The sequence below is a fragment of the Oncorhynchus gorbuscha genome, unplaced genomic scaffold (genome assembly GCF_021184085.1).
Source record: "Oncorhynchus gorbuscha isolate QuinsamMale2020 ecotype Even-year unplaced genomic scaffold, OgorEven_v1.0 Un_scaffold_472, whole genome shotgun sequence".
NCBI lineage: Eukaryota > Metazoa > Chordata > Actinopteri > Salmoniformes > Salmonidae > Oncorhynchus > Oncorhynchus gorbuscha.
In genome coordinates this window covers 639,217-711,305 of record NW_025745304.1, presented here as the reverse complement: position 1 = coordinate 711,305, position 72,089 = coordinate 639,217, and the positions used below count along the sequence as shown (strand labels likewise).

General features: G+C 50.5%; 1 protein-coding gene, 1 long non-coding RNA gene and 2 pseudogenes across 2 annotated transcripts; 2 read left to right on the top strand and 2 right to left on the bottom strand.

The window, feature by feature from the left end:
• LOC124018305 overlaps positions 1 to 6,015 on the bottom strand; it is a 6,312-nt pseudogene extending 297 nt beyond the window's left edge.
• Positions 6,016 to 6,030: 15 nt separating this feature from the next.
• On the bottom strand, positions 6,031 to 7,664 carry LOC124018296. The gene is made up of 3 exons (XR_006835602.1): positions 7,385 to 7,664; positions 6,207 to 6,366; positions 6,031 to 6,050 (listed from the first exon to the last, which is right to left on the bottom strand). It is a non-coding gene; the product is annotated as an uncharacterized LOC124018296 (long non-coding RNA).
• Positions 7,665 to 13,301: 5,637 nt separating this feature from the next.
• On the top strand, positions 13,302 to 41,040 carry LOC124018303 (DNA excision repair protein ERCC-5-like; the record flags this gene model as incomplete). The annotated part of the gene is given in 15 exon segments (XM_046333577.1): positions 13,302 to 13,416; positions 14,760 to 14,935; positions 15,738 to 15,853; positions 21,576 to 21,723; positions 21,985 to 22,128; positions 25,507 to 25,714; positions 26,035 to 26,119; positions 26,221 to 27,400; positions 28,375 to 28,494; positions 36,179 to 36,392; positions 38,573 to 38,630; positions 38,632 to 38,715; positions 38,966 to 39,166; positions 39,271 to 39,355; positions 40,918 to 41,040. Coding segments are annotated over 15 exon segments (3,030 nt in total), but the record flags the coding sequence as incomplete, so codon positions are not given.
• A 4,679-nt stretch (positions 41,041 to 45,719) lies between these two features.
• Positions 45,720 to 54,695, top strand: LOC124018312 (annotated as a pseudogene).
• The last annotated feature ends 17,394 nt before the right edge of the window (positions 54,696 to 72,089 follow it).

The window sequence follows — 72,089 nt, the reverse complement described above, 5'->3', positions numbered from 1 at the left end:
TCTGAAGCCCACAATGTCGTGGGAGGTTCTAAGAGTTATGAGACGGTGACGGACTGAGAGAGATCAGCCAATTAAAATCAGCGGTTGTTTCGTCAGCTTCTGCCGTGCTTCCAGTCAAGTCCCGCTCTGAGGCCGCTGTGAAACCAGACGGTTCGACGGAGGGAGAGCCGGCTGGTGTTCCTCACAGCGGCCTGCGTCGACCTGTCCAGGTTAAAGGTCACGACCCCTGCCCTCTGACCCCTAGAGGACCAGGATGTCTCCGCTGCAGCGCTCGCAGCAGTTGAAGGTGATGTTCTCATAGCGAGTGTAAGGGTGGAACCGGCCGATGCTCTTCTTATTGGTCAGGAAGGCCGAGGGGAGGAGTCGGAGATAGAGAGGGGGAGGGCTCTTCCTTGTTGTCTGAACGGGAAATAGGGTCCAGGATCTTCAACACCTGAGAGGGGGGAGAAAGAGACGGGGGGGAGGAGAGAGAAAGAGACGGGGGGGGAGAAAAGAGACGGGGGGGGGGGGAGGAGAGAAAAGAGACGGGGGGAGGAGAGAGAAAGAGACGGGGGGGGGAGAAAGAGACGGGGGGGGAGGAGAGAAAGACAGAAAGAGTGAGCGGGTTGTTTCTGGATTAGAGGCCAGTGTGAGAGTCCTGCTGGGGGGGGGTCCCACTCCACTTCCTACCTTCTCAGCCATCTTCTCAGCAGGCGTGTGTGAGGTGTTAGGGAGCTCTGAGATCTGTCTTCCTTTCCCCAGCCCGGCTCCACTGCTGCCCCCTACTGGCCCAACCTTCCCCAGCAGGCGGGAGTTGATGGCGTCCGCCAGCTTGTGATTGGCTAGGGCTAGTTCTCCCGTGCTGAGTGGCTGGCCACTGGGGTAGTAGGTCTGCTGTCGACCCCACTGGAGAGAGACCAGCAGCTGCTCCAGAGACCTGGGAGAGAGACACACAAACACATCCTCTGTATCGCCGGTAGTGTGGTGGGGATCTCAGTAACTTTATGTTCCTATGTGAGTTTTACCACTAGTGTGTTGTATAGAAGTCCTCCTGTACCTGTGGGTTAGCGTCATGTCTGTGTGTTGTACCTGTGGGTTAGCATCATGTCTGTGTGTTGTACCTGTGGGTTAGCATCATGTCTGTGTGTTGTAACTGTGGGTTAGCATCATGTCTGTGTGTTGTACCTGTGGGTTAGCATCATGTCTGTGTGTTGTACCTGTGGGTTAGCATCATGTCTGTGTGTTGTACCTGTGGGTTAGCATCATGCCTGTGTGTTGTGGGTTAGCATCATGTCTGTGTGTTGTACCTGTGGGTTAGCATCATGTCTGTGTGTTGTACCTGTGGGTTAGCGTCATGTCTGTGTGTTGTACCTGTGGGTTAGCGTCATGTCTGTGTGTTGTACCTGTGGGTTAGCGTCATGTCTGTGTGTTGTACCTGTGGGTTAGCGTCATGTCTGTGTGTTGTACCTGTGGGTTAGCGTCATGTCTGTGTGTTGTACCTGTGGGTTAGCGTCATGTCTGTGTGTTGTACCTGTGGGTTAGCATCATGTCTGTGTGTTGTACCTGTGGGTTAGCATCATGTCTGTGTGTTGTAACTGTGGGTTAGCATCATGTCTGTGTGTTGTACCTGTGGGTTAGCATCATGTCTGTGTGTTGTACCTGTGGGTTAGCATCATGTCTGTGTGTTGTACCTGTGGGTTAGCGTCATGTCTGTGTGTTGTACCTGTGGGTTAGCATCATGTCTGTGTGTTGTACCTGTGGGTTAGCATCATGTCTGTGTTGTACCTGTGGGTTAGCATCATGTCTGTGTTGTACCTGTGGGTTAGCATCATGTCTGTGTTGTACCTGTGGGTTAGCATCATGTCTGTGTGTTGTACCTGTGGGTTAGCATCATGTCTGTGTGTTGTACCTGTGGGTTAGCGTCGTGTCTGTGTGTTGTACCTGTGGGTTAGCGTCATGTCTGTGTGTTGTACCTGTGGGTTAGCGTCATGTCTGTGTGTTGTACCTGTGGGTTAGCCTCATGTCTGTGTGTTGTACCTGTGGGTTAGCGTCATGTCTGTCGGTTGTACCTGTGGGTTAGCATCATGTCTGTGTGTTGTACCTGTGGGTTAGCGTCATGTCTGTGTGTTGTACCTGTGGGTTAGCATCATGTCTGTGTGTTGTGGGTTAGCATCATGTCTGTGTGTTGTGGGTTAGCATCATGTCTGTGTGTTGTACCTGTGGGTTAGCGTCATGTCTGTGTATTGTACCTGTGGGTTAGCGTCATGTCTGTGTGTTGTACCTGTGGGTTAGCGTCATGTCTGTGTGTTGTACCTGTGGGTTAGCATCATGTCTGTGTGTTGTAACTGTGGGTTAGCATCATGTCTGTGTGTTGTACCTGTGGGTTAGCATCATGTCTGTGTGTTGTACCTGTGGGTTAGCATCATGTCTCTAGAGAACTCGTCTCTCTCACTCAGCAGGTCTGTTATGGCGCTCTGAGCCTCTCTGGTCTGGTGCTGGAGAGAAACCCTGGCATTGGTCAGCTCCTCCGCCATCACTCTTGAAGAAATACCACACACACAACAGTCAGTCGATACACACTGACACACTGACACACACACACACACACACACACACACACACACACACACACACACACACACACACACACACACACACACACACACACACACACACACACACACACACACACACACACACACACACACACACTCCTTCCCTCACCCCTACCTGGACGCTAGGAACTTGCTCCTCCAGACATCACATTGTATAGACATGCGTTCCAGCTGTTCTGCTGTGGAGGCCCGGCTGCGACCCAGAGCCTCGTTCTCTAAGATCAGCTGGTTCTTCTCTCTGGCCAGACGCTCAAAATGGTACTGCAGGTCATCACCTACAGAGGCTACCAGCAGCTTCTTCAACTCTCTGTTCACCTATAGGACAACACAGAGTTGAGTCGGTTCAAATATGGACCAGAGTACTATCCTTATCGGGACAAAGGCAAGTGCTGAAAACTCAGATTAACTCCTACAGTCACTGAACAAAACTCAGGGTCCAGATTAACTCCTACAGTCACTGAACAAAACTCGGGGTCCAGATGAACTCCTACAGTCACTGAACAAAACTCAGGGTCCAGATTAACTCCTACAGTCACTGAACAAAACTCAGGGTCCAGATTAACTCCTACAGTCACTGAACAAAACTCGGGGTCCAGATGAACTCCTACAGTCACTGAACAAAACTCAGGGTCCAGATTAACTCCTACAGTCACTGAACAAAACTCAGGGTCCAGATTAACTCCTAGTCACTGAACAAAACTCAGGGTCCAGATTAACTCCTACAGTCACTGAACAAAACTCGGGGTCCAGATTAACTCCTACAGTCACTGAACAAAACTCAGGGTCCAGATTAACTCCTACAGTCACTGAACAAAACTCAGGGTCCAGATTAACTCCTACAGTCACTGAACAAAACTCAGGGTCCAGATTAACTCCTACAGTCACTGAACAAAACTCAGGGCCCAGATTAACTCCTACAGTCACTGAACAAAACTCAGGGTCCAGATTAACTCCTACAGTCACTGAACAAAACTCAGGGTCCAGATTAACTCCTACAGTCACTGAACAAAACTCAGGGTCCAGATTAACTCCTACAGTCACTGAACAAAACTCAGGGTCCAGATTAACTCCTACAGTCACTGAACAAAACTCAGGGTCCAGATTAACTCCTACAGTCACTGAACAAAACTCAGGGTCCAGATTAACTCCTACAGTCACTGAACAAAACTCAGGGTCCAGATTAACTCCTGCAGTCACTGAACAAAACTCAGGGTCCAGATTAACTCCTGCAGTCACTGAACAAAACTCAGGGTCCAGATTAACTCCTACAGTCACTGAACAAAACTCAGGGTCCAGATTAACTCCTACAGTCACTGAACAAAACTCAGGGTCCAGATTAACTCCTACAGTCACTGAACAAAACTCAGGGTCCAGATTAACTCCTACAGTCACTGAACAAAACTCAGGGTCCAGATTAACTCCTACAGTCACTGAACAAAACTCAGGGTCCAGATTAACTCCTACAGTCACTGAACAAAACTCAGGGTCCAGATTAACTCCTACAGTCACTGAACAAAACTCAGGGTCCAGATTAACTCCTACAGTCACTGAACAAAACTCAGGGTCCAGATTAACTCCTACAGTCACTGAACAAAACTCAGGGTCCAGATTAACTCCTACAGTCACTGAACAAAACTCAGGGTCCAGATTAACTCCTACAGTCACTGAACAAAACTCAGGGTCCAGATTAACTCCTACAGTCACTGAACAAAACTCAGGGTCCAGATTAACTCCTGCAGTCACTGAACAAAACTCAGGGTCCAGATTAACTCCTACAGTCACTGAACAAAACTCAGGGTCCAGATTAACTCCTACAGTCACTGAACAAAACTCAGGATCCAGATTAACTCCTACAGTCACTGAACAAAACTCAGGGTCCAGATTAACTCCTACAGTCACTGAACAAAACTCAGGGTCCAGATTAACTCCTACAGTCACTGAACAAAACTCAGGGTCCAGATTAACTCCTACAGTCACTGAACAAAACTCAGGGTCCAGATTAACTCCTACAGTCACTGAACAAAACTCGGGGTCCAGATTAACTCCTACAGTCACTGAACAAAACTCAGGGTCCAGATTAACTCCTACAGTCACTGAACAAAACTCAGGGTCCAGATTAACTCCTGCAGTCACTGAACAAAACTCAGGGTCCAGATTAACTCCTACAGTCACTGAACAAAACTCAGGGTCCAGATTAACTCCTACAGTCACTGAACAAAACTCGGGGTCCAGATTAACTCCTACAGTCACTGAACAAAACTCAGGGTCCAGATTAACTCCTGCAGTCACTGAACAAAACTCAGGGTCCAGATTAACTCCTACAGTCACTGAACAACTCTAAATAACGTGTTTCATAGTGTTAAAGGCCCAAATGCAGCTGTTTTTTTTTTTTAATCTCTCAATATCAAATTATTTCTGGGGAACAATTAAGGTCCTCACCGTGATCGTCTTCAATTAAAAATGGTTTTATAAAAAAGAAACAGAAATAGCTTCTTAGCTAAGAATAATTTCTCAAGCAAGAATTTAGTTTGGACTGTCTGGGCGTGGCCTGAGTGGTGAAGGGAAAGCTGAAAACTAGCTGTTATTGGCAGAGAGGTTTGGAACTCTTTCTTATTGGTCTATTATTGGTCTATTAACTTTACCTCCTGGTGATGTCACCAGACAGGCCAAACCTCCATCCCACCAAAACTAGCTGTTATTGGCAGAGAGGTTTGGAACTCTTTCTTATTGGTCTATTAACTTTACCTCCTGGTGATGTCACCAGACAGGCCAAACCTCCATCCCACCAAAACGGGCTCAGGAAGTCTTTTCCAACAGCTCTTACACTAAAAGGTCCTTATCATAATTTTCACAGTAGTTCTCCAAACTCAGTGTGGAAATATATATAAAACACAGTAATTTGATGTTTTTGATGGCACTGGGCCTTTAAGTTAACTCATTTACCCACCTCAGTCTGCACGTGGAGCTGGTTGAGGAGCCCCTCCTTGTCCTGCAGCAGTCTTCTCTCTGAGTTCTGCAGCTTCTCCATGGCTCCTCTCAGGTCCTCCAGAGGAGGGGAGGGAGGCCGCTCCTCCATCTGCTGCCCAGCCCAGGCCTCTCCTTTCTCCTCAGCCGGACCCACATGACCCCCACTCCGGCTGATGGCGGCACGGGGAACAACGATCCTCACCGCCTCCACCACCATGCAGGCCTCCCGAGGAACCTTCCCCAGGTGGAGCACCCCGGGGGGCTGGGGCGCAGACGGGGTGGCTCTGGGGCTCTGCTGCGGGGTGGAGTGGGGGCTGTGCTGGAGGCTGGCGGGGGCAGGGTGCGTCTTCTTGGGGCTTTGTTTGGGACAAGCTACCTTAAGTAGTGGCACCGAAGACAGAGGCGTATCCACGACACCGATCTCCTTAGCGACTGGGGGATTGTCTGTCTCCATGCCGTCGCCGGGGCCCCTGACTGGACGGACGGAACCTGGAACATGGCAAACATTCTGGAATGTTATCTCTCTCTCTCAATGTATTGGCTGGAGGAGTTATCAGGTCTCAACATGGCTGTGTGTGATTGGCTGAGAGGATGCAGGGGGAGGATGTAAACAACAGTGGAATGATAGGGGTGATAACGGCTTACCTCTGTCTGCTACTGTAGCGGTAGACATGACGGTGGAGGAAGTCTTCACAACAGTCCAGTGGAATGATAGGGGGACAGGGCGGTGGACGACTTCCAGGATGGCAGTTTAGATCTCTCTCCCGAAGACAGACAGACAGATGTTGATTCGGAGTTTACCACCCTGTCAGACATGTTAAATGAATCAAATAAAATAAGAAAGTAGCGAGAGAATCTCGCACAGCTCCTGTAACTAGCCAATGGACTTTTTCTGCCTTCAATTATTTTATTTTTTAAATATGTTTTGAATTGGTAAAATTAAGAGTCAAAACAGCTGCCCTTTCCAACTAGTTGTTTAACCTGGCTAGCCCTTTCCAACTAGTTGTTTAACCTGGCTAGCCCTTTCCAACTAGTTGTTTAACCTGGCTAGCCCTTTCCAACTAGTTGTTTAACCTGGCTAGCCCTTTCCAACTAGTTGTTTAACCTGGCTAGCCCTTTCCAACTAGTTGTTTAACCTGGCCAGCCCCTTCCAACTAGTTGTTTAACCTGGCTAGCCCTTTCCAACTAGTTGTTTAACCTGGCTAGCCCTTTCCAACTAGTTGTTTAACCTGGCTAGCCCTTTCCAACTAGTAGTTTAACCTGGCTAGCCCTTTCCAACTAGTTGTTTAACCTGGCTAGCCCTTTCCAACTAGTTGTTTAACCTGGCTAGCCCTTTCCAACTAGTTGTTTAACCTGGCTAGCCCTTTCCAACTAGTAGTTTAACCTGGCTAGCCCTTTCCAACTAGTTGTTTAACCTGGCTAGCCCTTTCCAACTAGTTGTTTAACCTGGCTAGCCCTTTCCAACTAGTAGTTTAACCTGGCTAGCCCTTTCCAACTAGTTGTTTAACCTGGCTAGCCCTTTCCAACTAGTTGTTTAACCTGGCTAGCCCTTTCCAACTAGTTGTTTAACCTGGCTAGCCCTTTCCAACTAGTTGTTTAACAGCAGTGGCAGCACATGATCAACACCCAGCCGGTCAGATAAGGATATAAGAGAAGGAGTTCAGCTTTCCTCAACTAACAGACACTAACAACAAAGCAAACCGAGTAGGAAACAAAGACCCTGGACATAAACGTGTAAACATTGATAACTAACATCAGCAGTGTAAAATGAGTGTAACGTAAGAGAGATATCAAAACGGTATGAGAATAAACATGCACATTACTGTTGTTGAAAAGATTTCCTCTGTTAAATCTTGGTCGCCATCTTGTTTGTGTTCTCAGCGACCGGACGCTGTTGGCTTGGCGGACGTGGAGGGGTTTCCGGCAGGAAACAGACTCTGAATCAGCTTGGACGATTTCTCATCCATAGTGGGGACAGTAAACAGATATCCCAAATCTGATTCAGGATCAGTAAACGGAAGTTGAGACGACAGCGTTACAAAATTACCAAACCGCGGAATAATAATAATAATAACCGGAACTATTATCCGCACTACTGTGTTCCACCGTAGGAACTAAAATATTGTTACACCCACAGAAGACAACTTTTAAAAAATGTACCGAAGATAATAAATTCTGCTAAACTATTGTCCTCTAGTACAGGTGAGTTTGATATCCACCTGTGTGTGTATTTGAATCAAGCTTTTCAAATAACTACTACGATATGGGCGATTTGCCATAGTCTTATTTTGGTCTTGATGTTGTCTAGGCTGTCACTCGGAGAGCAATGGGGGTACACGGGCTGTGGAAGCTGCTTGAGACCACCGGGAAGCCCGTCAACCCCGAGACGCTCGAGGGCAAGATCCTGGCTGTCGGTATCCTTCCGGACACCACAAGGAAGTCCCCCACCTATCGCTCTCTTAAACTCTTTATTTCTCTCTCCTTGTTCTTGACTTGTTTTTAAAAGTAGGGTTCTGTTGATAAAAGGTGAGATACTTAGGTGAGCGAGTCGGTCAAGGATCAGTTCAGACGAGGAGCTAAAGTTTAACAACCTGCAGTTTATTCAGAGTAAAAGTATTGTGTACAGCGTATACGGGCTCTGTTCCTCGAACTCAGAGGGAGTCAGAAAAAGAGAGCCCCTAATTTAGACAGCATACATGTTTTATACAGTACAGAAAGTAGGTTGATTCTGGAAGGTCTGGTCCTCGGATTGGTCCAAACCCGGGCCTTGTCTCTCCTTATTGGTCCAAGGTTGTTGTTGACATTGTTTCAAAATGTTCCCGCTTAATGTCTGTTTTGCGTTGCGCAACTAGCGTACATATGTCAAAAGCAGATACGCCCATGATCCCTTGAGGCTTAATGCTGGGTGTGTGGTTCTAAAAGATCCCTTGAGGCTTAATGCTGGGTGTGTGGTTCTAAAAGATCCCTTGAGGCTTAATGCTGGGTGTGTGGTTCTAAAAGATCCCTTGAGGCTTAATGCTGGGTGTGTGGTTCTAAAAGATCCCTTGAGGCTTAATGCTGGGTGTGTGTGTTCCTGTCATCAGCAGTTATGTCCTCACGAGATGCAACTTCTCCAGTCTTGTGGTTTGGCCCTCTTCCTGTTTTCGTGACTATGTGTGGAAACATTTGCAGAGGCGCACCCAAAACAGTTACAGCAACATTATAGCAAACATATTAGTAGTCTCCGTTTGGTTATGCCCTTTGTTGCTAAGTGCTGAAGCATTAGATATAAAGCATAGGTATGGTTATCAAAGTATTATCTACAAATCCCTCTCTTCACGTCTCCCCAGAGACGTGACACAACCTAACTAGATTCTGATACAAAAGAAAACTTTTCCCAAAGGGGCTATGAAATAAGGCACAACATTAAAAATAAATGGATGTATATGTATTCCCACCATGTTCCCAGCTCAATCCCACTATGTACTAAGCCACCTAGGAATTTACAACCCTCATGTAACAGAGCGGAGAACAACAGCTCAAAATGAAAGGAAAAATGATATTCTACATAAGCCAACTTTTTCCTGCTCCCTCTCTTCACATCTCCTAAGAGATGTGATATAGTCCAGAGACATTACTCCAAGCAAAAACGAAAACATAATCCAAAAAGGAAAAATAGCCTAAACTAGGTAAGTCTATACGGAAATGGCCCATAAAGAAAAATAATTTCCCCCTCTTGTCACCCACAAGGGTGTCACTTATCAAAAACAGGATAAAACTTTATTGTTATTGACATGTAAGATGTAGGATAAAACTTTGGTCATGGAAAACAGTAAAGAATTATTAGAAACCATCTGGTCCTCTCAGCTACTCCTATCCTGTACCAGGTGGGCTCCTTGCCACCCAGGGACTCCAAACCTTCACAACAGGGAGAACAAACATACTGGAAAGAAAACCTATCATAAAAATTTATAACAAGGAACTGTGGTGGTGTAAAATTATTCTACTACCTCACCCACAGCATACCATGTGTCATCCTCAGTCAGTCCCATCCTCTCCTGAAACCTTCATCACATCTGTAACAGACTTCTTAAAACACGGTATGATGCAAGCAGCACATCACATCAATAACAAATAATACAAGAATTAGGGTCAGAAATCCAGTAACCATCATACCAGTGTACTTCCCAAACCAGGCCAAGAGAACAGACTCCTCCACCCCCTCTGTGGACCTCATCTTAGCAGATAGTGCATCAAGCCCGCCTTAGATATACCACCATCTGGACTGGTATTATTAGGAATATACGTGCAACATTGTTTACCGAACATCTTGCAGACGTCCCCCTGACTGGCAAGAAGCATATTCAAGGCAAGTCTATTCTGTCTGGAAACCCCAAATGTGGCCTCAAGCTGTTCAGACATACCAGTGAGTGCATCACGGGAGTAATTCACCAAACGCTGTTGATTATAGTAGAATAATTAATCCATGCAGTCTGTCCAGCATCCACTATGGCTGGACCCATAATAGGTAGTAAGTGCCAGAGTCCATCATTCCTACCCAAGGCCTGAAACGCATGAGGAACCCCCACTGGCACTCCCAACAGGTTAGTGTATGTCAACTACATCCTCTGTCCATGGAGCACTACGTCTATGTCTCCCATGGGATGGAATGTTTTCAGGTCCCCTGGTTACAGAACTCAGCAGCTGTTCAGCAGCAACATCAACAATGGTCAGTGGAATTATCACTGGTCAGACCACACCTATCTTGCCATTCTCCTCTAAGAATGGGTCTCAGCACTCTTTTTTGGCTCCACACATCCACCTCACATCAGCCAGACCACTAGTTTGGTTTAGGCCTGTAACTGGCCAAGTGGAATTAATGGTTATGTTACTACTGCAATCAGCTTCAGGCAATCTCCCATAATCAAAACCAGTCTCAGTTCCTAATTGATCAATAGCCGAATAGTCTCTAACATTAATTACCTGAATGGTATTTTTTAACACAGTGGTGGTAGAGGAGTGTGTCCGGTTACCTCTGGTCTTGGCAGTACCTTAATAGAAAACACACCCATCATGTCTGTCCTCGTCCTTTGTAGTCCGAGGGTGTGGGTGCCTGCATCAGAGAGCTCAATATTTTTTATGGTTAGTAGGATTTCATCACCTTTACAAAGTTCAACATTGCTCCCAGGTTTCCCCATATCATGGAAAACCTATCCACCCTCGTGGGATCCCCCCCCCAAAGCCGGTTATCATGTAATCTCTACTCTAACTTCCTGTCCACCCAGATCTAGGGATCTCTTATGTTCATTTTGGAACAAAATACACATCACTTAGCCAGAGCCAGACACATCCTCACTTCTATGGACAAAAAAACAGGGGTGATAGGACAGGTAGGGTTTACTTCATTCGAGAGTTAGCCCCCCGGAATTCTGTTAATTCCAGTTCTTCTCCCGAACTCTGTTTATTGTCCGACAGTGAAAAAGTGTCTTACCCTTCCGCCGTACGATATGAATCTGGGTAGCTCTTTCAGCTAGCTGTCACCAGGGGTCTTCTATGGTCCCCAAGCCTCTGGGACTGGATTGAGTGACTTCACCTGTAGTTCACCTGTAATGCATAAAATCCTGGACATACAGGCTTGGTTAACAAACAATTTCTCATATGTTTTATCTGATTATATCTTTAACTTCTATGCCCAATTGTTAGCTTACATTTTTTAAATTATTAGTTTCTTATCCAATAGTCCCCATCCTATCCTAGACCACAATTTACCCATCCCCCTTTTGATATCTGGCTTTGCCCAGGTATCAACCTTACCTACTCTAAATAATGACTTAGGTAAGATTAGTATAGTATCCTTATGTTCTGACATCATCATGAAGGAGCGCCCCCTACATTTTCTACATGTCCAACTCTCCCCCCTGTCTCCACTCAGCAACTGCTATCTTTGCCTGTCCTGCCCCCCCTTCCAAAACTCTCCTCACTTCTCTCCAACTTTCAAGGTCTCTGCAGGCGGGGGGTGGGCCCCTCCGTCTGCCTTTACCCCAGCTGTAAAATACCATGTCTCTGGGAACATGGAAATCCCCTCAAACTCAAATAATTTGTCTCTGTGTTTCATGTTTTATTCGTGTTTCTCCAAATTGTCTCCCCAAAAATACTTCTTAAATCCCCAGCCATTAGACACACACACAACTGTGTTAAATGTGCACTGTCCCTTTAACATAAAACCTCAGCCTGCAATCCCCTCTGCGGGCCTTTCATTGTTCCCCATAGTGAAAACAGATTCTAATGTTAGTCTATCTTAACCTCCTGTTTAATTTCAGTGGTTTTATCTGAACAATCAAACCAAAATCAATAACCGGGAAGAACTTGTGTAAACTAATTAAAAGAACAAAATAATTCTACCTTATTTCTCAGCACTTGGTTAGAACACCACTCCCGTCTTACATCCACCACACCCGTCGCCCCGTACCTAGTGTATATCTTATCTATTACTCAGTGGCTCAATTAATGTTTAACGTAAGTATGTTCAGATGTTGATTATGTAATTCCACAATATTAGTATAGTTCAAACCTCATAATATAACTCTACACACAGAATTTTACGTTAATAGAGTTTAACACCTTTTCCAACCGTCATGCACACCCCCCAATATTCTATGATATAACTCTCATCAGCAAGCCTGCAACTTTTTCAACATTCTTATCATAAAAATCCCCGACCTCATTCATACCGATATTAGTCCCCGACTGAATATCAAACGTATTTCATGCACACGATTTGAATCTCACAAATCTTCATTTACGCCAGTAAACTTCAATTTACATCATACACACACAAATCTTAATTCTCCCCAGCAAGCAGACCAGTAGGAGATGCAATAGCCCCACCTTCTGTCCATACTCTGTACAGCTTCTCACCCAGTCTCCTCCACTCCTTATCCTCTCTGCCTTTATTGAATTCTAGAATGGACTTCAGCGTTCTCAACCTCTTTTCTATTTCCAACGACATTCCATGTACACTACAATACTGCCAACAACCCATGCCTTTACTGAAACCCAAGTGATACCCCTTCCCTACGGCTAAATCGGTCTCAAGTCCGAGTATTCAATTTAAATATCCGTCATTCACACTTGGCCCTGCCTAATGCATCACGTTCGCATCATACGACTTTCTATTCGCACTTTGGTGATCACTCGTTACTCACCACTCATACATGTAGTCCCAGACTATCCATTTAAGCTTTGGTGGCCACCCGTTACCCATCATTCATACATGTGGTAAGTGTTCTCTGTTACCACCTACCAACCAGGCATACTAGTACATCCCATACACAATGCACCATTAAGTATGGTTGATCAATAATAAAATTGCAGTTGCCAATGGAGATATTACTTTCTCAACTATTTTAAATTTAGTAACTTACATCAAACAGGTGTCTCACAAAACTAAATTTGTATAACTCCAATGTGCAGAACTTTAGTTTTCCACAACAGGTGTCTGCTTACCCTTTTTAGTTGACCGGTCAGGATTTGTGAGACACACCGTCCGACGACAGTACTGGCCAATCGGCTGGCACACCAATGTCCAGCGATATATTTTTACCATAATCGTAACTTAATCGGAATTTTACCAGACTACTTGAATATAATTAGAATATACTTAGCCCGTCGTTAGTTAATAACAACGTTGTATTTGAATCAAGCTTTTCAAATAACTACTACGATATGGGCGATTTGCCATAGTCTTATTTTGGTCTTGATGTTGTCTAGGCTGTCACTCGGAGAGCAATGGGGGTACACGGGCTGTGGAAGCTGCTTGAGACCACCGGGAAGCCCGTCAACCCCGAGACGCTCGAGGGCAAGATCCTGGCTGTCGGTATCCTTCCGGACACCACAAGGAAGTCCCCCACCTATCGCTCTCTTAAACTCTTTATTTCTCTCTCCTTGTTCTTGACTTGTTTTTAAAAGTAGGGTTCCCTGCGTCTTATCCCCCAATCTCCCACCCATAACTACGGCACATCCCAGTCATAACATGTGTCTGCATCTTACATAGAGTTGGTGTCTAGTGTATTGTGGAGGAAACCTAATTACTCCATGTGTAACTCTGTGTTGTTGTTTGTGTCACACTGCTTTGCTTTATCTTGGCCAGGTCGCAGTTGTAAATGAGAACTTGTTCTCAACTAGACCTACCTGGTTAAATAAAGTTGAAATAAAAATGATTTTAAAAATTGGTCACATACACATGGTTAGCAGATGTTAATGAGAGTGTAACGAAATGCTTGTGCTTCTAGTTCCGACAATGCAGTGATAACCAACAAGTAATCTAACTAACAATTCCACAACTACTACCTTATAGACCGTGTAAGGGGATAAAGAATAAGGATATATGAATGAGTGATGGTACAGAGCGGCATAGGCAAGATACAGTAGATAGTATTGAGTACAGTATATACATATGAGATGAGTATGTAAACAAAGTGGCATAGTTAAAGTGACTAGTGATACATGTATTACATAAGGATGCAGTAGATGGTATAGAGTACAATATATACATATGAGATGAATAATGTAGGGTATGTAAACATTATATAAAGTGGAATTGTTTAAAGTGACTAGTGATACATTTATTACATCAAGATGGCAAGATGCAGTAGATGGTATAGAGTACAATATATACATATGAGATGAATAATGTAGGGTATGTAAACATTATATTAGATAGCATTGTTTAAAGTGACTAGTGATACATTTATTACATTAAGATGCAGTAGATGATATAGAGTACAGTATATACATATGAGATGAGTAATGTAGGGTATGTAAACATTATATTAGATAGCATTGTTTAAAGTGACTAGTGATACATTTATTACAGAAAGATGCAGTAGATGATATAGAGTACAGTATATACATATGAGATGAGTAATGTAGGGTATGTAAACATTATATAAAGTGGCATTGTTTAAAGTGACTAGTGATACATTTATTACAGAAAGATGCAGTAGATGATATAGAGGACAGTATATACATATGAGATGAGTAATGTAGGGTATGTAAACATTATATAAAGTGGCTAGTGATACATTTATTACATCAAGATGCAGTAGATGATATAGCTGTTCAGTATATACATATGAGATGAGTATGTAAACATTCTGTAAAGTTAGCTAGTTGTCTGCCTGTGTCTCTGTAGAGATCCTTGACCTGTCCCTCTCCCAGACATCAGTATCTGGTTGAACCAGGCAGTGAAGGGTGTGAGAGACAGGGAGGGTAACAGTGTCCAGAACGCCCACCTGATCACCCTGTTCCATCGTCTTTGTAAATTGCTCTATTTCCGCATCAGACCTGTCTTCGTGTTCGATGGAGACGCACCTCTGATCAAGAAACAGACCCTGGTGTGTGTTGTCTGTCTGTCTCTGTCTGTCTGGACCCTGGTGTGTTGTCTGTCTGTCTCTGTCTGGACCCTGGTGTGTGTTGTCTGTCTGTCTCTGTCTGTCTGGACCCTGGTGTGTTGTCTGTCTGTCTCTGTCTGGACCCTGGTGTGTGTTGTCTGTCTGTCTATGTCTGTCTGGACCCTGGTGTGTTGTCTGTCTGTCTCTGTCTGTCTGGACCCTGGTGTGTGTTGTCTGTCTGTCTCTGTCTGGACCCTGGTGTGTGTTGTCTGTCTGTCTATGTCTGTCTGGACCCTGGTGTGTTGTCTGTCTGTCTCTGTCTGTCTGGACCCTGGTGTGTGTTGTCTGTCTGTCTCTGTCTGGACCCTGGTGTGTGTTGTCTGTCTGTCTATGTCTGTCTGGACCCTGGTGTGTGTTGTCTGTCTGTCTCTGTCTGGACCCTGGTGTGTGTTGTCTGTCTGTCTATGTCTGTCTGGACCCTGGTGTGTTGTCTGTCTGTCTCTGTCTGTCTGGACCCTGGTGTGTGTTGTCTGTCTGTCTCTGTCTGGACCCTGGTGTGTGTTGTCTGTCTGTCTATGTCTGTCTGGACCCTGGTGTGTGTTGTCTGTCTGTCTCTGTCTGTCTGGACCCTGGTGTGTGTGTGTGTGTGTGTGTGTGTGTGTGTGTGTGTGTGTGTGTGTGTGTGTGTGTGTGTGTGTGTGTGTGTGTGTGTGTGTGTGTGTGTGTGTGTGTGTGTGTGTGTGTGTGTGTGTGTGTGTGTGTGTGTGTGTGTGTGTGTGTGTGTTAACCCTGTGCTTCCCTCCAGGCCATCAGAAGACAGAGAAAGGAGGAGAAGACTATGGAGTCCAAGCAGACCAATGACAAACTCCTCAAGACCTTCCTGAAGAGACAAGCCATCAAAGCTGCTCTGGGAGAGAGGAGGTGAGGAGAGGAGAGGAGGAGAGGAGAGGAGAGGAGGAGAGGAGGAGAGGAAGGTCTGTATATAGGTCTGTAACCATAGAGATCTGGTCTGTAACCATAGAGGTCTGGTCTGTATATAGGCCTGTAACCATAGAGATCTGGTCTGTAACCATAGAGGTCTGGTCTGTATATAGGTCTGTAACCATAGAGGTCTGGTCTGTAACCATAGAGGTCTGGTCTGTATATAGGCCTGTAACCATAGAGGTCTGGTCTGTAACCATAGAGGTCTGGTCTGTAACCATAGAGGTCTGGTTCCGGTTGGAGCGAGTGGTCGCATCTGCACGTCGCTCCAACGGGTAGTATAACTTTTTCATTATATTTCATTATATCACAACGGTTTGATTTGTCTTATCTTAGCAATTTCCTCTCAGCTAGCTACATAGCCGTCTTTGTATCAAAGATAATTGCGTAATTATCGTATTTCGCCGTCCTAACGTAGTCTTCACTAGCCAGCTAGCTAACGTCCACTGATTAGCTGCACTGGGAAAACTATTACACTCAACTGAACGACTTGATTAGTTTAGTGTTAGCTAGCTACATAGCTGTCTTTGCTGTCTTCGTATCATCGTATCCAAGATAATTGTGTTGTTTAGGTTTAGAGTGTGTAGTCTTAGAGTGATTATCTTAATTTACCGAGGTTAGCTAGCCAGCTATTTGTCGTCCTTAACGTAGGTGACTCTGCTAGCTAGCCAACAGCTAGCCAACGCTAGCCAACGTCTTCTGTATAGAACTCAACTACCCGGTCGCATTCACAGGTTGTATCACATTTTCACTTCATTTCATTACAGTACAACGGTTTGATTTGTTTGATCGTAGCTAGCTACTTAGCTAGCTACATAGCCGTCTTTGTATCAAAGATAATTGTGTAGTCTAGAGCGATTTTCTAGGTTCGCTAGCCATCTATTGTCGTTCTTTTAACGCAACGTAACGTAAACAACACTGCTAGCTAGCCTGCTAGCCCCGAATAGCAACACTGCAGAAACTATTACACTCAACGGAACGACTTGATTAGTGTAGTGTCAACAACGCACCCACTGCCAGCTGGCCTACTTCAGCAGTACTGTATCATTTTAGTCAATAAGATTCTTGCTACGTAGCTTAACTTTCTGAACATTCGAGACGTGTAGTCCACTTGTCATTCCAATCTCCTTTGCATTAGCGTAGCCTCTTCTGTAGCCTGTCAACTATGTGTCTGTTTATCCCTGTTCTCTCCTCTCTGCACAGACCATACAAACGCTCCTCACCGCGTGGCCGCGGCCACCCTACTCTGGTGGTCCCAGCGCGCACGACCCACGTGGAGTTCCAGGTCTCCGGTAGCCTCTGGAACTGCCAATCTGCGGTCAACAAGGCAGAGTTCATCTCAGCCTATGCCTCCCTCCAGTCCCTCGACTTCTTGGCACTGACGGAAACATGGATCACCACAGACAACACTGCTACTCCTACTGCTCTCTCTTCGTCCGCCCACGTGTTCTCGCACACCCCGAGAGCGTCTGGTCAGCGGGGTGGTGGCACCGGGATCCTCATCTCTCCCAAGTGGTCATTCTCTCTTTCTCCCCTTACCCATCTGTCTATCGCCTCCTTTGAATTCCATGCTGTCACAGTTACTAGCCCTTTCAAGCTAAACATCCTTATCATTTATCGCCCTCCAGGTTCCCTCGGAGAGTTCATCAATGAGCTTGATGCCTTGATAAGCTCCTTTCCTGAGGACGGCTCACCTCTCACAGTTCTGGGCGACTTTAACCTCCCCACGTCTACCTTTGACTCTTTCCTCTCTGCCTCCTTCTTTCCACTCCTCTCCTCTTTTGACCTCACCCTCTCACCTTCCCCCTACTCACAAGGCAGGCAATACGCTCGACCTCATCTTTACTAGATGCTGTTCTTCCACTAACCTCATTGCAACTCCCCTCCAAGTCTCCGACCACTGCCTTGTATCCTTTTCCCTCTCGCTCTCATCCAACACCTCCCACACTGCCCCTACTCGGATGGTATCGCGCCGTCCCAACCTTCGCTCTCTCTCCCCCGCTACTCTCTCCTCTTCCATCCTATCATCTCTTCCCTCCGCTCAAACCTTCTCCCACCTATCTCCTGATTCTGCCTCCTCAACCCTCCTCTCCTCCCTCTCTGCATCCCTTGACTCTCTATGTCCCCTATCCTCCAGGCCGGCTCGGTCCTCCCCTCCCGCTCCGTGGCTCGATGACTCATTGCGAGCTCACAGAACAGGGCTCCGGGCAGCCGAGCGGAAATGGAGGAAAACTCGCCTCCCTGCGGACCTGGCATCCTTTCACTCCCTCCTCTCTACATTTTCCTCCTCTGTCTCTGCTGCTAAAGCCACTTTCTACCACGCTAAATTCCAAGCATCTGCCTCTAACCCTAGGAAGCTCTTTGCCACCTTCTCCTCCCTCCTGAATCCTCCGCCCCCCCTCCTCCTCTGCAGATGACTTCGTCAACCACTTTGAAAAGAAGGTCGACGACATCCGATCCTCGTTTGCTAAGTCAAACGACACCGCTGGTTCTGCTCACACTGCCCTACCCTGTGCTCTGACCTCTTTCTCCCCTCTCTCTCCAGATGAAATCTTGCGTCTTGTGACGGCCGGCCGCCCAACAACCTGCCCGCTTGACCCTATCCCCTCCTCTCTTCTCCAGACCATTTCCGGAGACCTTCTCCCTTACCTCACCTCGCTCATCAACTCATCCCTGACCGTTGGCTACGTCCCTTCCGTCTTCAAGAGAGCGAGAGTTGCACCCCTTCTGAAAAAACCTACACTCGATCCCTCCGATGTCAACAATTACAGACCAGTATCCCTTCTTTCTTTTCTCTCCAAAACTCTTGAACGTGCCGTCCTTGGCCAGCTCTCCCGCTATCTCTCTCTGAATGACCTTCTTGATCCAAATCAGTCAGGTTTCAAGACTAGTCATTCAACTGAGACTGCTCTCCTCTGTATCACGGAGGCGCTCCGCACTGCTAAAGCTAACTCTCTCTCCTCTGCTCTCATCCTTCTAGATCTATCGGCTGCCTTCGATACTGTGAACCATCAGATCCTCCTCTCCACCCTCTCCGAGTTGGGCATCTCCGGCGCGGCCCACGCTTGGATTGCGTCCTACCTGACAGGTCGCTCCTACCAGGTGGCGTGGCGAGAATCTGTCTCCTCACCACGCGCTCTCACCACTGGTGTCCCCCCAGGGCTCTGTTCTTGGCCCTCTCCTATTCTCGCTATACACCAAGTCACTTGGCTCTGTCATAACCTCACATGGTCTCTCTTATCACACAGTTAATCTTCTCCTTTCCCCCTTCTGATGACCAGGTGGCGAATCGCATCTCTGCATGTCTGGCAGACATATCAGTGTGGATGACGGATCACCACCTCAAGCTGAACCTCGGCAAGACGGAGCTGCTCTTCCTCCCGGGGAAGGACTGCCCGTTCCATGATCTCGCCATCACGGTTGACAACTCCATTGTGTCCTCCTCCCAGAGCGCCAAGAACCTTGGCGTGATCCTGGACAACACCCTGTCGTTCTCAACTAACATCAAGGCGGTGGCCCGTTCCTGTAGGTTCATGCTCTACAACATCCGCAGAGTACGACCCTGCCTCACACAGGAAGCGGCGCAGGTCCTAATCCAGGCACTTGTCATCTCCCGTCTGGATTACTGCAACTCGCTGTTGGCTGGGCTCCCTGCCTGTGCCATTAAACCCCTTCAACTCATCCAGAACGCCGCAGCCCGTCTGGTGTTCAACCTTCCCAAGTTCTCTCACGTCACCCCGCTCCTCCGTTCTCTCCACTGGCTTCCAGTTGAAGCTCGCATCCGCTACAAGACCATGGTGCTTGCCTACGGAGCTGTGAGGGGAACGGCACCTCAGTACCTCCAGGCTCTGATCAGGCCCTACACCCAAACAAGGGCACTGCGTTCATCCACCTCTGGCCTGCTCGCCTCCCTACCACTGAGGAAGTACAGCTCCCGCTCAGCCCAGTCAAAACTGTTCGCTGCCCTGGCCCCCCAATGGTGGAACAAACTCCCTCACGACGCCAGGACAGCGGAGTCAATCACCACCTTCCGGAGACACCTGAAACCCCACCTCTTTAAGGAATACCTAGGATAGGTTAAGTAATCCCTCTCACCCCACCCCCCCTAAGTTTTAGATGCACTATTGTTAAGTGACTGTCCCACTGGATGTCATAAGGTGAATGCACCAATTTGTAAGTCGCTCTGGATAAGAGCGTCTGCTAAATGACTTAAATGTAAATGTAAATGGTCTGTAACCATAGAGATCTGGTCTGTAACCATAGAGATCTGGTCTGTAACCATAGAGATCTGGTCTGTAACCATAGAGATCTGGTCTGTAACCATAGAGATCTGGTCTGTAACCATAGAGGTCTGGTCTGTAACCATAGAGGTCTGGTCTGTATATAGGCCTGTAACCATAGAGGTCTGGTCTGTAACCATAGAGGTCTGGTCTGTAACCATAGAGGTCTGGTCTGTAACCATAGAGATCTGGTCTGTAACCATAGAGATCTGGTCTGTAACCATAGAGATCTGGTCTGTAACCATAGAGATCTGGTCTGTAACCATAGAGATCTGGTCTGTAACCATAGAGATCTGGTCTGTAACCATAGAGATCTGGTCTGTAACCATAGAGGTCTGGTCTGTATATAGAGGTCTGTAACCATAGAGGTCTGGTCTGTAACCATAGAGGTCTGGTCTGTAACCATAGAGGTCTGGTCTGTATATAGGTCTGTAACCATAGAGATCTGGTCTGTGTATAGGTCTGTAACCATAGAGGTCTGGTCTGTGTATAGGTCTGTAACCATAGAGATCTGGTCTGTAACCATAGAGATCTGGTCTGTAACCATAGAGGTCTGGTCTGTAACCATAGAGGTCTGGTCTGTAACCATAGAGATCTGGTCTGTAACCATAGAGATCTGGTCTGTAACCATAGAGATCTGGTCTGTAACCATAGAGATCTGGTCTGTAACCATAGAGATCTGGTCTGTAACCATAGAGATCTGGTCTGTAACCATAGAGGTCTGGTCTGTATATAGAGGTCTGTAACCATAGAGGTCTGGTCTGTAACCATAGAGGTCTGGTCTGTAACCATAGAGGTCTGGTCTGTATATAGGTCTGTAACCATAGAGATCTGGTCTGTGTATAGGTCTGTAACCATAGAGGTCTGGTCTGTGTATAGGTCTGTAACCATAGAGATCTGGTCTGTAACCATAGAGATCTGGTCTGTAACCATAGAGGTCTGGTCTGTAACCATAGAGGTCTGGTCTGTAACCATAGAGATCTGGTCTGTAACCATAGAGATCTGGTCTGTAACCATAGAGATCTGGTCTGTAACCATAGAGATCTGGCCTGTAACCATAGAGGTCTGGTCTGTATATAGGTCTGTAACCATAGAGGTCTGGTCTGTAACCATAGAGGTCTGGCCTGTAACCATAGAGGTCTGGCCTGTAACCATAGAGGTCTGGTCTGTATATAGGCCTGTAACCATAGAGGTCTGGTCTGTGTTGTGATTCTCCTCCAGTCAGGATCATCTGCCCAGCCTGTATATAGGCCTGTAACCATAGAGGTCTGGTCTGTGTATAGGTCTGTAACCATGGAGGTCTGGTCTGTATATAGGTCTGTAACCATAGAGATCTGGTCTGTAACCATAGAGGTCTGGTCTGTGTTGTGATTCTCCTCCAGTCAGGATCATCTGCCCAGCCTGTCTGCTGTGAGGAGAGAGGAGGACATGTTCATGCTGCCTGCCCTGCCAGCCCAGGAGGAGGAGAGAGAGAGGAGCAGCTCAGAGGAGGAGGAGCAGGTGGAGGAGGACAGCCGTCACATCTACCAGGTGAGGTCAACACCCACGTCATGTGACAGAGGAGAAAACAGAGAGGGTGGTGCTTTATCGTCTTGTCCAATAAGAACACTGGATTCCTTTTTGTTTCATTAAGTTTTGCTACCTTGTGTCACCTGTCTGTCTGCCTGTCTGCCTGTCTGTCTGCCTGTCTGTCTGTCTGTCTGTCTGTCTGTCTGTCTGTCTGTCTGTCTGTCTGTCTGTCTGTCTGTCTGTCTGTCTGTCTGTCTGTCTGTCTGTCTGTCTGTCTGTCAGGGGGATTTCTATGAAGACTCTAACTCTGTGGACATCAACTCTGAGGAGTTTTCTGCCATGCCTCCTGAGGTGAAACATGAGATCCTTAAAGACATGAAGGAATTCAGCAAGAGACGACGCACCATGTACCACACCCCCCCTGAGGTACCACACCCCCCCTGAGGTACCACACACCCCCTGAGGTACCACACACCATGTACCACACCCCCTGAGGTACCACACCCCCTTGAGGTACCACACCCCCCTGAGGTACCACACCCCCGAGGTACCATGTACCACACCCCCTGAGGTACCACACCCCCTGAGGTACCACACCCCCCCCTGAGGTACCACACCCCCCTGAGGTACCACACCCCCCTGAGGTACCACACCCCCTGAGGTACCACACCCCCTGAGGTACCACACACCCCCTGAGGTACCACACACCCCCTGAGGTACCACACACCCCTGAGGTACCACACCACCCCTGAGGTACCACACACCCCTGAGGTACCACACACCCCCTGAGGTGCCACACCCCCTGAGGTGCCACACCCCCTGAGGTACCATACCCCCTGAGGTACCACACCCCCTGAGGTACCACACCCCTGAGGTACCACACCCCCTGAGGTACCACACCCCCTGAGGTACCACACCCCCTGAGGTACCACACCCCCATGGGGTACCACACCCCCTGGGGTACCACACCCCCCTGAGGTACCACACACCTCCTGAGGTACCACACACCTCCTGAGGTACCACACACCATGTACCATACCCCCTGGGGTACCACACACCCCCTGAGGTACCACACACCCCCTGAGGTACCACACACCCCTGAGGTACCACACACCCCCTGAGGTACCACACACCATGTACCACACACCTCCTGAGGTACCACACCCCCTGAGGTACCACCCCCCTGATGTACCACACACACCAGGTACCACACACCAGGTACCACACCCCCTGAGGTACCACACCCCCTGAGGTACCACACACACCAGGTACCACACACCATGTACCACACACCCCCTGAGGTACCACACACCCCCTGAGGTACCACACACCATGTACCACACCCCCTGAGGTACCACACACCATGTACCACACACCTCCTGAGGTACCACACACCTCCTGAGGTACCACACACCTCCTGAGGTACCACACACCTCCTGAGGTACCACACACCCCCCTGAGGTACCACACACCCCCTGAGGTACCACACACCATGTACCACACACCTCCTGAGGTACCACACACCATGTACCACACACACCCTGAGGTATCACACACCATGTACCACACACCCCCTGAGGTACCATACACCTCCTGAGGTACCACACACCTCCTGAGGTACCACACACCATGTACCACACACCTCCTGAGGTACCACACACCCCTGAGGTACCACACACCATGTACCACACACCCCTGAGGTACCACACACCATGTACCACACACCCCTGAGGTACCACACACCCCCTGAGGTACCACACACCCCTGAGGTACCACACACCATGTACCACACACCTCCTGAGGTACCACACACCCCCTGAGGTACCACACACCCCCTGAGGTACCACACACCCCCTGAGGTACCACACACCCCCTGAGGTACCACACACCATGTACCACACACCTCCTGAGGTACCACACACCATGTACCACACACCTCCGGAGGCACCACACACCCCCTGAGGTACCACACACCATGTACCACACACCTCCTGAGGTACCACACACCCCCTGAGGTACCACACACCATGTACCACACACCTCCGGAGGTACCACACACCCCTTGAGGTACCACACACCATGTACCACACACCCCCTGAGGTACCACACACCCCTGAGGTACCACACACCATGTAACACACACCATGTACCACACACCTCCAGAGGTACCACACACCATGTACCACACACCTCCCGAGGTACCACACACCATGTACCAAACACCCCTGAGGTACCACACACCATGTACCACACACCTCCTGAGGTACCACACACACCAGGTACCACACACCATGTAACACACACCATGTACCACACACCCCTGAGGTACCACACACCATGTACCACACACACCCCTGAGGTACCACACACCCCTGAGGTACCACACACCATGTATCACACACCATGTACCACACCCCTTCTGAGGTACCACACACCATGTACCACACACCCCCTGAGGTACCACACACCATGTACCACACACCCCTGAGGTACCACACACCTCCTGAGGTACCACACACCATGTACCACACACCCCTGAGGTACCACACACCTCCTGAGGTACCACACACCATGTACCACACACCCCTGAGGTACCACACCCCTCCTGAGGTAGCACACCCCCCTGAGGTACCACACCCCCCTGAGGTACCACACACCATGTACCACACACCCCCTTGAGGTACCCCACCCCCCTGAGGTACCACACCCCCCCCTGAGGTACCACACACCATGTACCACACCCCCTGAGGTACCACACCCCCCTAAGGTACCACACACCATGTACCACACACCTCCTGAGATACCACACCCCCCCTGAGGTACCACACACCATGTACCACACACCTCCTGAGGTACCACACACCATGTACCACACACCATGTGCCACACACCATGTACCCCACACCATGTACCCCACACCATGTACCACACACCTCCTGAGGTACCACACACCTCCCGAGGTACCACACACCATGTACCACACACCTCCTGAGGTTCCACACACCATGTACCACACACCGCCTGAGGTACCACACACCATGTACCACACACCATGTACCACACCCCCCCTGAGGTACCACGCACCTCCTGAGGTACCACACACCTCCTGAGGTACCACACACCCCCTGAGGTACCACACACACCTCCTGAGGTACCACACACCATGTACCACACACCTCCTGAGGTACCACACCCCCTGAGGTACCACACACCCCCTGAGGTACCACACACCTCCTGAGGTACCACACACCTCCTGAGGTACCACACACCATGTACCACACTCCTGAGGTACCACACACACCTCCTGAGGTACCACACACCCCCCCTGAGGTACCACACACCCCCCTGAGGTACCACACACCCCCTGAGGTACCACACCCCCTGAGGTACCACACACCTCCTGAGGTACCACACACCCCCTGAGGTACCACACACAATGTATCACACCCCCTGAGGTACCACACACCCCTGAGGTACCACACACCATGTACCACACACCTCCTGAGGTACCACACACCATGTACCACACACCTCCTGAGGTACCACACACCATGTACCACACACCTCCTGAGGTACCACACACCTCCTGAGGTACCACACACCATGTACCACACACCTCCTGAGGTACCACACACCCCCTGAGGTACCACACACCTCCAGAGGTACCACACACCATGTACCACACACCTCCTGAGGTACCACACACCATGTACCACACACCTCCAGAGGTACCACACACACTGTCTCTCTGTGTGTGTGTGTGTGTGTGTGGCATGCACCTAACCCAGTCCCCCCCTCTCCCAGCGGTCAGGGGACTTCTCCCAGTACCAGCTAGCAGGGCTGCTGCAGAGGAACAAGCTGAACGTGCGTCTGGAGGGGGTGGAGAGAGAGATGTCCAACCGTAGTGCTGGGAACGCCCCGGGGGTGGAGCTATGCAACCAGGGGGAGGGGCACAGCGTGGAGACACGACGCCTCCTCTCAGAAGACTCCACCCACTACATCCTCATCAAAGGTTAGAGGTCGAAGTGGGTCGGCGATCAACTTGAGGAATTCTCCGCATTAGACCTGTTCAAACTCATCCCCTCGTCTGTCTGTCTGTCTGTCTGTCTGTCTGTCTGTCTGTCTGTCTGTCTGTCTGTCTGTCTGTCTGTCTGTCTGTCTGTCTGTCTGTCTGTCTCTGTCTGTCTGTCTGTCTGTCTGTCTGTCTGTCTGTCTGTCTGTCTGTCTGTCTGTCTGTCTGTCTGTCTGTCTGTCTGTCTGTCTGTCTGTCTGTCTGTCTGTCTGTCTGTCTGTCTGTCTGTCTGTCTGTCTGTCTGTCTGTCTGTTCTTCAGGTCCGAAGAAGACCGACAACAGTGAGAGGGTGCCAGACATCCAGCCTGCGGCCTCTCCCTGGTTGGGTGGTCCCTATCAGGGAGGGTTAGGACGGGGGAGGGGAGAGACCTGAGCCCCTTTGGAGACCCATCTCGGAGGAGGAGAGCCTGGAGGAGGGACCCTCATCATCGTCTAAACATCCCCAGGACCCGAACCCGAGCCTGGGGATACAGCACCCATCTCCCCCGGACACTGAAGGCCATCCAGGCTGCCATGGATAGCAGCTTCTCAGACGAGGAGGAGAAGGATAGCTCCTGGGGTAGAGGAGGGAGTAGGGCTGAGGAGGAGGGGGGTGGCAGTGTGTCTCCTCGTACCCTCCTGGCCATTCAGCGAGCCACGGGAGAAGAGTTGGACGTAGGCCCGTCCCCAAACGCCACTACGATTGGCAGTTCTCCTGTTAAGCCCCACCCTCCCAGTCCCCAGCGTCCTGCCAACCGATTGTTCGTCATCAGCAGCTCTGAGGAGGAGACTGAAGGGAAGGACACGCCCCTGAGGACAACTCTGACCAATGAGGACAGGCTTGGGGTGGAGAAGGGGGATGAGCAACAGTCGCCTCTCCCCCTTCGCCTCCCCATTCCTCCTGCGGACAGGGTGCTCCTCAGCATGGAGGAGGAAACCGTCACCAGGAGGAGCAGGGAGGAGGTGGAGGAGATTCTGAGAAGGAACAGAGAGGAGTTGGAGCAAGCCATCGACAACAGGAACAGAGAGGAGTTGGAGCAAGCCATCGACAACAGGAACAGAGAGGAGTTGGAGCAAGCCATCGACAACAGGAACAGAGAGGAGTTGGAGCAAGCCATCGACAACAGGAACAGAGCTTTCCACTCTGCAGTGGGTCAGGGGGACAGTTTGGGTCAGGCTCTCGGTCTTATTCCCCCATCAGGCCTTGGTCTAAACAGAGAGGAGGAGACTGGGAGGAGCAGCCTAGTGACTGGGCCTTTACCTCCATCGCAGGAGGAGAGGAACACCAGGGAGGAGAGGAATGGACAGAACACTGGGGAGGAGAGGAATGGACAGATTGTGAAGATGGAGGACGGCAAGGAGCACAGTGAGCAGGACAGTGATTCAGAGAGCTTCGTTGACGTGTCTGAGGGGGAGGAGCTAAAGGAGGAGGAGACGGATGATTCGCTGATAGAGGTTGGGGGCGGTACTCCAGCTAAGGCACAGGAAGACGTGGCCAAGAAGGAGGAAGAGGAGGAGGCTTTAAGTAGCAGAGCTATCCCTTTGGAAGAGAGGGAGGAGGAGCCCCAGCCTCCCACAGAGCCCAGCCCAGCTCCTCCTGCCCCAGCGTCTGTTCCTCTACCCAACGAGTGGGAAGACATCAACGTGGTAAGATAAGTACTGCTTATATGTAATGGTGAAAAGACAGAGCATGGAGATGGAGATGACCAGGAAATAGACAGGAAAATGTCTGTTTCTCTGTGTGTGGTTGAGATGTGTTGTTGGAGCTGTTTGTACAGTAGAGATTTCAGGATGCAGTACCTGTGTTGTCCTGTAGGGGGAGGTGTTACTGTGTACAGTAGTGGAACTGGGTTGATGCAGTACCTGTGTTGTCCTGTAGGGGGAGCTGTTTGTACAGTAGAGATTTGAGGATGTAGTACCTGTGTTGTCCTGTAGGGGGAGCTGTTTGTACAGTAGAGATTTGAGGATGATGTACCTGTGTTGTCCTGTAGGGGGAGCTGTTTGTACAGTAGAGATTTGAGGATGTAGTACCTGTGTTGTCCTGTAGGGGGAGCTGTTTGTACAGTAGAGATTTGGGGATGTAGTACCTGTGTTGTCCTGTAGGGGGAGCTGTTTGTACAGTAGAGATTTGAGGATGTAGTATCCGTGTTGTCCTGTAGGGGGAGCTGTTTGTACAGTAGATATTTGAGGATGTAGTACCTGTGTTGTCCTGTAGGGGGAGCTGTTTGTACAGTAGAGATTTGAGGATGATGTACCTGTGTTGTCCTGTAGGGGGAGCTGTTTGTACAGTAGAAATTTGAGGATGTAGTACCTATGTTGTCCTGTAGGGGGAGATGTTTGTATGGTAGAGATTTGAGGATGCTGTACCTGTGTTGTCCTGTAGGGGGACCTGTTTGTACAGTACAGATTTGAGGATGGAGTACCTGTGTTGTCCTGTAGGGGGAGCTGTTTGTACAGTAGAGATTTGAGGATGCTGTACCTGTGTTGTCCTGTAGGGGGAGGTGTTTCTGTGTACAGTAGTGGAACTGGGTTGATGCAGTACCTGTATTGTCCTGTAGGAAGAGCTGTTACTGTGTACAGTAGTGGAACTGGGCTGATGCAGTACCTATATTGTCCACCAGGATGAGCTGGTGGCGCTAGAGAGCAGTCTTGGAGAGCAGCAGTCCAGGCTGAGGGAACAGAAGCAGCAGCAGGAGCGCGTCGCTGCCACGGTTACCGGACAGATGTGTCTGGAGAGCCAGGTAGAGGAGACAGTCAACACTCACATTTAGTCAGTCTGGTAAAGGAGCCAGTCAACACTCACATTTAGTCAGTCTGGTAAAGGAGCCAGTCAACACTCACATTTAGTCAGTCTGGTAAAGGAGCCAGTCAACACTCACATTTAGTCAGTCTGATAAAGGAGTCAGTCAACACTCACATTTAGTCAGTCTGATAAAGGAGCCAGTCAACACACATTTAGTCAGTCTGATAAAGGAGCCAGTCAACACACATTTAGTCAGTCTGATAAAGGAGGCAGTCAACACACACATTTAGTCAGTCTGATAAAGGAGTCAGTCAACACACACATTTAGTCAGTCTGATAAAGGAGTCAGTCAACACACACATTTAGTCAGTCTGATAAAGGAGACAGTCAACACACATTTAGTCAGTCTGGTAAAGGAGACAGTCAACACTCACATTTAGTCAGTCTGATAAAGGAGCCAGTCAACACTCACATTTAGTCAGTCTGGTAAAGGAGACAGTCAACACACACATTTAGTCAGTCTGGTAAAGGAGCCAGTCAACACTCACATTTAGTCAGTCTGATAAAGGAGCCAGTCAACACACACATTTAGTCAGTCTGATAAAGGAGACTGTCAACACACACATTTAGTCAGTCTGATAAAGGAGTCAGTCAACACACACATTTAGTCAGTCTGATAAAGGAGACAGTCAACACACACATTTAGTCAGTCTGATAAAGGAGACCGTCAACACTCACATTTAGTCAGTCTGATAAAGGAGTCAGTCAACACACACATTTAGTCAGTCTGATAAAGGAGCCAGTCAACACACACATTTAGTCAGTCTGATAAAGGAGACGGTCAACACACATTTAGTCAGTCTGGTAAAGGAGACGGACAACACACATTTAGTCAGTCTGATAAAGGAGACAGTCAACACACACATTTAGTCAGTCTGATAAAGGACACGGTCAACACACACATTTAGTCAGTCTGATAAAGGAGACAGTCAACACACATTTAGTCAGTCTGATAAAGGAGACCGTCAACACTCACATTTAGTCAGTCTGATAAAGGAGGCAGTCAACACACATTTAGTCAGTCTGGTAAAGGAGACCGTCAACACACACATTTAGTCAGTCTGATAAAGGAGACGGACAACACACATTTAGTCAGTCTGATAAAGGAGTCAGTCAACACACACATTTAGTTCATAGTGGATGTGATTGTCTGTGTATCATGTGCCTGTTTAAACACTAACTGATGGATGTGGCAGACCCTGACCCCTGACCCTGCCTCTTCCCCGGACCCTTCCCCTGACCCAGACCCTGACTCTTCCCCAGACCCTGACTCTTCCCCGGACTCTTCCCCTGACCCAGACCCTGACTCTTCCCCTGACCCAGACCCTGACTCTTCCCTGACCCAGACCCTGACTCTTCCCCTGACCCAGACCCTGACTCTTCCCCGGACAGTTCCCCTGACCCTTCCCCAGACCCTGACGCTTCCCTGGACTCTTCCCCTGACCCAGACCCTGACTCTTCCCCTGACCCAGACCCTGACTCTTCCCCAGACCCTGACTCTTCCCCTGACCCAGACCCTGACTCTTCCCCTGACACTTCCCCTGACCCAGACCCGGACTCTTCCCCGGACTCTTCCCCTAACTCTTCCCCTGACCCAGACCCTGACCCAGACCCTGACTCTTCCCCTGACCCAGACCCTGACTCTTCCCCTGACCCAGACCCTGACTCTTCCCCTGACCCTGACTCTTCCCCTGACCCAGACCCTTCCCCTGACCCAGACCCTGACCCTTCGCCTGACCCTTCCCCTGACCCAGACCCTGACTCTTCCCCTGACTCTTCCCCTGACTCAGACCCTGACCCAGACCCTGACTCTTCCCCTGACTCTTCCCCTGACCCAGACCCTGACTCTTCCCCAGACCCTGACTCTTCCCCTGACCCAGACCCTGACTCTTCCCCTGACACTTCCCCTGACCCAGACCCGGACTCTTCCCCGGACTCTTCCCCTAACTCTTCCCCTGACCCTGACCCAGACCCTGACTCTTCCCCTGACCCAGACCCTGACTCTTCCCCTGACCCAGACCCTGACTCTTCCCCTGACCCAGACCCTTCCCCTGACCCAGACCCTGACCCAGACCCTGACCCTTCGCCTGACCCTTCCCCTGACCCAGACCCTGACTCTTCCCCTGATCCAGACCCTGACTCTTCCCCTGACTCTTCCCCTGACTCAGACCCTGACTCAGACCCTGACCCAGACCCTGACTCTTCCCCGGACTCTTCCCCAGACCCGGACTCTTCCCCTGACCCAGACCCTGACTCTTCCCCTGACACTTCCCCTGACCCAGACCCGGACTCTTCCCCGGACTCTTCCCCGGACTCTTCCCCGGACTCTTCCCCTGACCCTTCCCCTGACCCTTCCCCTGACCCTTCCCCTGACCCTTCCCCTGACTCTTCCCCTGACCCAGACCCTGACTCTTCCCCTGACCCTGACTCAGACCCTGCCTCAGACCCTGACTCTTCCCCTGACCCAGACCCTGACTCTTCCCTGGACTCTTCCCCAGACCCGGACTCTTCCCCTGACCCAGACCCTGACTCTTCCCCTGACACTTCCCCTGACCCAGACCCGGACTCTTCCCCGGACTCTTCCCCTGACTCTTCCCCTGACCCAGACCCTGACCCTTCCCCTGACTCTTCCCCTGACCCAGACCCTGACCCTTCCCCTGACTCTTCCCCTGACCCAGACCCTGACTCTTCCCCTGACCCAGACCCTGACCCTGACCCAGACCCTGACTCTTCGCCTGACCCTGACCCAGACCCTTCCCCTGACCCAGACCCTGACTCTTCCCCTGACCCAGACCCTGACCCTTCCCCGGACTCTTCCCCTGACCCAGACCCTGACTCTTCCCCAGACCCTGACTCTTCCCCGGACTCTTCCCCTGACCCTTCCCCTGACACTTCCCCTGACTCTTCCCCGGACAGTTCCCCTGACCCTGACCCTGACTCTTCCCCTGACTCTTCCCCTGACTCTTCCCCTGACCCTTCCCCTGACTCTTCCCCTGACTCTTCCCCTGACTCTTCCCCTGACCCTTCCCCTGACTCTTCCCCAGACCCTGACCCAGACCCTGACTCTTCCCCTGACCCAGACCCTGACTCTTCCCCGGACTCTTCCCCTGACCCAGACCCTGACTCTTCCCCCTGACCCAGACCCTGACTCTTCCCCGGACTCTTCCCCTGACCCAGACCCTGACTCTTCCCCTGACCCAGACCCTGACTCTTCCCCGGACAGTTCCCCTGACCCTTCCCCTGACCCAGACCCTGACGCTTCCCTGGACTCTTCCCCTGACCCAGACCCTGACTCTTCCCCTGACCCAGACCCTGACTCTTCCCCAGACCCTGACTCTTCCCCTGACCCAGACCCTGACTCTTCCCCTGACTCTTCCCCTGACACTTCCCCTGACCCAGACACGGACTCTTCCCCGGACTCTTCCCCGGACTCTTCCCCTAACTCTTCCCCTGACCCAGACCCTGACTCTTCCCCTGACCCAGACCCTGACTCTTCCCCTGACCCAGACCCTTCCCCTGACCCAGACCCTTCCCCTGACCCAGACCCTGACCCTTCGCCTGACCCTTCCCCTGACCCAGACCCTGACTCTTCCCCTGATCCAGACCCTGACTCTTCCCCTGACTCTTCCCCTGACTCTTCCCCTGACTCAGACCCTGACCCAGACCCTGACTCTTCCCCGGACTCTTCCCCAGACCCGGACTCTTCCCCTGACCCAGACCCTGACTCTTCCCCTGACACTTCCCCTGACCCAGACCCGGACTCTTCCCCGGACTCTTCCCCGGACTCTTCCCCTGACTCTTCCCCTGACCCTTCCCCTGACCCTTCCCCTGACCCTTCCCCTGACTCTTCCCCTGACTCTTCCCCTGACTCTTCCCCTGACCCAGACCCTGACTCTTCCCCTGACCCTTCCCCTGACTCTTCCCCTGACTCTGACTCAGACCCTGCCTCAGACCCTGACTCTTCCCCTGACCCAGACCCTGACTTCTCCCTGGACTCTTCCCCAGACCCGGACTCTTCCCCTGACCCAGACCCTGACTCTTCCCCTGACACTTCCCCTGACCCAGACCCGGACTCTTCCCCGGACTCTTCCCCTGACTCTTCCCCTGACCCAGACCCTGACCCTTCCCCTGACTCTTCCCCTGACCCAGACCCTTCCCCTGACTCTTCCCCTGACCCAGACCCTGACTCTTCCCCTGACCCAGACCCTGACCCTTCCCCTGACCCAGACCCTGACTCTTCGCCTGACCCAGACCCTTCCCCTGACCCAGACCCTGACTCTTCCCCTGACCCAGACCCTGACCCTTCCCCGGACTCTTCCCCTGACCCAGACCCTGACTCTTCCCCAGACCCTGACTCTTCCCCGGACTCTTCCCCTGACCCTTCCCCTGACACTTCCCCTGACTCTTCCCCGGACAGTTCCCCTGACCCTGACCCTGACTCTTCCCCTGACTCTTCCCCTGACCCTTCCCCTGACTCTTCCCCTGACTCTTCCCCTGACTCTTCCCCTGACCCAGACCCTGACCCAGACCCTGACTCTTCCCCTGACCCAGACCCTGACCCTTCCCCGGACTCTTCCCCTGACCCAGACCCTGACTCTTCCCCAGACCCTGACTCTTCCCCTGACTCTTCCCCTGACCCTTCCCCTGACACTTCCCCTGACTCTTCCCCGGACAGTTCCCCTGACCCTGACCCTGACTCTTCCCCTGACTCTTCCCCTGACCCTTCCCCTGACTCTTCCCCTGACTCTTCCCCTGACTCTTCCCCTGACCCTTCCCCTGACTCTTCCCCTGACCCTTCCCCTGACCCAGACCCTGACTCTTCCCCTGACCCAGACCCTGACTCTTCCCCGGACTCTTCCCCTGACCCAGACCCTGACTCCTTTCCTGACCCAGACCCTGACTCTTCCCCGGACTCTTCCCCTGACCCAGACCCTGACTCTTCCCCTGACCCAGACCCTGACTCTTCCCCGGACAGTTCCCCTGACCCTTCTCCTGACCCAGACCCTGACGCTTCCCTGGACTCTTCCCCTGACCCAGACCCTGACTCTTCCCCTGACCCAGACCCTGACTCTTCCCCAGACCCTGACTCTTCCCCTGACCCAGACCCTGACTCTTCCCCTGACACTTCCCCTGACCCAGACCCGGACTCTTCCCCGGACTCTTCCCCGGACTCTTCCCCGGACTCTTCCCCTGACCCAGACCCTGACCCAGACCCTGACCCAGACCCTGACTCTTCCCCTGACCCAGACCCTGACTCTTCCCCTGACCCAGACCCTGACTCTTCCCCTGACCCAGACCCTGACTCTTCCCCTGACCCAGACCCTTCCCCTGACCCAGACCCTGACCCTTCCCCTGACCCAGACCCTGACCCTTCGCCTGACCCTTCCCCTGACCCAGACCCTGACTCTTCCCCTGATCCAGACCCTGACTCTTCCCCTGACTCTTCCCCTGACTCTTCCCCTGACTCAGACCCTGACCCAGACCCTGACTCTTCCCCGGACTCTTCCCCAGACCCGGACTCTTCCCCTGACCCAGACCCTGACTCTTCCCCTGACACTTCCCCTGACCCAGACCCGGACTCTTCCCCGGACTCTTCCCCGGACTCTTCCCCGGACTCTTCCCCTGACTCTTCCCCTGACCCTTCCCCTGACTCTTCCCCTGACTCTTCCCCTGACCCAGACCCTGACTCTTCCCCTGACCCTTCCCCTGACTCTTCCCCTGACTCTGACTCAGACCCTGACTCAGACCCTGACTCAGACCCTGACTCAGACCCTGCCTCAGACCCTGACTCTTCCCTGGACTCTTCCCCAGACCCGGACTCTTCCCCTGACCCTGACCCTTCCCCTGACACTTCCCCTGACCCAGACCCGGACTCTTCCCCGGACTCTTCCCCTGACTCTTCCCCTGACCCAGACCCTGACCCTTCCCCTGACTCTTCCCCTGACCCAGACCCTGACCCTTCCCCTGACTCTTCCCCTGACCCAGACCCTGACTCTTCCCCTGACCCAGACCCTGACTCTTCCCCTGACCCAGACCCTTCCCCTGACCCAGACCCTGACTCTTCCCCTGACCCTGACCCTTCCCCGGACTCTTCCCCTGACCCAGACCCTGACTCTTCCCCAGACCCTGACTCTTCCCCGGACTCTTCCCCTGACCCTTCCCCTGACACTTCCCCTGACTCTTCCCCGGACAGTTCCCCTGACCCTGACCCTGACTCTTCCCCTGACTCTTCCCCTGACCCTTCCCCTGACTCTTCCCCTGACTCTTCCCCTGACCCTTCCCATGACTCTTCCCCTGACTCAGACCCTGACTCAGACCCTGACCCAGACCCTGACTCTTCCCCGGACTCTTCCCCAGACCCGGACTCTTCCCCTGACCCAGACCCTGACTCTTCCCCTGACACTTCCCCTGACCCAGACCCGGACTCTTCCCCGGACCCTTCCCCGGACTCTTCCCCTGACTCTTCCCCTGACCCTTCCCCTGACCCTTCCCCTGACTCTTCCCCTGACTCTTCCCCTGACCCAGACCCTGACTCTTCCCCTGACCCTTCCCCTGACTCTTCCCCTGACTCTGACTCAGACCCTGACTCAGACCCTGACTCAGACCCTGCCTCAGACCCTGACTCTTCCCCTGACCCAGACCCTGACTCTTCCCTGGACTCTTCCCCAGACCCGGACTCTTCCCCTGACCCAGACCCTGACTCTTCCCCTGACACTTCCCCTGACCCAGACCCGGACTCTTCCCCGGACTCTTCCCCTGACTCTTCCCCTGACCCAGACCCTGACCCTTCCCCTGACTCTTCCCCTGACCCAGACCCTGACCCTTCCCCTGACTCTTCCCCTGACCCAGACCCTGACTCTTCCCCTGACCCAGACCCTGACCCTTCCCCTGACCCAGACCCTGACTCTTCGCCTGACCCTGACCCAGACCCTTCCCCTGACCCAGACCCTGACTCTTCCCCTGACCCAGACCCTGACCCTTCCCCGGACTCTTCCCCTGACCCAGACCCTGACTCTTCCCCAGGCCCTGACTCTTCCCCGGACTCTTCCCCTGACCCTTCCCCTGACACTTCCCCTGACTCTTCCCCGGACAGTTCCCCTGACCCTGACCCTGACTCTTCCCCTGACTCTTCCCCTGACCCTTCCCCTGACTCTTCCCCTGACCCTTCCCCTGACTCTTCCCCTGACTCTTCCCCTGACCCAGACCCGGACCTTCCCCTGACTCTTCCCGTGACAATTCCCCGGACTCTTCCCCGGACTCTTCCCCTGACCCTTAGTTTGTTTAGCTAAACAAGCTAGGATTGATAGTTTGGTACGCCAAACAAGCTAAGACTGATAGTTTGGTTAGCTAAACTATTACCACGGCAACTACTGTAGCTATCTAGTAAACATGCTAACGACTTCAGTGAATGTTGAACACATGTTTAGCTGCAAATGTGTTAAATTATAGCCATGTTATAAAAAGATTAATAATCAACTCTGTGGAAGGTCAGTTCCTCACCGCTCCGTGGAACACACCATTTCCTGTCGTCATTATTTTCCGTAGAAAGCATAGGCCCCCCCCCCTGTCGTCGATGACGATCCCTTACCGGGTCTAATGTCCCGGTGGGTCTTGTCCGTCAGGAGCTGCTGAGGTTGTTTGGCGTACCCTTCCTGGTGGCTCCCGGTGAGGCCGAGGCCCAGTGTGCAGCCCTGGACCGGACCGACCAGACCCATGGAACAATCACCGATGACAGCGACGTCTGGCTGTTCGGAGGACGACACGTCTACAAGAACTTCTTCAGCCAGAACAAATACCTAGAATACTACCAGTACGTAGACCTACAGAACCAACTGGGTACGTAGACCTACAGAACCAACTGGGTACGTAGACCTACAGAACCAACTGGGTACGTAGAACCCTAGCAGTACGTAGATCCACAGAACCAACTGGGTATGTAGAACCCTAGCAGTACGTAGACCTACAGAACCAACTGGTTACGTAGACCTACAGAACCAACTGGGTACGTAGACCTACAGAACCAACTGGGTACGTAGAACCCTAGCAGTACGTAGACCTACAGAACCAACTGGGTACGTAGACCTACAGAACCAACTGGGTACGTAGACCTACAGAACCAACTGGGTACGTAGACCTACAGAACCAACTGGTTACGTAGACCTACAGAACCAACTGGGTACGTAGAACCCTAGCAGTACGTAGACCTACAGAACCAACTGGGTACGTGGACCTACAGAACCAACTGGGTACGTAGACCTACAGAACCAACTGGGTACGTAGACCTACAGAACCAACTGGTTACGTAGACCTACAGAACCAACTGGGTACGTAGAACCCTAGCAGTACGTAGACCTACAGAACCAACTGGGTACGTGGACCTACAGAACCAACTGGTTACGTAGACCTACAGAACAAACTGGGTACGTAGAACCCTAGCAGTACGTAGACCTACAGAACCAACTGGGTACGTAGACCTACAGAACCAACTGGGTACGTAGACCTACAGAACCAACTGGGTACGTAGAACCCTAGCAGTACGTAGACCTACAGAACCAACTGGGTACGTAGACCTACAGAACCAACTGGGTACGTAGAACCCTAGCAGTACGTAGATCTACAGAACCAACTGGGTGCGTAGAACCCTAGCAGTACGTAGACCTACAGAACCAACTGGGTACGTAGACCTACAGAACCAACTGGGTACGTAGAACCCTAGCAGTACGTAGATCTACAGAACCAACTGGGTACGTAGAACCCTAGCAGTACGTAGACCTACAGAACCAACTGGGTACGTAGACCTACAGAACCAACTGGGTACGTAGAACCTTAGCAGTACGTAGACCTACAGAACCAACTGGGTACGTAGACCTACAGAACCAACTGGGTACGTAGACCTACAGAACCAACTGGGTACGTAGAACACTACCAGTACGTAGACCTACAGAACCAACTGGGTACGTAGACCTACAGAACCAACTGGGTACGTAGACCTACAGAACCAACTGGGTACGTAGAACACTACCAGTACGTAGACCTACAGAACCAACTGGGTACGTAGACCTACAGAACCAACTGGGTACGTAGAACACTACCAGTACGTAGACCTACAGAACCAACTGGGTACGTAGACCTACAGAACCAACTGGGTACGTAGAACCCTAGCAATACGTAGATCTACAGAACCAACTGGGTACGTAGAACCCTAGCAGTACGTAGACCTACAGAACCAACTGGGTACGTAGACACCCACCCCACCCACACACCCAAACCACTAGACACCAACCCCCCCACCCACCCAAACCACTAGACACCAACCCACCCACCCAAATCACTAGACACCAACCCCCCACCCAAACCACTAGACACCAACCCACCCACCCAAATCACAAGATACCAACCCACCCACCCAAACCACTAGACACCAACCCACCCACCCACCCAAATCACTAGATACCAACCCACCCACCCAAACCACTAGACACCAACCCCCCCCCACCCAAATCACTAGACACCAACCCCCACCCACCCACCACTAGACACCAACCCCCCACCCAAACCACTAGACACCAACCCCCCGACCCAAACCACTAGACACCAACCCCCACCCACCCAAACCACTAGACGCCAACCCCCCAAACCACTAGAGACCAACCCCCCACCCAAACCAATAGACGCCAACCCCCACCCACCCAAACCACTAGATACCAACCCCCCGACCCAAACCACTAGACACCAACCCCCCGACCCAAACCACTAGACGCCAACCCCCCAAACCACTAGATACCAACCACACCCACCCCACCCACCCACCCAAACCAATAGACGCCAACCCCCCACCCACCCAAACCACTAGATACCAACCACCCACACCCCCCACCCACCCAAACCACAAGACACCAACCACCCCCCACCCACCCAAACCAATAGACGCCAACCCCCCACCCACCCAAACCACTAGATACCAACCACCCCCCACCACCACTAGACTACTCTCTCTAACCCTCGTCCCTCCCCAGGCGTGGACCGTACCAAGCTGATTAACCTGGCCTACCTGCTGGGTAGTGACTATACGGAGGAGTCCCGGGGTGGGCTATGTGACGGGCATGGAGATACTCAACGAGTTCCCTGGACCTGGCACGGAACCAGTCAGCATGTTCAGGTCAGGACCGGGGGGGGGGTGGGGTCTGGGTGGGGGGTCTAGTGGTCTGAGTGGTCTGGGTGGGGGGGGGTCTAGTGGTCTGGGTGGGTTCAGGGTATTGTGTGGTGATGAATAATGAATGAGTGGTCCTGTGTGACTTTAGCTATGCCAAGATTGTGGGTTCACTTCCCTCAGAGATCACAGAGAGAGAACACAGCTGTTTTTCTTTACTCGGTCTGTCTGTGCTTTCTGTCTCCGTTTCCCCTTCCAGTGAGTGGTGGTCCTTGGCCCAGCAGCAGCAACGTCTGACCTCTGACCCCCGTGACTCCAAGGTCAAGAGGAAACTGAGAGGGCTTCGGCTGCGGCCGGGCTTCCCCAACCCTGCCGTGGCAACTGCCTACCTGCAGCCCAGCGTCGACCTATCAGAAAGCTCCTTTAGCTGGGGCCGCCCACACCTCGACCTCCTCAAGGAATATCCTCTAGGAGAGTGTGTGTGTGTGTGTGCGTGTGCGTGTGCGTGTGTGTGAGATGTTCTGTGTAGTTTTTGGGACCAGTTTTTCTTAACCCTCAGCCTACATTCTGTGAGAGTCGTTTTGGTTGGAACAGCAGGAAGACAGAAGAGACTCTACATCCTGTTATCAAACAGCTCAACACACAACAGGTATTAGTCTGGATCAATAGGTATTAGTCTGGATCAATAGTCTGGATCAATAGGCATTAGTCTGGATCAATAGGTATTAGTCTGGATCAATAGGTATTAGTCTGGATCAATAGGTATTAGTCTGGATCAATAGGTATTAGTCTGGATCAATAGGTATTAGTCTGGATCAATAGGTATTAGTCTGGATCAATAGGTATTAGTCTGGATCAATAGGTAATAGTCTGGATCAATAGGTATTAGTCTGGATCAATAGGTATTAGTCTGGATCAATAGGTAATAGTCTGGATCAATAGGTCTGGATCAATAGGTATTAGTCTGGATCAATAGGTATTAGTCTGGATCAATAGGTATTAGTCTGGATCAATAGGCATTAGTCTGGATCAATAGGTATTAGTCTGGATCAATAGGTATTAGTCTGGGTATCAGTCTGGATCAGGTATTAGTCTGGATCAACAGGTATTAGTCTGGATCAATAGGTATTAGTCTGGATCAATAGGTATTTGTCTGGATCAATAGGTATTAGTCTGGATCAATAGGTATTAGTCTGGATCAATAGGTATTAGTCTGGATCAATAGGTATTAGTCTGGATCAATAGGTATTAGTCTGGATCAATAGGCATTAGTCTGGATCAATAGGTATTAGTCTGGATCAATAGGTATTAGTCTGGATCAATAGGTATTAGTCTGGATCAACAGGTATTAGTCTGGATCAATAGGGTATTAGTCTGGATCAATAGGGTATTAGTCTGGATCAATAGGTATTAGTCTGGATCAATAGGTATTAGTCTGGATCAATAGGATATCAACAGGTATAGTCTGGATCAACAGGTATTAGTCTGGATCAATTTAGTCTGGATCAATAGGTATTAGTCTGGATCAATTAGATAGGTATTAGTCTGGATCAATAGGTAGGTATTAGTCTGTTAGTCTGGATCAATAGATAGGTATTAGTCTGGATCAATAGATAGGTATTAGTCTGGATCAATAGGTATTAGTCTGGATCAATAGGTATTAGTCTGGATCAATAGGCATTAGTCTGGATCAATAGGCATTAGTCTGGATCAATAGGTATTAGTCTGGATCAATAGGTATTAGTCTGGATCAATAGTCATTAGATCTGGATCAACAGGTATTAGTCTGGATCAATAGGTATTAGTCTGGATCAATAGGTATTAGTCTGGATCAATAGGCATTAGTTGGATCAATAGTCTGGATCAATAGTCATTCATCTGGATCAATAGGTATTAGTCTGGATCAATAGGTATTAGTCTGGATCAATAGGTATTAGTCTGGATCAATAGGTATTAGTCTGGATCAATAGGTATTAGTCTGGATCAATGATTGGTAGTAATTATTGCAAGTAGAGATTGAGAATGACTTGGGTATAATAGTGAATTTATTGTGAAGTTGCCTCTGATCTGTCCTGTATACCTCCATTCCTCTCTCTCCCCTCCTCTCCATTCTCCCCCCCTCCCCTCCTTCTCTCCCCTCCTCTCTCCCCCCCTCCCCCCCCCCCTCTCCCCTCCTCCCTCCCCTCCTTCCCCCCTCCTCCCTTCCTGTAGACCCAGCTGCGTATCGACTCGTTCTTCCGTCTGGAGCAGCAGGAGAGACAGGCCATCAAGAGCCAGCGCCTCCGCCGGGCCGTTACCTGTATAAAGAGGAAAGAGAGGGAGGACGGAGGGAGGGGGAAGGAGGGAGGGAGGACGGAGGGAGGGAAGAGGAAGAAGAGGGGACTGGCTCTCCGTCCAAGGCTAAAAGAGGGAAGGGGTCAGAGCCAAAGCAGAGGAAGGGAGAGGTGGAAGAGGGGACAGGGGGGTTCCTGGGGTCAGAGGTCAGTAAGCCTGCTCAAGAGAATGTGGGAAGAGCCAACCAGGATGTGGGAGTGGCCAGCCAAGAAAGAGAGGAAGTAGGAGTGGTTAGTCAGAATGTGGGAGGGGCCAACCTGGCTGTGGGAGGAGCCAGCCAGCAGAGGAAAGAAGTGCTTCCTCCTCCTAATAACGGAGTACCTCAACCTAAACTCCTCCCTAATAGGACGGAGCAGAATGACAGCAGCAGTTCCGGGGACGACGGTGACAGCGGGGTCGCCATGGTAACGGCCCAGTCAGTGTTTAGGGGCCAACCGAGAGGTGGGAGGGGGGGGAAGAGAGGCGGGGGGAGAGGCAGAGGAAGGAAGACACTGTGACACTTTAAACTCTCGACCGTCTCTTGTTGATGATGTCATCAGAGGGATATATATGACCAATAAACAGGCGCTGTGTTGTAAACCCATGACATGATGTCATCAGAGGGATATATATATGACCAATAAACAGGCGCTGTGTTGTAAACCCATGACATGATGTCATCAGAGGGATATATATATGACCAATAAACAGGCGCTGTGTTGTAAACCCATGACATGATGTCATCAGAGGGATATATAAAATAAACAGGCGCTGTGTTGTAAACCCATGACATGATGTCATCAGAGGGATATATATATGACCAATAAACAGGCGCTGTGTTGTAAACCCATGACATGATGTCATCAGAGGGATCTATATATGACCAATAAACAGGCGCTGTGTTGTAAACCCATGACATGATGTCATCAGAGGGATCTATATATGACCAATAAACAGGCGCTGTGTTGTAAACATGACATGATGTCATCAGAGGGATATATATATGACCAATAAACAGGCGCTGTGTTGTAAACCCATGACATGATGTCATCAGAGGGATATATATATGACCAATAAACAGGCGCTGTGTTGTAAACCCATGACATGATGTCATCAGAGGGATCTATATATGACCAATAAACAGGCGCTGTGTTGTAAACCCATGACATGATGTCATCAGAGGGATCTATATATGACCAATAAACAGGCGCTGTGTTGTAAACCCATGACATGATGTCATCAGAGGGATATATATGACCAATAAACAGGCGCTGTGTTGTAAACCCATGACATGATGTCATCAGAGGGATATATATGACCAATAAACAGGCGCTGTGTTGTAAACCCATGACATGATTACAAAGGCAGTCTTGTTATTTGTTTAAACATGGGTCTCTGCATGTTTACATCGTTCTTTATATATGACCTAAACAGGCAGCAGGAAGGGATGCCTCAGAGACAGCATGTTCTTTAACAGGGGAAGGGATGCCCAGAGAAACAGCATCGTTCTTTAAACAGGACATGATGTCATCAGAGAGACAGCATCGTTCTTTAACAGGAAGGGATGCCTCAGAGATGACAGCATCTTATATGACCAATAACAGGAAGCTGTGTTGTGCCCAGACATGATGTCATCAGAGGGATCTTTAACAGGAAGGGATGCCTCAGAGAGACAGCATGATTCTTTAACAGGAAGGGATGCCTCAGAGAGACAGCGCGTTCTTTAACAGGAAGGGATGCCTCAGAGAGACAGCAACGTTCTTTAACAGGAAGGGATGCCTCAGAGAGACAGCATCGTTCTTTAACAGGAAGGGATGCCTCAGAGAGACCGCATCGTTCTTTAACAGGAAGGGATGCCTCAGAGAGACAGCATCGTTCTTTAACAGGAAGGGAACAGCAGGTAGAGAACAGCAGGTAGAACAGCAGGTCGAGAACAGCAGGTAGAATGCAGCAGGTAGAGAACAGCAGGTAGAGAACAGCAGGTAGAACAGCAGGTAGGATGCAGCAGGTCGAGAACAGCAGGTAGAATGCAGCAGGTAGAGAACAGCAGGTAGAACAGCAGGTAGAGAACAGCAGGTAGAACAGCAGGTAGAGAACAGCAGGTAGGATGCAGCAGGTAGAATGCAGCAGGTAGAGAACAGCAGGTAGAATGCAGCAGGTAGGGAGCAACAGTGTTCTTAGTGAGGCTAACTGTCAGTGTTTGTAATGATAATGTCCCCCTCCTTGTCACTATTTGTCAAGGTACTCTGCTAGAACACTCACCTTAGTCTCTCTCTCCCCTCTCTAGCCCTTCCTAGTCTTCTCTCTCTCTCTCTAGCCCTTCCTAGTCTTCTCTCTCTCTCTCTAGCCCTTCCTAGTCTTCTCTCTCTCTCTCTAGCCCTTCCTAGTCTTCTCTCTCTCTCTAGCCCTTCCTAGTCTTCTCTCTCTCTAAACCTTCCTAGTCTTCTCTCTCTCTCTCTAGCCCTTCCTAGTCTTCTCTCTCTCTCTCTAATCCTCCCAGCCTTCTCTCTCTCAAGCCCATCCTCCCAGCCTTCTCTCTCTAGCCCTTCCCCCTAGCCTTCTCTCTCTCTAGCCCTTCCTAGTCTTCTCTCTCTGTCTAGCCCTTCCTAGTCTTCTCTCTCTCTCTCTCTAGTCCTCCCAGCCTTCTCTCTCAAGCCCTTCCTAGTCTTCTCTCTCTCTCTCTCTAGTCCTCCCAGCCTTCTCTCTCAAGCCCTTCCTAGTCTTCTCTCTCTAGTCCTCCCAGCCTTCTCTCTCTCTAGCCCTTCCTAGTCTTCTCTCTCTCTCTCTAGCCCTTCCTAGTCTTCTCTCTCTCTAGCCCTTCCTAGTCTTCTCTCTCTCTCTCTCTAGTCCTCCCAGCCTTCTCTCTCTCAAGCCCTTCCTCCCAGCCTTCTATCTCTCTAGCCCTTCCCCCTAGCCTTCTCTGTCTTCCTCTCTCTAGCCCTTCCTCCCAGCCTTCTCTCTCTCTAGCCCTTCCTCCCAGCCTTCTCTCTCTCTAGCCCTTCCTCCCAGCCGTCTCTCTCTAGCCCATCCTAGTCTTCTCTCTCTCTCTCTAGCCCTTCCTAGTCTTCTCTCTCTCTCTCTAGCCCTTCCTAGTCTTCTCTCTCTCTCTCTCTCTAGTCCTCCCAGCCTTCTCTCTCTCAAGCCCTTCCTCCCAGCCTTCTATCTCTCTAGCCCTTCCTCCCAGCCTTCTATCTCTCTAGCCCTTCCTCCCAGCCTTCTATCTCTCTAGCCCTTCCTCCCAGCCTTCTCTGTCTCTAGCCCTTCCTCCCAGCCTTCTCTCTCTCTAGCCCTTCCTCCCAGCCGTCTCTCTCTAGCCCTTCCTCCCAACCTTCTCTTTCTCTAGCCCTTCCCCTAGCTTTCTCTCTCTCTAGCCCTTCCTTCCTATTCTTCTCTCTCTCTAGCCCTTCCTCCCAGCCTTCTATCTAGCCCTTCCTCCCAGCCTTCTCTCTATATAGCCCTTCCTCCCAGCCTTCTCTCTATCTAGCCCTTCCTCCCGGCCTTCTCTCTATATAGCCCTTCCTCCCAACATTCTCTCTCTCTACTACCCCTTCCTCCCAGCCTTCTCTCTATCTAGCCCTTCCCCCTAGCCTTCTCTGTCTTCCTCTCTCTAGCCCTTCCTCCCTCGAGCCCTTCTCTCTCTAGCCCTTCCTCCCAGCCTTCTCTCTCTCTAGCCCTTCCTCCCAGCCTTCTCTCTCTCTAGCCCTTCCTCCCAGCCGTCTCTCTCTAGCCCTTCCTCCCAACCTTCTGTCTCTCTAGCCCTTCCCCTAGCTTTCTCTCTCTCTAGCCCTTCCTTCCTATTCTTCTCTCTCTAGCCCTTCCTCCCAGGCTTCTATCTAGCCCTTCCCCCTAGCCTTCTCTCGCTCTTCCTCCCTCTAGCCCTTCCTCCCTCTAGCCCTTCTCTCTCTCTAGCCCTTCTCTCTCTCTAGCCCTTCCTCCCTCTAGCACTTCTCTCACCTGTTTTCTTCATTCTCTCTAATCCATGTTTCCCTCTCTCTCTGGCTGGCCCATTCTCTCTCTGGCTGACCCACCAGGCAGTATGCCAACAGAGGGAGGGAGGGAAGGAAAGGAGAGAGGGAAGGAGGGGGAGTACCATACCCAGTATGCCAACGGAGGGAGGGAAGGAAAGGAGAGAGGGAGGGAAGGAAAGGAGAGAGGGAGGAGAGTAACATACCCAGTATGCCAACGGAGGGAGGGAGGGAAGGGAGAGAGGGAGGGAAGGAAAGGAGAGAGGGAGGGGAGTACCATACCCAGTATGCCAACAGAGGGAGGGAATGAAAGGAGGGAGGGAGAGGGAGTGGGAAGGGGAGTACCATACCCAGTATGCCAACGGAGGGAGGGAGGGAGAGGGGGACCGAGGGGGAGTACCATACCCAGTATGCCAACGGAGGGAGGGAAGGAAAGGAGGGAGGGGAGTACCATGCCCAGTATGCTGAGGGAGGGAAGGAGGGAGGGGAGTACCATACCCAGTATGCCGAGGGAGGGAGGGAGGGAGAGAGGGAGGGGAGTACCATACCCAGTATGCCGAGGGAGGGAGGGGGAGTACCATACCCAGTATGCCGAGGGAGGGAGGGGGAGAGGGAGGGGAGTACCATACCCATTATGCCGAGAGAGTGAGGGGAGTACCATACCCAGTATGCCGAGGGAGGGAGGGGAGTACCATACCCAGTATGCCGAGGGAGGGAGGGGAGTACCATACCCAGTATGCCGAGGGAGGGAGGGAAGGAAAGGAGAAAGAGAACCATATACCAACCCCTCACAACACACAGCCAGCCGACCTGACTAGAGCCCTTTGAGAGCCCTGGATATCCAACACACCACTTTGGAGCAACACGGTCAGATTGTTACTGCTACTACCCACAAACCCCTCAGCACTACTCCAGGACAGAGACATGAACCCCCTCCTGACCCAGGCTGTCCAGACTGAGGAAGATGCTGAAACGGAAGGTAGGTAGCTAGAGCTGTCAGATCCACACGCCTACAGAACAGATGGGTCAACTATGTTGGTTATTTCTGTACATATCAAAAGCGTCGATAGTTGGTAGATTGGTTGTTATTCATTCATTGATGGTCACTATGAGCGGTGAGTCGTGTTTTATAGGGCTTTATAGACGTGTTTATAGCATTGAAATCGGGTACATTGACACACACACACACACATAGAGACACACACACACAGGCTGTGAAGTGATTTAAGAGCTCTTCTCTGTCTCTCCCCTCACTAGCTTACATAACTGGTATACCAGCTGCATGTCTGTGTCAGAGAGGCCGCAAATAACCTGCCAGGCGCTAATCGACTACATAGAGGGGTTATGTTACTGGACTGAGGGGCTACTGAGGGGCTAGGCTACTGAGGGGCTAGGTTACTGAGGGGTTAGGCTACTGAGGGGCTAGGCTACTGAAGGGCTAGGCTACTGAGGGGCTAGGCTACTGAGGGGCTAGGTTACTGAGGGGCTAGGCTACTGAGGGGCTAGGCTACTGAGGGGCTAGGCTACTGAGGGGCTAGGGGACTACTGAGGGGCTAGGCTACTGAGGGACTAGGTTACTACTGGGGGTTAGGTTACTGAGGGGCTAGGTTACTGGAGGGGCTAGGTTACTGGGGACTAGGTTAGGACTGGGTTACTGAGGGACTAGGTTACTGGACTGAGGGGCTAGAGGGGTTACTGAGGGGACTAGGTTACTGGACTGGGTCAGCTAGCTGTGTAGAGGGGTTATGTTACTCTACTGAGGGACTAGGTTACTGGACTGGGTCAGCTAGCCGTGTAGAGGGGTTATGTTACTCTACTGAGGGACTAGGTTACTGGACTGGGTCAGCTAGCTGTGTAGAGGGGTTATGTTACTGGACTGGGTCAGCTAGCTTATGGGTTACTCTACTGAGGACTGGGTCACTAGGTTTACTGGACTGGGTCAGCTAGCTGTGTAGAGGGGTTATGTTACTCTACTGAGGGACTAGGTTACTGGACTGGGTCAGCTAGCTGTGTAGAGGGGTTATGCTACTCTACTGAGGGACTAGGTTACTGGACTGGGTCAGCTAGCTGTGTAGAGGGGTTATGTTACTCTACTGAGGGACTAGGTTACTGGACTGGGTCAGCTAGCTGTGTAGAGGGGTTATGTTACTCTACTGAGGGGCTAGGTTACTGGACTGGGTCAGCTAGCTGTGTTAGAGGGGTTATGTTACTCTACTGAGGGACTAGGTTACTGGACTGGGTCAGCTAGCTGTGTAGAGGGGTTATGTTACTCTACTGAGGGGCTAGGTTACTGGACTGGGTCAGCTAGCTGTGTAGAGGGGTTATGTTACTCTACTGAGGGACTAGGTTACTGGACTGGGTCAGCTAGCTGTGTAGAGGGGGGACTTATGTTACTCTACTGAGGGACTAGGTTACTGGACTGGGTCAGCTAGCTGGACGTCAGCTAGAGGGGGGTTATGTTACTCTACTGAGGGACTAGGTTACTGGACTGGGTCAGCTAGCCGTGTAGAGGGGTTATGTTACTCTACTGAGGGACTAGGTTACTGGACTGGGTCAGCTAGCTGTGTAGAGGGGTTATGTTACTCTACTGAGGGACTAGGTTACTGGACTGAGGATGATGGGATACGTCTACAACCTGAGACTGTACTGAGAGAGAGGATGATGGGATACGTCTACAACCTGAGACTGTACTGAGAGAGAGGATGATGGGATACGTCTACAACCTGAGACTGTACTGAGAGAGAGGATGATGGGATACGTCTACAACCTGAGACTGTACTGAGAGAGAGGATGATGGGATACGTCTACAACCTGAGACTGTACTGAGAGAGAGGATGATGGGATACGTCTACAACCTGAGACTGTACTGAGAGAGAGGATGGGATACGTCTACAACCTGAGACTGTACTGAGAGGACAACCTGAGACTGTACTGAGAGAGAGGATGATGGGATACGTCTACAACCTGAGACTGTACTGAGAGGACAACCTGAGACTGTACTGAGAGAGAGAGGATGATGGGATACGTCTACAACCTGAGACTGTACTGAGAGAGAGAGGATGATGGGATACGTCTACAACCTGAGACTGTACTGAGAGGACAACCTGAGACTGTACTGAGAGAGAGGATGATGGGATACGTCTACAACCTGAGACTGTACTGAGAGAGAGGATGATGGGATACGACAACAACCTGAGACTGTACTGAGAGAGAGGATGATGGGATACGTCTACAACCTGAGACTGTACTGAGAGAGAGGATGATGGGATACGTCTACAACCTGAGACTGTACTGAGAGAGAGGATGATGGGATACGTCTACAACCTGAGACTGTACTGAGAGAGAGAGGATGATGGGATACGTCTACAACCTGAGACTGTACTGAGAGAGAGGATGATGGGATACGTCTGAGACAACCTGAGACTGTACTGAGAGAGAGGATGATGGACTGTACTGATGATGGGATCTACAACCTGAGACTGTACTGAGAGAGAGGATGATGGGATGAGACTGTCTGAGAGAGAGGATGATGGGATACGTCAACAACCTGAGACTGTACAACCTGAGACTGTACTGAGAGAGGATGATGGGATATGTCTACAACCTGAGACTGTACTGAGAGAGAGGATGATGGGATACGACAACAACCTGAGACTGTACTGAGAGAGAGGATGATGGGATACGTCTACAACCTGAGACTGTACTGAGAGAGAGATGATGGGATACGTCTACAACCTGAGACTGTACTGAGAGAGAGAGGATGATGGGATACGACAACAACCTGAGACTGATGGGACTGAGACTGAGAGGATGATGGGATACGTCTACAACCTGAGACTGTACTGAGAGAGGATGATGGGATACGTCAACAACCTGAGACTGTACTGAGAGAGAGATGATGGGATACGTCTACAACCTGAGACTGTACTGAGAGAGAGGATGATGGGATACGTCTAACAACTGTACTGAGACTGTACTGAGAGAGAGGATGATGGGATACGCCTACAACCTGAGACTGTACTGAGAGGACAACCCTGAGACTGTACTGAGAGAGAGGATGATGGGATGAGACTGTACAACAACCTGAGACTGTACTGAGAGAGAGGATGATGGGATACGTCTACAACCTGAGACTGTCCTGAGAGAGAGGATGATGGGATACGTCTACAACCTGAGACTGTACTGAGAGGATGATGGGATACGTCTACAACCTGAGACTGTCCTGAGAGAGAGGATGATGGGATACGCCTACAACCTGAGACTGTACTGAGAGAGAGGATGATGGGATACGTCTACAACCTGAGACTGTACTGAGAGAGAGGATGATGGGATACGTCTACAACCTGAGACTGTACTGAGAGAGAGGATGATGGGATACGTCAACCTGACAACCTGAGACTGTACTGAGAGAGAGGATGATGGGATACGTCTACAACCTGAGACTGTACTGAGAGAGAGGATGATGGGATACGTCTACAACCTGAGACTGTACTGAGAGAGAGGATGATGGGATACGCCTACAACCTGAGACTGTACTGAGAGGACAACCTGAGACTGTACTGAGAGAGAGGATGATGGGATACCTCAACAACCTGAGACTGTACTGAGAGAGAGGATGATGGGATACGTCTACAACCTGAGACTGTACTGAGAGAGAGGATGATGGGATACGTCTACAACCTGAGACTGTACTGAGAGAGAGGATGATGGGATACGTCTACAACCTGAGACTGTCCTGAGAGAGGATGATGGGATGTACTGAGAGAGAGGATGATGGGATACGTCTACAACCTGAGACTGTACTGAGAGAGAGGATGATGGGATACGTCTACAACCTGAGACTGTACTGAGAGAGAGGATGATGGGATACGTCTACAACCTGAGACTGTACTGAGAGGATGATGGGATACGTCTACAACCTGAGACTGTACTGAGAGGACAACCTGAGACTGTACTGAGAGAGAGGATGATGGGATACGTCTACAACCTGAGACTGTACTGAGAGAGAGGATGATGGGATACGCCTACAACCTGAGACTGTACTTTAAAAAAATATATACTTTTATTTTACTTGGCAAGTCAGTTAAGAACAAATTCTTATTTTTCAAACACGCCCTGTTCAGGGGCAGAATGACAGAGTTGTACCTTGTCAGCTGGGGGATTTGAACTTGCAACCTTCCGGTTACTAGCCCAACGCTCTAACCACTAGACTACCCTGCCGCCCGTGAGAGAGAGGATGATGGGAAATAGTTCCATTTCACGTGTCCTACATAGAATAAATATGATGTAATTGTGTTGCCAGGTGTGGATGTGGATGCTGAGCTGGCAGCTGCCATCATGTCCAGGAGGATCATCCAGTCTCTGATCACCGTGGAAGCCTGGGAGGGATACACCTTCGCTGACCATCAGATCAAGATCAAGGAGTCACATGACCTCTACGGCGCTGTGATGTGGCCCTCGGTACAACAAGCGCCTTCCGCCCACCTTCATCATCCTACCTAACACTACCCTACCGCTCACCTTCATCATCCTCACGAACGCTACCTCTACGCCCACCTTCATCATCCTCACTAACACTACCCTTATGGTCACCTTCATCATCCTCACTATCACTACCTCTCACCTTCATCATCCTCACTAACACTACCCTACCGCTCACCTTCATCATCCTCACTAACACTACCACTCACCTTCATCATCCTCACTAACACTACCCTACCGCTCACCTTCATCATCCTCACTAACACTAACCTTCACTCACCTTCATCATCCTCACTAACACTACCCTTACACTCACCTTCATCATCCTCACTACCCTACCGCTCACCTTCATCATCCTCACTAACACTACCCTATCGCTCACCTTCATCATCCTCACTAACACTACCCTTCACTCACCTTCATCATCCTCACTAACACTACCCTTATGCTCTCACCTTCATCATCCTCACTAACACTACCCTTATGGTCACCTTCATCATCCTCACTAACACTACCTCTATGCTCACCTTCATCATCCTCACTAACACTACCCTTATGGTCACCTTCATCATCCTCACTAACACTACCCTTATGGTCACCTTCATCATCCTCACTAACACTACCCTTACACTCACTTTCATCATCCTCACTAACACTACCACTCACCTTCATCATCCTCACTAACACTACCCTACCGCTCACCTTCATCATCCTCACTAACACTACCACTCACCTTCATCATCCTCACTAACACTACCCTACCGCTCACCTTCATCATCCTCACTAACACTACCACTCACCTTCATCATCCTCACTAACACTACCCTACCGCTCACCTTCATCATCCTCACTAACACTAACCTTCACTCACCTTCATCATCCTCACTAACACTACCCTACACTCACCTTCATCATCCTCACTACCACTAACCTTCTCACCTTCATCATCCTCACTAACACTACCTCTATGCCCACTTTCATCATCCTCACTAACACTACCCTTATGGTCACCTTCATCATACTCACTAACACTACCCTACCACTCACCTTCATCATCTTCACTAGCACTACCCTTATGGTCACCTTCATCATCCTCACTAACACTACCCTTATGGTCACCTTCATCATCCTCACTAACACTACCCTTACACTCACTTTCATCATCCTCACTAACACTACCACTCACCTTCATCATCCTCACTAACACTACCCTACCGCTCACCTTCGTCATCCTCACTAACACTACCCTTGTGGTCACCTTCGTCATCCTTACTAACACTACCCTTATTGGGACCTTCATCATCCTCACTAACACTACCCTTATGGTCACCTTCATCATCTTCACTAACACTTCCCTTATGGTCACCTTCATCATCCTCACTAACACTACCCTACCACTCACCTTCATCATCCTCACTAACACTACCCTTCCCTTACCTTCATCGTCCTCACTAACACTACCCTACCGCTCACCTTCATCATCTTCACTAACACTACCCTTATGGTCACCTTCATCATCCTCACTAACACTACCACCCTCCTTCATCATCCTCACTAACACTACCCTTATGGTCACCTTCATCATCCTCACTAACAGTACCACTCACCTTCATCATCCTCACTAACACTACCCTACCGCTCACCTTCATCATCCTCACTAACACTACCCTTATGGTCACCTTCATCATCCTCACTAACACTACCCTTATGGTCACCTTCATCATCCTCACTAACACTACCCTTATGGTCATCTTCATCATCCTCACTAACACTACCACTCACCTTCGTCATCCTCACTGACACTAACACTCACCTTCATCATCCTCACTAACAATACCACTTCACCTTCATCATCCTCACTGACACTACCACTCACCTTCATCATCCTCACTAACAATACCACTCACCTTCATCATCCTCACTAACACTACCACTCACCTGCATCATCCTCACTAACACAACCCTTATGGTCACCTTCATCATCCTCACTAACACAACCCTTATGGTCACCTTCATCATCCTCACTAACACTACCCTTATGGTCACCTTCATCATCCTCACTAACACTACCACTCACCTTCGTCATCCTCACTAACACAACCACTCACCTTCATCATCCTCACTAACACTACCCTTAGGGGCACCTTCATCATCCTCACTAACACTACCCTTATGGTCTCCTTCATCATCCTCACTAACACAACCTTTACACGAATTTTCATCACAATCATTACTTTTAAATTCCACTTTTTTCCTCACCATGTACATCTTCATCCATCAACTTAATTTTTATAATGTCCTGTTAGTTCACATTGCATTGTGTTTATTTCCCATCAGGTCATAGTGCTGTGTTACTTCCTGGATACGCACCGTGACACGTACAACCTGCTGGACAAGAACGTCATCGAGCTGGGCGCCGGGACTGGTCTGGTCTCCATAGTTACAAGCCTTCTAGGTGAGACAATCTTGTATTTACAAAGTCTCATGGGGGGTCCCAGACACCCTCCTCGTATCACTGAGCTGTCCTGGGGGGCCCCAGACACCCTCCTCGTATCACTGAGCTGTCCTGGGGGGCCCCAGACACCCTCCTCGTATCACTGAGCTGTCCTGGCGGGTCCCAGACACCCTCCTCGTATCACTGAGCTGTCCTGGGGGGTCCCAGACACCCTCCTCGTATCACTGAGCTGTCCTGGGGGGTCCCAGACACCCTCCTCGTATCACTGAGCTGTCCTGGGGGGTCCCAGACACCCTCCTCGTATCACTGAGCTGTCCTGGGGGGCCCCAGACACCCTCTTCGTATCACTGACCTGTCCTGGGGGGTCCCAGACACACGCCACGTATCACTGAGCTGTCCTGGGGGCCCCAGACACCCTCCTCGTATCACTGAGCTGTCCTAGGGGGTCCCAGACACCCTCCTCGTATCACTGAGCTGTCCTAGGGGGTCCCAGACACCCTCCTCGTATCACTGAGCTGTCCTGGGGGTCCCAGACACCCTCCTTGTTCGTGTCCTAGGGGTTTTTTCACTGTTTTAGTTTTTCGTGGTTTTTTTGTTTTAGTTTTTCCCCATCCAATCAATCAATCAAATGTATTTATAAAGCCCTACGTAGATCAGCTGATATCTCAAAGTGCTCTCCAGAAACCCAGCCTAAAACCCCAAACATCAAGCAATGCAGGTGTAGAAGCACGGTGGCTAGGAAAAACTCCCTAGAAAGGCCAGAACCTAGGAAGAAATCTAGAGAGGAACCAGGCTATGTGGGGTGGCCAGTCCTCTTCTGGCTGTACCGGGTGGAGATTATAACAGAACATGTCCAAGATGTTCAAATGTTCATAGATGACCAGCAGGGTCAAATAGTAATAATTACAGTGGTTGTAGAGGGTGCAACAGGTCAGCACCTCATGAGTAAATGTCAGTTGGCTTTTCATAGCCGATCATTGAGAGGATCTCTACCGCTCCTGCTGTCTCTAGAGAGTTGAAAACAGCAGGTCTGGGACAGGTAGCACGTCTGGTCCGGTGAAACCGCCCTCTTCAGAGGACAGACATCTCCTTCCTGTTTGGTAACTGGAGTTTTTTTCCCTAGGTGCCAAGGTGACGTCCACAGACCTGCCGGAGGTGCTGAGTAACCTGCAGTATAACGTCCTGCGTAACACCAGGGGTTCCTGTAGACACGCTCCTCGTGTCACTGAGCTGTCCTGGGGGGAAGGAGCTGGAACAACACTTCCCTCGGGCTGCCTGTCACTACGACTACGTGTTCGCTGCCGATGTGGTGTACTGCCACCCCTACCTGGCGGAGCTCTTGGACACCTTCGATCACCTGTGTCAGGACGGGACAGAGATCCTCTGGGCCATGAGGTTCCGTCTGGACAGAGAGAACCAGTTCGTAGAACGGTTCCAGACCAGGTTCCATCTGGATGAACTGTACGATCTGCCCAGTCTCAGTATTAAACTGTACCGAGCATCAAGGAAGGAGATGGGGAGGAAGACACGATCTGGAGAGGCAGCTTAATACTACCATGCTCTACGGAAGCAGTCTGAGACACTGCAGGGGGATGGAGAGATGGGGATGTGAATGTGTGTTCTTTGATTGAATCCCGGCCACTCACTCAGAGAACAAGCCCCTCCCCACCCCACCCAGCCCCTCCCCACCCCGCCAAACCCCTCCCCACCCAGCCAAGCCCCTCCCCACCCAGCCAAGCCCCTCCCCACCCAGCCAAGCACCTCCCCTCCCCACCCAGCCCCTCCCCACCCCGCCAAGCCCCTCCCCACCCAGCCAAGCCCCTCCCCACACAGCCAAGCCCCTCCCCACCCAGCCAAGCCCCTCCCCACCCCGCCAAACCCCTACCCACCCAGCCAAGCCCCTCCCCACCCAGCCCCTCCCTCAACAAAGGCATTGTCGAGAAGCGCATTACACTTAACTCTTGAAGGTAATTTACCCTTGATGGTTACTGTCCTCTTTACGGAGATACCTTTCCTCTTTACAGAGGTAACTGTCCTCTTTACGGAGTGACCTTTCCTCTTTACAGAGGTTACTGTCCTCTTTACGGAGACTACTGTCCTCTTTATGGAGATACCTTTCCTCTTTACAGAGGTTACTGTCCTCTTTACGGAGTGACCTTTCCTCTTTACTGAGGTTACTGTCCTCTTTACGGAGTGACCTTTCCTCTTTACGGAGACTACTGTCCTCTTTATGGAGATACCTTTCCTCTTTACAGAGGCTACTGTCCTCTTTACGGAGTGACCTTTCATCTTTACGGAGACTACTGTCCTCTTTATGGAGATACCTTTCCTCTTTACAGAGGTTACTGTCCTCTTTACGGAGACTACTGTCCTCTTTACAGAGGTTACTGTCCTCCTTACGGAGTGATCTTTCCTCTTTACGGAGACTACTGTCCACTTTATGGAGGTACCTTTCCTCTTTACAGAGGTTACTGTCCTCTTTACGGAGACTACTGTCCTCTTTACAGAGGTTACTGTCCTCTTTACGGAGGTTACTGTCCTCTTTACAGAGGTTACAGTCGTCTTTACGGAGTGACCTTTCCTCTTTACAGAGGTTACTGTCCTCTTTATGGAGATACCTTTCCTCTTTACAGAGGTTACTGTCCTCTTTATGGAGGTTACTGTCCTCTTTACGGAGGTTACTGTCCTCTTTACAGGGGTTACTGTTCTCTTTACAGAGTCTACTGTCCTCTTTACGGGGGTTACTGTCCTCTTTACGGAGTGACCTTTCCTCTTCACGGAGACTACTGTCCTCTTTACAGAGTCTACTGTCCTCTTTACAGAGGTTACTGTCCTCTTTACGGAGGATACTGTCCTCTTTACGGAGGTTACTGTCCTCTTTATGGAGATACCTTTCCTCTTTACAGAGGTTACTGTCCTCTTTACGGAGGTTACTGTCCTCTTTACGGAGGATACTGTCCTCTTTACGGAGGTTACTGTCCTCTTTACGGAGGTTACTGTCCTCTTTATTACAGAGGTTACTGTCCTCTTTACAGAGGTTACTGTCCTCTTTACAGAGGTTACTGTCCTCTTTACGGAGGATACTGTCCTCTTTACGGAGGTTACTGTCCTCTTTATGGAGGCTACTGTTCTCTTTACAGAGGTTACTGTTCTCTTTACAGAGTCTACTGTCCTCTTTACGGAAGTACTGTCCTCTTTACGGAGGTTACTGTCCTCTTTACGGAGAGTACTGTCCTCTTTACGGGGTTTACTGTCCTCTTTACGGAGGTTACTGTCCTCTTTACGGAGACTACTGGAACTCTCCTTCCCTTCATATCTGGGCCTTGAACTCTCCTTCCCTTCATATCTGGGTCTTGAACTCTCCTTCCCGTCATGTATGGGCCTTGAACTCCCCTTCATATCTGGGTCTTGAACTCTCCTCCCCTTCATATCTGGGCCTTGAACTCTCCTTCCCTTCATATCTGGGTCTTGAACTCTCCTTCCCTTCATGTATGGGCCTTGAACTCCCCTTCATATCTGGGTCTTGAACTCTCCTTCCCTTCATGTCTGGGCCTTGAACTCTCCTTCATATCTGGGCCTTGAACTCTCCTTCATGTCTGGACCTTGAACTCTCCTTCATGTCTGGACCTTGAACTCTCCTTCATGTCTGGGCCTTGAACTCCCCTTCATGTCTGGGTCTTGAACTCCCCTTCATATCTGGGCCTTGAACTCTCCTTCCCTTCATGTCTGGGTCTTGAACTCTCCTTCATGTCTGGACCTTGAACTCCCCTTCATGTCTGGACCTTGAACTCTCCTTCATGTCTGGACCTTGAACTCTCCTTCATGTCTGGACCTTGAACTCTCCTTCCCTTCATGTCTGGGTCTTGAACTCCCCTTCATGTCTGGACCTTGAACTCTCCTTCATGTCTGGACCTTGAACTCTCCTTCCCTTCATATCTGGGCCTTGAACTCTCCTTCATGTCTGGGCCTTGAACTCTCCTTCCCTTCACGTCTGGGCCTTGAACTCTCCTTCCCTTCACGTCTGGGCCTTGAACTCTCCTCTCTTCATGTCTGGGCCTTGAACACCCCTTCATGTCTGGGTCTTGAACTCCCCTTCATATCTGGGCCTTGAACTCTCCTTCCCTTCATGTCTGGGTCTTGAACTCCCCTTCATGTCTGGGCATTGAACTCTCCTCTCTTCATGTCTGGGTCTTGAACTCCCCTTCATGTCTGGGTCTTGAACTCTCCTTCATGTCTGGGCCTTGAACTCTCCTCTCCTTCATGTCTGGGCCTTGAACTCTCCTCTCCTTCATGTCTGGGCCTTGAACTCTCCTCCCCTTCATGTCTGGGCCTTGAACTCTCCTTCCCTTCATATCTGGGCCTTGAACTCTCCTTCCCTTCACGTCTGGGCCTTGAACTCCCCTTCATGTCTGGGTCTTGAACTCCCCTTCATGTCTGGGCCTTGAACTCTCCTTCCCTTCATATCTGGGCCTTGAACTCTCCTTCCCTTCACGTCTGGGCCTTGAACTCCCCTTCATGTCTGGGTCTTGAACTCCCCTTCATGTCTGGGCCTTGAACTCTCCTTCTCTTCATGTCTGGACCTTGAACTCTCCTTCCCTTCATGTCTGGACCTTGAACTCTCCTTCATGTCTGGGCCTTGAACTCTCCTCTCTTCATGTCTGGGCAGATCAGTATTTTATTGTTTTCTCTGTTATTCAGTTTAATCTCTGATTGAAGATGTATAGTGTCTGCTATCAACACCTGCTGTGTTGCTGTACATATCAAGACCTGCTTCACCTGTTGTGTTGCTGTAAATAAACAAGACCTGCTTCACCTGATGTGTTGCTGTAAATAAACAAGACCTGCTTCAAGACCTGCTACATTATAAACACCTCTGGTCTGTAAATACAGTACATTATAAACACCTTTGGTCTGTAAATACAGTACATGATAAACACATCTGGTCTGTAAATACAGTACATTATAAACACCTCTGGTCTGTAAATACAGTACATTATAAACACCTCTGGTCTGTTAATACAGTACATTATAAACACCTCTGGTCTGTCAATACAGTACATTATAAACACCTCTGGTCTGTCAATACAGTACATTATAAACACCTCTGGTCTGTCAATACAGTACATTATAAACACCTCTGGTCTGTTAATACAGTACATTATAAACACCTCTGGTCTGTAAATACAGTACATTATAAACACCTCTGGTATGTAAATACAGTACATTATAAACACCTCTGGTCTGTAAATACAGTACATTATAAACACGTCTGGTCTGTAAATATAGTACATTATAGACCATTCTGGTCTGTAAATACAGTACATTATAAACACCTCTGGTCTGTAAATACAGTACATTATAAACACCTCTGGTCTGTAAATACAGTAGGCCAGGTCTGTAAATACAGTAATACCAGGCCCCCTACCACAACTAAACATACCCCCCCATAACACTACAACACCAGCCCCCCAACTAAACATACCCCCATAACACTACAACACCAGACCCCCTACCACAACTAAACATACCCCCATAACACTACAACACCAGGCCTCCCCCACCAACTAAACATACCCCCCATAACACTACAACACCAGACCCCCCCATAACACTACAACACCAGCCCCCCCCAACAAAACACCCCCCCCCATAACACTACAACACCAGGCCCCCTACCACAACTAAACATATCCCCCCCCCATAACACTACAACACCAGGCCCCTACCACAACTAAACACCCCCCCCCCATAACACTACAACACCAGGCCCCTTACTACAACTAAACATACCCCCCCCCCATAACACTACAACACCAGCCCCCCCCCCCCCCCAACTAAACATACCCCCCATAACACTACAACACCAGACCCCTACCACAACTAAACATACCCCCCATAACACTACAACACCAGACCCCCTACCACAACTAAACATACCCCCCCCCATAACACTACAACACCAGACCCCTACCACAACTAAACATACCCCCCATAACACTACAACACCAGGCCCCCTACCACAACTAAACATACCCCCCCCCATAACACTACAACACCAGGCCCCCTACCACAACTAAACATACCCCCCCATAACACTACAACACCAGGCCCCCTACCACAACTAAACATACCCCCCCATAACACTACAACACCAGGCCCCCTACCACAACTAAACATACCCCCCCCATAATGTCATGCAGGTGAATGAGGACCCAAAAGCGACTTGGCGAAAACAGAGTCTTTAATCCAGTAAAGTAAATATACAATCATAAGACATAATTCCACTCGTAATGACGAGAACAGACTGGAGACTCGATCAAGAACTGCAGGTTGCCTCGGGAAGGCACTTGAACGTAGCAGACTCAGACACCTGCTCACCACGCAGCATCTGAGGGAAACACGACACGACAGGGCGATACACAGACACAGCACGGTGAACAATAGACAAGGATCCGACAGGGCAGAAACGGAAAACAAGGGGAGAAATAGGGACTCTAATCAGGGGGAAGGATAGGGAACAGGTGTGGGAAGACTAAATGATTGATTAGGGGAATAGGAACAGCTGGGAGCAGGAACGGAACGATAGAGAGAAGAGAGAGAGGAAGGGAGAGAGAAAAAGGGGAACGAACCTAAAAAGACCAGCAGGGGGAAAACGAACAGAAGGAAAAGCAAAATGACAAGACAATCTAAGACAAAACATGACAGTACCCCCCCACTCACCGAGCGCCTCCTGGCGCTCTCGAGGAGGAACACTGGCGGCAACGGAGGAAATCATAGATCACAAACGGTCCAGCACGTCCCGAGAAAGAACCCAACTCCTCTCCTCAGGACCGTAACGAAAACGATAAAAAGGGAAACTAGGGTACTACTCTAAAAAAAAAATGAGACACGGGTAGAGAACTGAAAGCTTTAGAGCCAACAGGACCAAACAGGCCAGGAGAGTAACAACTAGGGACAGACTGAGACACAGCAAGGGCAGGAACAAGAACAGGAGAGATGCGATGGCAGGGAACAGACTGAGACCCAGCAAGACCAGGAGCAGAAGCAGAAAAAAAATTACCAGACTTCTGCGCGCAGTCTGAACACGCAGCCACGAAACGGCGCGTGTCACGCTCCTGAGTAGGCCACCAAAACCGCTGGCGAATAGAAGCAAGCGTACCCCGAACACCGGGATGGCCAGCTAACTTGGCAGAGTGAGCCCACTGAAGAACAGCCAGACGAGTAGAAACAGGAACGAAAAGAAGGTTACTAGGACAAGCGCGCGGCGACGCAGTGTGCGTGAGTGCTTGCTTAACCTGTCTCTCAATTCCCCAGACAGTCAACCCGACAACACGCCCAACAGGAAGGATCCCCTCGGGATCGGTAGAAGCCACAGAAGAACTAAAGAGACGGGATAAAGCATGAGGCTTGGTGTTCTTAGTACCCGGGCAATAAGAAATAACGAACTCGAAACGAGCGAAAAACAACGCCCAACGAGCATGACGCGCATTCAGTCGTTTGGCATAACGGATGTACTCAAGGTTCTTTTGGTCAGTCCAAACGACAAAAGGAACGGTCGCCCCTCCAACCACTGTCGCCATTTGCCTAGGGCTAAACGGATGGCGAGCAGTTCGCGGTTAGCCACATCATAGTTACGTTCCGACGGTGACAGGCGATGAGAAAAATACGCACAAGGGTGGACCCCATCGTCAGTATCGGAGCGCTGGGACAGAATGGCTCCCACGCCCACCCCGACGCGTCAACCTCAACAATAAACTGTTTAGTGACGTCAGGTGCAACAAGGATAGGAGCGGATGCAAAACGCTTCTTAAAGAGATCAGAACAACAATCATACGACCGGTGAGGAGGAAGGGAGTTGGTTCTGGACCGACTGAAGACCGTGCGCAGACCATGATATTCCTCCGGCACTCCTGTCAAATCACCAGGTTCCTCCTGAGAAGAGGGGACAGAACAAACAGGAGAAATAGCAGACATTAAACACTTCACATGACAAGAAACGTTCCAGGAAAGGATAGAATTACTAGACCAATCAAAAGAAGGATTATGACACACTAGCCAGGGATGACCCAAAACAACAGGTGTAAAAGGTGAACAAAAAATCAAAAAAGAAATGGTCTCACTATGGTTACCAGATACAGTGAGGGTTAAAGGTAGTGTTTCACATAATATACTGGGGAGAGGACTACCATCCAAGGCGAACATGACCGTGGGCTCCCTAACTGTCTGAGAGGAATGTCATGTTCCCGAGCCCAGGCTTCGTCCATAAAACAGCCCTCCGCCCCAGAGTCTATTAATGCACTGCAGGAAGCTGCCGATCCGGTCCAGCGTAGATGGACCGGTAAAGTAGTACAGGTACTTGACGGAGAGGACCGTCTAGTAGCGCTTATCAGTCGCCCTCCGCTTACTGATGAGCTCTGGCCTTTAACTGGACATGAAATGACAAAATGACCAGCGGAACCGCAATAGAGACAGAGGCGGTTGGTGATTCTCCGTTCTCTCTCCTTAGTCGAGATGCGAATACCCCCCAGCTGCATGGGCTCAACACCTGAGTCAGTGGGGAAAGATGGTAGTGTCCGAGAGAGGGGAGACACAGTTAACGCGAGCTCTCTTCTATGAGCTCGGTGACGAAGATCTACCCGTCGTTCAATGCGAATAGCGAGTTCAATCAAAGAATCCACGCTGGATGGAACCTCCCGAGAGAGAATCTCATCCTTAACCTTAGCGTGGAGTCCCTCCAGAAAACGAGCGAGCAACGCCTGCTCGTTCCAGTTACTGGAGGCAGCAAGAGTGCGAAACTCTATAGAGTAATCCGTTATGGATCGATTACCTTGACATAGGGAAGACAGGGACCAGGAAGCTTCTTTCCCAAAAACTGAACGATCAAAAACTCTTATCATCTCCTCTTTAAAGTTCAGATAATTGTTAGTACACTCAGCGCTTGCCTCCCAGATAGCTGTGCCCCACTGCCGAGCCCGACCAGTAAGGAGTGATATGACGTAGGCAATCCGAGCTCTCTCTCTGAGTATGTGTTGGGTTGGAGAGAGAACACTATATCACACTGGGTGAGAAAGGAGCGGCACTCAGTGGGCTGCCCAGAATAACATGGTGGGTTATTAACCCTAGGTTCCGGAGGCTCGGAAGACCCGGAAGTAGCTGGTGGCACGAGACGAAGACTCTGATACTGTCCTGAGAGGTCGGAGACCTGAGCGGCCAGGGTCTCAACGGCATGCCGAGCAGCAGACAATTCCTGCTCGTGTCTGCCGAGCATCGCTCCCTGGAACTCGAGAGTAGAGTAGAGAGAATCCATAGTCGCTGGGTCCATTCTTGGTCGGATCCTTCTGTCATGCAGGTGAATGAGGACCCAAAAGCGACTTGGCGAAAACAGAGTCTTTAATCCAGTAAAGTAAATATACAATCATAAGACATAATTCCACTCGTAATGACGAGAACAGACTGGAGACTCGATCAAGAACTGCAGGTTGCCTCGGGAAGGCACTTGAACGTAGCAGACTCAGACACCTGCTCACCACGCAGCATCTGAGGGAAACACGACACGACAGGGCGATACACAGACACAGCACGGTGAACAATAGACAAGGATCCGACAGGGCAGAAACGGAAAACAAGGGGAGAAATAGGGACTCTAATCAGGGGGAAGGATAGGGAACAGGTGTGGGAAGACTAAATGATTGATTAGGGGAATAGGAACAGCTGGGAGCAGGAACGGAACGATAGAGAGAAGAGAGAGAGGAAGGGAGAGAGAAAAAGGGGAACGAACCTAAAAAGACCAGCAGGGGGAAAACGAACAGAAGGAAAAGCAAAATGACAAGACAATCTAAGACAAAACATGACACATAACACTACAACACCAGGCCCCCTACCACAACTAAACATACCCCCCCATAACACTACAACACCAGACCCCCCCATAACACTACAACACCAGACCCCTACCACAACTAAACATACCCCCCCCCCCATAACACTACAACACCAGGCCCCCTACCACAACTAAACATACCCCCCATAACACTACAACACCAGACCCCCCCCCCATAACACTACAACACCAGACCCCTACCACAACTAAACATACCCCCCATAACACTACAACACCAGGCCCCTACCACAACTAAACATACCCCCATAACACTACAACACCAGGCCCCTACCACAACTAAACATACCCCCCCATAACACTACAACACCAGGCCTCCCACAACTAAACATACCCCCCATAACACTACAACACCAGACCCCTACCACAACTAAACATACCCCCCCATAACACTACAACACCAGACCCCCTACCACAACTAAACATACCCCCCATAACACTACAACACCAGGCCCCCTACCACAACTAAACATACCCCCCCCATAACACTACAACACCAGCCCCCCCCCCCCCCCCCCCCCATAACACTACAACACCAGGCCCCCTACCACAACTAAACATACCCCCCCCCATAACACTACAACACCAGCCCCCCCCCCCATAACACTACAACACCAGGCCCCCTACCACAACTAAACATACCCCCCCCCATAACACTACAACACCAGGCCCCCTACCACAACTAAACATACCCCCATAACACTACAACACCAGGCCCCCTACCACAACTAAACATACCCCCCCATAACACTACAACACCAGACCCCCTACCAACTAAACATACCCCCCATAACACTACAACACCAGGCCCCCTACCACAACTAAACATACCCCCCCCATAACACTACAACACCAGGCCCCCTACCACAACTAAACATACCCCCCCCCCCATAACACTACAACACCAGGCCCCCCCACAACTAAACATACCCCCCCCCCCCCATAACACTACAACACCAGGCCCCCCCCCCAACTAAACATACCCCCCCCAACTAAACATACCCCCCATAACACTACAACACCAGACCCCCCAACTAAACATACCCCCCATAACACTACAAAACCAGCCCCCCCCCCCCAACTAAACATACCCCCCATAACACTACAACACCAGCCCCCCCCCATAACACTACAACACCAGACCCCCCCAACTAAACATACCCCCCCATAACACTACAACACCAGGCCCCCTACCACAACTAAACATACCCCCCATAAAACTACAACACCAGACCCCCCCCAACTAAACATACCCCCCCCATAACACTACAACACCAGACCCCTACCACAACTAAACATACCCCCCATAACACTACAACACCAGGCCCCCTACCACAACTAAACATACCCCCCCCCATACCCCCCATAACACTACAACACCAGGCCCCCTACCACAACTAAACATACCCCCCATAACACTACAACACCAGGCCCCCCCACAACTAAACATACCCCCCATAACACTACAACACCAGGCCCCCCCACAACTAAACATACCCCCCATAACACTACAACACCAGGCCCCCACAACTAAACATACCCCCCATAACACTACAACACCAGACCCCCTACCACAACTAAACATACCCCCCCATAACACTACAACACCAGACCCCCTACCACAACTAAACATACCCCCCATAACACTACAACACCAGGCCCCCTACCACAACTAAACATACCCCCCCATAACACTACAACACCAGGCCCCCTACCACAACTAAACATACCCCCATAACACTACAACACCAGGCCCCCTACCACAACTAAACATACCCCCCCCCCATAACACTACAACACCAGCCCCCATAACACTACAACACCAGGCCCCCTACCACAACTAAACATACCCCCCCATAACACTACAACACCAGCCCCCCCAACACCAGGCCCCCTAAACAACTAAACATACCCCCCCCCATAACACTACAACACCAGGCCCCTACCACAACTAAACATACCCCCCCCCATAACACTACAACACCAGGCCCCCTACCACAACTAAACATACCCCCCCATAACACTACAACACCAGGCCCCCCCCAACTAAACATACCCCCCCCCATAACACTACAACACCAGGCCCCCCCCAACTAAACATACCCCCAACTAAACATACCCCCCCATAACACTACAACACCAGACCCCCCCCAACTAAACATACCCCCCCATAACACTACAAAACCAGCCCCCCCCCAACTAAACATACCCCCCATAACACTACAACACCAGCCCCCCCCATAACACTACAACACCAGACCCCCCCAACTAAACATACCCCCCCATAACACTACAACACCAGGCCCCTACCACAACTAAACATACCCCCCCCATAAAACTACAACACCAGACCCCCCCCAACTAAACATACCCCCCATAACACTACAACACCAGACCCCTACCACAACTAAACATACCCCCCATAACACTACAACACCAGGCCCCTACCACAACTAAACATACCCCCCCATAACACTACAACACCAGGCCCCCTACCACAACTAAACATACCCCCCATAACACTACAACACCAGGCCCCCTACCACAACTAAACATACCCCCCCCCATAAACTACAACACCAGACCCCCCCAACTAAACATACCCCCCCATAACACTACAACACCAGACCCCCTACCACAACTAAACATACCCCCCCATAACACTACAACACCAGGCCCCTACCACAACTAAACATACCCCCCCCCATAACACTACAACACCAGGCCCCCTACCACAACTAAACATACCCCCCCCATAACACTACAACACCAGGCCCCCTACCACAACTAAACATACCCCCATAACACTACAACACCAGGCCCCCTACCACAACTAAACATACCCCCCATAACACTACAACACCAGGCCTCCCACAACTAAACATACCCCCCATAACACTACAACACCAGACCCCCTACCACAACTAAACATACCCCCCCCCCCATAACACTACAACACCAGACCCCTACCACAACTAAACATACCCCCCCCATAACACTACAACACCAGGCCCCCTACCACAACTAAACATACCCCCCCCCATAACACTACAACACCAGGCCCCCTACCACAACTAAACATACCCCCCATAACACTACAACACCAGGCCCCCTACCACAACTAAACATACCCCCCCCCCCATAACACTACAACACCAGCCCCCCCCCCCCCCCATAACACTACAACACCAGGCCCCCTACCACAACTAAACATACCCCCCATAACACTACAACACCAGCCCCCCCCCCCCATAACACTACAACACCAGGCCCCCTACCACAACTAAACATACCCCCCATAACACTACAACACCAGGCCCCCTACCACAACTAAACATACCCCCCATAACACTACAACACCAGGCCCCCTACCACAACTAAACATACCCCCCCCCCCATAACACTACAACACCAGACCCCCTACCAACTAAACATACCCCCCATAACACTACAACACCAGGCCCCCTACCACAACTAAACATACCCCCCCATAACACTACAACACCAGGCCCCTACCACAACTAAACATACCCCCCCATAACACTACAACACCAGGCCCCCCCACAACTAAACATACCCCCCCCCCCATAACACTACAACACCAGGCCCCCCCCAACTAAACATACCCCCCCAACTAAACATACCCCACCCATAACACTACAACACCAGACCCCCCAACTAAACATACCCCCCCATAACACTACAAAACCAGCCCCCCCCCCCAACTAAACATACCCCCATAACACTACAACACCAGCCCCCCCCCCCCATAACACTACAACACCAGACCCCCCAACTAAACATACCCCCCCCCATAACACTACAACACCAGGCCCCCTACCACAACTAAACATACCCCCCCCCATAAAACTACAACACCAGACCCCCCAACTAAACATACCCCCCCATAACACTACAACACCAGACCCCCTACCACAACTAAACATACCCCCCATAACACTACAACACCAGGCCCCCTACCACAACTAAACATACCCCCCCCATAACACTACAACACCAGGCCCCCTACCACAACTAAACATACCCCCCCCCATAACACTACAACACCAGGCCCCCTACCACAACTAAACATACCCCCCCCCCCATAACACTACAACACCAGACCCCCCCAACTAAACATACCCCCCCATAACACTACAAAACCAGCCCCCCCCCCAACTAAACATACCCCCCATAACACTACAACACCAGCCCCCCCCCCCCCCCCCCCCCCCATAACACTACAACACCAGACCCCCCCAACTAAACATACCCCCCCCCATAACACTACAACACCAGGCCCCCTACCACAACTAAACATACCCCCCCCATAACACTACAACACCAGGCCCCCTACCACAACTAAACATACCCCCCCCCATAACACTACAACACCAGCCCCCCCCACTAAACATACCCCCCCCCATAACACTACAACACCAGCCCCCCCCCATAACACTACAACACCAGACCCCCCCAACTAAACATACCCCCCCCCCCATAACACTACAACACCAGACCCCTACCACAACTAAACATACCCCCCATAACACTACAACACCAGGCCCCTACCACAACTAAACATACCCCCCCATAACACTACAACACCAGGCCCCTACCACAACTAAACATACCCCCCCCCATAACACTACAACACCAGGCCCCCTACCACAACTAAACATACCCCCCCCATAGCATTACAACACCAGGCCCCTACCACAACTAAACATACCCCCCCATAACACTACAACACCAGGCCCCCTACCACAACTAAACATACCCCCCATAACACTACAACACCAGGCCCCCTACCACAACTAAACATACCCCCCCCATAACACTACAACACCAGCCCCCCCAAAACACTACAACACCAGCCCCCCCATAACACTACAACACCAGACCCCTACCACAACTAAACATACCCCCCCCCCCATAAGACTACAACACCAGGCCCCCCCCAACTAAACATACCCCCCATAACACTACAACACCAGACCCCTACCACAACTAAACATACCCCCCCCCATAACACTACAACACCAGACCCCCCATAACACTACAACACCAGGCCCCCTACCACAACTAAACATACCCCCCCATAACACTACAACACCAGGCCCCCTACCACAACTAAACATACCCCCCCATAACACTACAACACCAGGCCCCCTACCACAACTAAACATACCCCCCCCCATAGCATTACAACACCAGGCCCCTACCACAACTAAACATACCCCCCCATAACACTACAACACCAGGCCCCCTACCACAACTAAACATACCCCCCATAACACTACAACACCAGGCCCCCTACCACAACTAAACATACCCCCCCATAACACTACAACACCAGCCCCCCCAAAAAACACTACAACACCAGCCCCCCATAACACTACAACACCAGACCCCCTACCACAACTAAACATACCCCCCCCCCCATAACACTACAACACCAGGCCCCCTACCACAACTAAACATACCCCCCCATAACACTACAACACCAGGCCCCCTACCACAACTAAACATACCCCCCCCCATAACACTACAACACCAGGCCCCCTACCACAACTAAACATACCCCCCCCCCCATAGCATTACAACACCAGGCCCCCTACCACAACTAAACATACCCCCCATAAGACTACAACACCAGGCCCCCCCCACAACTAAACATACCCCCCATAACACTACAACACCAGACCCCCTACCACAACTAAACATACCCCCCCCATAACACTACAACACCAGACCCCCCATAACACTACAACACCAGGCCCCCTACCACAACTAAACATACCCCCCCCCATAACACTACAACACCAGGCCCCCTACCACAACTAAACATACCCCCCCCCATAACACTACAACACCAGGCCCCCTACCACAACTAAACATACCCCCCCATAACACTACAACACCAGGCCCCTACCACAACTAAACATACCCCCCTCCCATAACACTACAACACCAGGCCCCCTACCACAACTAAACATACCCCCCCCCATAACACTACAACACCAGGCCCCCTACCACAACTAAACATACCCCCCCATAACACTACAACACCAGACCCCCTACCACAACTAAACATACCCCCCATAACACTACAACACCAGACCCCCATAACACTACAACACCAGACCCCCTACCACAACTAAACATACACCCCCCCATAACACTACAACACCAGACCCCCTACCACAACTAAACATACCCCCCCCATAACACTACAACACCAGACCCCCTACCACAACTAAACATACCCCCATAACACTACAACACCAGACCCCCTACCACAACTAAACATACCCCCCCCCATAACACTACAACACCAGGCCCCCTACCACAACTAAACATACCCCCCATAACACTACAACACCAGACCCCCTACCACAACTAAACATACCCCCCATAACACTACAACACCAGGCCCCCTACCACAACTAAACATACCCCCCCATAACACTACAACACCAGACCCCCTACCACAACTAAACATACCCCCCATAACACTACAACACCAGGCCCCTACCACAACTAAACATACCCCCCCCCATAACACTACAACACCAGGCCCCCTACCACAACTAAACATACCCCCCCCCATAACACTACAACACCAGGCCCCCTACCACAACTAAACATACCCCCCCATAACACTACAACACCAGGCCCCCTACCACAACTAAACATACCCCCCATAACACTACAACACCAGGCCCCCTACCACAACTAAACATACAATCAGTTCACCCGGCAACCTCTGCCCTCTATGATAGGTTAAATCTAGAAATGTCTTGCTATTGGTTACCAAGTCAAAACCAGTATAAAAGGTCACAGTACAACAATACCACAACAGAATCAGACACTGACATCACTCCCTCTCTCTGTGGACCAGCCATTTCCTTTGGCCCTGTCCCCCTCATCAGACCCCCTCATGCCGAGCTATGTAGGGCAGAGGCAGGGGCATACCAAGGACCTCTGACAAAAGGGTTTCAGGCTGGATTAGATTTGGTTTTAACGGTCATATCAGAAACCCGAGAGCTGGCGTATTCAGGTCAAATTCTCTTAGCCGGGCCAAACGCTGACGAAATCAAAACCGTTTTTAATGGAGGTCAGAGTTACAAATTCCCCCTGATGACCTGTCTTGGGGTCTGCCCGGGGTCTGACATATGAGATTGCACTGCATAAAGCCATATTCTGTTACCCCTGTCCTCTGGTGAAGCTATGGAGTCCAGGTTCAGTTGCAGCCGGCCGCGACCGGGAGACCCATCGGGCGGTGCACAATTGTCCCAGCGTCGTCCGGGTTAGAGGAGGGTTTGTCCCAGCGCCGGCCGGGTTAGGGGAGGGTTTATCGCAGCGTCGTCCGGGTTAGGGGAGGGTTTGGCCCAGCGTCGGGGAGGGTTTGTCCCAGTGTCGTCCGGGTTAGAGGAGCGTTTGGCCCAGCGCCGTCCGGGTTAGGGGAGGGTTTGTCCCAGCGTCGTCCGGGTTAGGGGAGGGTTTGTCCCAGCGTCGTCCGGGTTAGAGGAGGGTTTGTCCCAGCGTTGTCCGGGTTAGGGAAGGATTTGTAGGGGAGGGTTTGTAGGGGAGGGTTTGGCCCAGCGTCGTCCGGGTTAGGGAAGGGTTTGTAGGAGAGGGTTTGTAGGGGAAGGTTTGGCCCAGCGTCATCCGGGTTAGAGGAGGGTTTGTCCGGCATGGATGTCCTCGTCCCATTGCTCACTAGCGACTCTTGTGGTGGGCCGGGCGCAGTGCACACTGAGACGATCACAGGGTGTACGGCGTTTCCTCCGACACATTGGTGCTGTTGACTTCCGGGTTAAGTGGGCATTGTGTCAAGGAGCAGTGCGGTTGGGGCATGTTTCAGAGGATTGTAACTACCAATTAATTGGGGAGAAAAAGGGGAGAAAAAAATAAATAAATATATATATATATATATATACTAATTTGACTCTGTCATTTGTTGGCGATATCCAATATGTATTGATAGGAGAAGGGCAATGGCCAAGTAAAGTTGACCAAGTGGATTCCTCAAGCTTGGCATCAGTCAAACTTGAGACAGTGGTATTTTGGTGATCCAAGCAAACCCGGGAACCAGAGAACTCCCTGTTTTTAATTAGCCTCATTTCTAAGTGTCCCTACAAGGAGACTAAATCAGACCCAGAGGTCAAGACTGTTACTAAACCTGCTACAGACATACCAGAGTCAAGCCAACACAGGTCACGACTCAGGACAGATAGTACAGCCACATACACTGAGGGGACAAAACATTAAGAACACCTGCTCTTTCCATGACATAGACTGACCAGTTTAATCCAGGTGAAAGATCCCAAATCCACTTCAATCAGTGTCGATGAAGGGGAGGAGACAGGTTGAAGGCTTTATAAGTCTTGAGACGTTTGGGATTGTGTGATTGAGGCAGAATAGAGCCCGAATAGAGCCAGAATAGAGCCAGAATATAGCTAGAACAGAGCCAGAATAGAGTCAGAATAGAGCCAGAATAGAGCCAGAATAGAGCCAGAATAGAGCCAGAATAGAGCCAGAATAGAACCAGAATATAGCTAGAACAGAGCCAGAATAGAGTCAGAATAGAGCCAGAATAGAGCCAGAATAGAGCCAGAATAGAGCCAGAATAGAGCCAGAATAGAGCCAGAATAGAACCAGAATAAAGCCAGAATAGAGCCAGAATAGAGCCAGAATAGAGTTAGAATAGAACCAGAATAGAGCCAGAATAGAGCCAGAATAGAGCCCGAATAGAGCTAGAATAGAGCCAGAATAGAGCCAGAATAGAACCAGAATAGAGCCAGAATAGAGCCAGAATAGATTCAGAATAGAACCAGAATAGAGCTAGAATAGAGCCAGAATAAAGCTAGAATAGAGCCAGAATAAAGCTAGAATAGAGCCAGAATAGAGCCAGAATAGAGCCAGAATAGAGCCAGAATAGATTCAGAATAGAACCAGAATAGAGCCAGAATAGAGCCAGAATAGAGCTAGAATAGAGCCAGAATAAAGCTAGAATAGAGCCAGAATAGAGCCAGAATAAAGCTAGAATAGAGCCAGAATAGAGCCAGAATAGAGCCAGAATAGAGCCAGAATAGATTCAGAATAGAACCAGAATAGAACCAGAATAGAGCCAGAATAGATTCAGAATAGAACCAGAATAGAACCAGAATAGAGCCAGAATAGAGCCAGAATAGAGCCAGAATAGAGCCAGAATAGAGCCAGAATAGAGCCAGAATAGAACCAGAATAGAACCAGAATAGAGCCA